This window comes from Leptodactylus fuscus, chromosome 6 (assembly GCF_031893055.1).
Source record: "Leptodactylus fuscus isolate aLepFus1 chromosome 6, aLepFus1.hap2, whole genome shotgun sequence".
NCBI classification, from domain to species: domain Eukaryota; kingdom Metazoa; phylum Chordata; class Amphibia; order Anura; family Leptodactylidae; genus Leptodactylus; species Leptodactylus fuscus.
This window is the reverse complement of record NC_134270.1, coordinates 47,682,596-47,754,684: the sequence shown is the minus strand read 5'-3', so window position 1 is coordinate 47,754,684 and position 72,089 is coordinate 47,682,596. Positions and strand designations below refer to the sequence as shown.

At 41.2% G+C, this 72,089-nt stretch overlaps 1 protein-coding gene across 1 annotated transcript; it reads left to right on the top strand.

Annotated features, from left to right (window-relative positions):
- Nucleotides 1-20,469: 20,469 nt before the first annotated feature.
- On the top strand, nt 20,470-63,240 carry WNT4 (Wnt family member 4). Its single transcript, XM_075279899.1, has 5 exons — nt 20,470-20,908; nt 46,561-46,796; nt 59,835-59,966; nt 60,969-61,111; nt 62,668-63,240. The coding sequence occupies exons 1-5, from the start codon at nt 20,832-20,834 to the stop codon at nt 63,133-63,135; spliced, it is 1,056 nt and encodes a 351-aa protein (XP_075136000.1). The 5' UTR covers nt 20,470-20,831; the 3' UTR covers nt 63,136-63,240.
- The last annotated feature ends 8,849 nt before the right edge of the window (nt 63,241-72,089 follow it).

The following is a 72,089-nucleotide window of genomic DNA, read 5'->3' as shown; positions in this document are numbered from 1 at the left end:
GTACCGGCACTGATAGTTCTTCCCCCGGGGCACAGATTCAGCGCACTGTTGGCTTTCCAGCAGTATATAGAACTACCTGTGTCCAAACCCATGAAAGGTTCTCTTTAACATTATCCTTTCACTTTCATAGACCACAAAGAGTATTTACATTCACCATTTCAGTGCCCTAGACCACAAGGTATACTGGAATTAACCCCATCACTGCTCTAGACTACTAGTTATACAGGGAACAGTGCCCAAGCCCCTTAACAAGTCCCACTCAGTATCAGTACAAAGGCTTGGAAGGAACATTGCTAGGGATGCAGCTAAAAGTTATTGGTTGGCCATGGGAGGCTTATGGGAAGAAAAATTGCACATAGGAGGGGGACAAACTGATCTCCTTTGGCGCCCATGAGTCTTTACATGATAGTGTGGATAGTGAAGGGGTAGTGAACAGGAAAATGAAGGGGTACAGCCAACTTCCCAACAATACATCTTTTGTTAGTTTATGGTTACAGTGAAATGACTACAAGGTCAAGAATGTTTTACGTTTGTGGATTCTGAGCTCCAAGCCAAGTGAAGGCACAAAGGCTTGCCCATACTAGTGGTTATGTCTGGTACTGCAGCTTATTCCCATTGGCTTAATTAGACTGTGGATTTCATATTCTGCATAACAAAGGGTAAAATGCAAACATGTCAACTCACTTGGGTTTCTGGAAATCACCATGACCTGCTCACCTGGGCATCATACACTTTCACCCAACTGTTGGCTCATTAGCAATGTGACATAACCTCAGTGCATTGAATAATAAAGGGGATTTCTGACCCCAAATCAATTTTTTTATATTAATGACCTATCCACAGGATAGGACGCCAGTATGTGATCTGTGGCGTCTGACAATCAGACCCTGCACAGATCAGCTGTTGCAACAGCCTTCAGGTGCAAGAAGTATTCAAGTAATAGGAGTTGCACTGTGCTCCCCCGGAAACTGCTGCAACAGCTGATCTGGTGGAGTTTTGGTGTTGGACCCCTACCAGATCACATACTGATGATCTCTGCTGTGGATCATATTGGGCTGAAAAACACGTTTTGTGGGTTAATCCACCATCGATATAAAGTATATATTTTATCATTACATGATGTATGCAAGGCAGTCACTCTACATCACTCTACTGGCTTCATCAATGGCTCCATTATTCAGTAGGGTTTTCTATTAGTGAACTTGGAGCCATTGGTGGTGGAGCCATTAGGTGTGATCCGGGGTTCACAACCAAGCTGACATCTAACAAAAAATAAATAGACAGAGGCTCATAATTTTTCCAAAAGTTTTAGTAATTCTAACATACATATATTAATAAAGACATTTATTCATGCTGAACTGCAATAAATGTATAACTTTATATTTATTGCAGATCCCACCATTTTTGGCACCATCCAACCCAGGATATTTGGCCCTACTGTGCTAGCTGCATAACAGTAAAGGCTGGAAATATGAGGCACTCCTATAACGTCCTACAATTCTGGGGTAAGTAGCCATAGAAAAACACAGAGAGTAAATGGACAGCTCTGGATGCACTTAGCTGCCCCGTCCCAGCAGTATAGGAGATTACTGTATCCATATATTGGCAGTTCCTCTTTAGTAGACCACAAGGGTCTAAGTAAAATGAGAGGTAATTGAGGATTGAGCAGAGGGAAAGATTATCTAAAGCTGAAAGGGATCTTCAGGGAAGATTAAAGTGAGTGCGAGATCTCAGAGGAAGCGACACTTGTGATTTAAGACAGAAAACAAGAGTTCCAGCAGTATTTCCTGGCAGCGTTCACCGGCATCCTGTTAAAACTTTCTAAGCAATGTAAAAAGTTTGTCATTTTTACTAAAGCCTCAGTGACCACTATATTAAACTGAGAAATGAAATAAACACAAAACTTGTCGCTGCCGATTCCTGTTATTCCAAAGAAGCCAGGAAGAAACTAGAAGCAAGTTTCATAGAGACAGAAGTATAGCACATTAATACGGAAATAAAAGGGCAAACACCTTTTGACTTGTGCCCTGTTTTCTGTTATCAGGGGGCATATCCTTGCATTAAAAGTATATGTGTAACAAGGCCCTCTCCCTTATGTTCAATGTGTTTTTACCTGGCTCAGGTGCATTTGGGCCTTCTGACACCAAGGCCTAGGTGTGACTGCTACCTCTGAGCTCCCTATAGCTAGGCCCCTATTGCCTCAGTATAATGCAGGTGTAACAATGCTCATACACCAACCATCATGCAACGTAAATAATGGGCCAATGGACCAGTGGACAACATGACATTAATAATGTCAGAAAAATTCCCCATGAAAAGAATGGGGGGGACAAGAGACATGTTGAACAGGTGCAAAAAGTGGTTCCCTTCAGCCTATGTTCACATTAACATCTGTCACAGATTCCATAAAATAACCAGACAAAAAAGTCCTCCATGTTGCAGCTTTTCAGGACAGAGGCTTAAGTTGAAGCTCCTGGACCCTAATGTAAAATCTGTATTGGCCCCCATACTTATCCTAATTAGAATAGAGGTATATTTTATGTGGCAGAAGGACCTTTGGCCCCTCTTAAGGTTCCAGGGACTGGTAGCAACTACACCTCCTATAACTACAGCCCTGCGGATGGGCCCCATTATAGACAACAGGGTCCATTGAGATCTGTTTGTATCTGTCATATGACATATCCATCCTCAAGGGGTCTATAAAATCTATAAAAATGCCCCCAAATATCATATGCCATTATAGTATGGTGTCTTCTTATGTGGTAATGGGATCTTTAAGCCCTGACAAGCACCAAGGCCCAGGTACAACTACTACCTCTTCACCCCTTATCCTGGCAGAAGCTCAAGGACATATTCGGGGTGGACGTCTTCTGTACCTCATCAGGTTGCAATGATATAGTTTACCTAGACTTTTCAAGGCAACATCCTGGACATTATGACAAGCTCACAGCTCTAAAAATACTTCCCAGCTGAGCCATAAACACTTTCATGACACACTTAGCCATAGTATTACACCCAAACCACATCTGAAAATCTAATGATAGTGTTGTATTTCTCCATTCTTTAATTGAACTCTGCCGAGTTTGTCATTTATTCTAGACATGTAGATTCTGCTGATCTCAGGCAAATCACACAATTTCAACCAACTGCTTGGCTGTGGAATATAAAATCTGTCCCTGCTTGTCTATGGAGCAAAATGAGTACAGGGATCTGGGGATTCAGTAATAGCTCTGGAGAACGGTAAATCCCCCAGGTCCCATTTCTGACACAGAATCCTGGAATCCGGCCATAAACTCCAGTAATATAAATACTGATCTATCAAATAAAAGGATACAGCGGACAAGGGTTATGTCGTCTAGATGTAGGAAATAAAGTCATACGGAGTAATTGTTACAAGAAATGCAGCCCTACAGTGCTATACTATGCCTGTGCTATACATGACACACAAGGAGAACAGCAATATGCATCACCGCCTGTCTGTTACACATTGATGGTCCTCAGCAGAATGAAGCACGTGTTAGACTACCAAGACTCTGGTTTACACTATTATAAGTCAATGGGATCTTCTTCAAAAGGGATTCTTCAAAGCTTTAATGGATCTAATAAAGTATTTCATGAGTATATCACTAATACTGCTAGTTTTTCCAGTACAGGTATCCTCCCTGCTTCCTAAAGGTAGTTAGGAAACCCGATGTTAAACCAACTGTACCTTTAAATAGTCTGATAGATGCAAATGCGTTTCAAATGCAATGGGGTTGTGGCAGAACCTCCATGGACTCTGTATTCAGAGGTTCTAGCGCACCCCATTGTACTGGAGCCTTGTTCGCAAATTGAGAGCTGGCGCATGCACTATTAATACACAGCGTGTATCAGTCTCTACACATCCCATGTGTGCATGCTTTACTTATACTGTAGGTACCTAGTGTCTTGCAAAATTGGTTGCTTAGTACTCTCCACGTTACTTGTGTTTGACCTCTGCTTGAGTTACCTGACTGTAATCCTGTGCTGTCTATACTGACTTCTGCATGGATCACCATTACACACGAACTCTGCCTGCCGTGACCTTGGCCTCTCCCCTGACATTTCTGCCTGTCCCTTTGCGGCTACGCATCAATGTCTATAGACCCACTCTGGTCAGTTGTCAGTGAACAGAGACTACTCCAAGAAGTAGTGAAATGATAGTTTTCATGCAGTGAAGTCCAGATCCCAGTACAATGCTTAAAAAGCGAATACCAGGGGGCCACTTAGACAACACCCTTAGGAGTGGCCCCAAGTCAAATCCGATCTTTGACACAGTGCCTCCACACCCACTGAGCTACTCTCACTAGCAACATTCAAGCAGTGATATTTATTTCATCCCATCCCTGTTGCATCTGAACCCTTTCATTATAGGCAGCTGCATAATGTGATCATCAGTCGTCTACCAGTATAGAGCTTGCTCTTCTGTACAGACAAGATTTCAATCTCTCCTGTGTATGGGACTTTCTATAAATTACAAGATATCAGCATCTAACAAATCCCTCCAGACACTTATCAGCTCCACCCATCCTCATTCAGATCCACCCTCCTTAGGGTGCCCCTCTAGTGCTGCTGCAGATGGTATATCTACTTTAAAAGACCAGAAGTGCCATTATATAGTAGGTTAATCCATACAATGAAGTTCTAGTATAAAATCTCTAGACATGAAATAACTATCTATATATAATATCTATATAGTCTTTGAGTGTTATATGTAGTGTATTTCTATAAGATGCAGCTTCACTCTGCTCTTCTTTTCCTCCTGCTTATTAGAACTGCTAGGGAGAAACCCATTACAAGCAGGAGGCAGGGGAGACAGGCTGAAGCTGCATACATCCCAGAATTTACTAAGACCCTGCAGTGCGAGTTAGAGCTGCTAATTTAATCACTTGCTATCCTTAGATAGTCCTCAGAGCTCATTGTCATAAGAGTTTCTCCCCTCTGTCTGCCAAGAAGTGGACACCATTGGAAAAGTAGGCTGCATATGTCAACCATATCATACAAGCCATAAATGGCATAGAAAAAGACATACGGTATGCAAGTATTGGTATGCGGTATTCGGCTATGGTTATGCCAGATATTCATTCTCACTTGGCGTAGAGAATCGGTATGGTAGTTCTGTAAGTGGGAGGGAATTTATATTCTTTTTTTTCACATTTACTGGCTTTGCTACACTTTTTACAGAACTTGGAAAACCCCTTTAATACATAAGATTTATACATTGAGGTAAAGAATAATACAGAATATACATAGCTCCTTAGCTCCCCTAGTGGTTGCCAAAAGCAGTTTGATTGTTATTATTTTATTTGCAGAGTAGGTAGAAGACAGACAACTGAGCTTCGATCCCAATAAAGATATATTAAGAAAAGAATAACATGACTAGTTTATGTTATGGGGGTTCAATGCCTAAAAAAGTAAAGAGGTGAAATATTATAGAAATAATTAGGAAATTGGAGGTTGTCCAAGGCGGAGGTGAGTGGAGGGGTCTATAACTAGGCTGCTACATCCTCATACAACTTACTTTGGATGTTGGAGCTGACAGTGGGAATTAATATTTAGCTACTTCTTGCCTACCAATTTGTCTGGTGAGAACCACAGGGAAAAGCTGACATCCCCCTTTGATGGGGCGGTGGGCTCACGCATTGACTATTTATTTAAATTACACTAGACCTTAAGAAAATGTTTATGGTTAGGTAGGAAGCAGGAACCACAGTTTAGACTCCCTGCCACAGCTCTTTCTCTCCACTAAATATTAGAACTTGGTTGAGAAAAGAAGCCGTTCCGAAACCCTCAATGAAAGAACACACACACGTGCTGACTCAGATATTTCTATGGGGCCAAAATAGCAATGTCAACAATGGTTTTACCACCATCTTCATATAAAAATAGGGGATAAGGTTAATCAGTCTAGCCCAAAATTAGTATTTTCCTTATGTGTTTATCTTATGTATATGTAAAATTCCAGGAAATTCCATGTTTGTAAAGGTTAAACTTCTATCACTCAAAGACAGCTTACCTAGTGAACGTGTCTGCGACCTCTGAGGTTGTACAGGGCACGTAACCTGCACTAGTAAAGGGGAGCTAAACTAGCCAAGAAGCCCAAGGCACCAATCCATTTGGTATGGAAATGCAGTTGCTTGGAATGCAGTTAGATTCCTTAGTTTATTAACTGGACAGTGTTATTTGGTCACCTTATGGTAATGTTATTTGGGCACTGTATATAATTTGGACACTATATGGTGAGGTGTTGATAAACTGCATTTCTGTATTGTCTGTGTGTGCTGTGTGCAGAATCTCCAGTGTATTTCGATAAGATGCAACTTCACATGGTGTTTTCCTGTAAATCGATGTCTCTATTGTCAGTTTTCTCAATATGCAATTTACCTTTTTGGAGCAATGAGGATGATGCCGTTATTCCAAAAAGACACTCTGTGTCTCCCTCCACTGTTCCCTCTTTCCTTTCATTGACAGGGCTAGGCAGTCCATTTTCAAAACCGTCACATTTTTGTAAATCGCAGCATGTCAATCCTATATACGGAAATGCTGGTGTCTTCCGTATAGGTATAATGGAAGCAGAAAGTCCGCAAACTGTGAAATGCACAATGCGTTTCCGCAACAGTTTTTCCCGCCGCGGTTTTTGGCTGCAACTTGCTAGATCTGCAAGTAGACTTAGCAGTGCTACATCTGTATATATATCCATAAGTCGGATCTCTGCTATTTGTATTACTCGCTGAAATGTTACTGACCACTTAAGGGAATAAAATAATATAAGCTGACCTTATAAAGAGCATTTTTCCTTTAATATGGAGGTGTCACCTCTAACCGTATAGGCAGGAGAAGTGCTGTACACACTCTGCTTCCCTGGCAAGGAATTTAATAGGATGAGTATAATTTTAATAGATTTGGCAAACTGACTATATTCCGGCATGACAAATAAACTTAATAGACTAAATTGCATACCTGGAAGTTGGACAAGTTTAGTAGAATTTAAGGACACAGAAAACACAGGAATTCATGGACATGTTATAAATGACAGAACTTAGCAACACAGAGTACATTCATATATACAAAGCATAAATACAATGGGTTCAGATTCCTGTAAAAACTGTCAAATGACAATATTACAAGTCCAAGCAGAGCTTATACTGTGTGGTTATTAGCAGCTTTTTATAGGTGTTTTTCTATATATTGGGCATCACTTTTATTGCATACTGATATAATGTGTTATGCCTAGTACAGGGCTGGGGAGAGCAGAGCATGAATAATCTCTGTGGTATTTCTTGAATCCCTATGTTATGCCCTACCCCTTAAGTTGGCCGTACACATTACACTTTGCTCTGCTGAAATATCCATTCATAATGGATATTTTGGAAATTTTCTCCTGTTGGTCAGCCAAAAACAAAAGTGTATGGTGTGATGATTTTCCATTTTGCACAGACTGGTTGGGCACTTTAGCTTTTCTATTGACTGTGCATGGGATCATTGACTGATCGTCCACATTGCGGATGGTTTGTATCTGATGTGTATGGCTGGCCTTAGGTTCTACACTTCGGATGACACAATGGGGCATATTCATCAATCCCAAAAAATTGGCATGGAGGGATAATATTGAGGTGCACATTTGGCACAAACCCCTTTCTTATGCTAAATGTACATGTCAAACTCCGATCCATGGCATGAGTTACAATGGAAATCTACTCCAGCTCCTAATTGGCATAGATTTCCATTTGGCTGTGGCCTGTTCATAAATCTCTCAGTCCCTACTCCAGTCGGGATGTTTGTTAAGGCTCACATACGATACATCACGATTGCCCCAATCAGTTTTGCATGTATTATATAGTCCTTCTGGTTTTATAGTGAGGAATCCTTGTGTATATTGGTGGTAACACCTTCTTTCCTATAGACATAATGGATATCCTTTGGTTATACTGTACAATAGGCGACTACACAAGGACAACTTTCCACTCTCCTTGATCTTCGTTAAGTTTTTTTACTTACCTCTCTCTGATCCCCCACCTCTCCAAGTCCCCATTGCTTTGCTCCTCCTGGTGTCTCTCAACACAAGAAATACCTGGATTGACAAATCAGCCAGTCGGTGGCCATAGTGGTTATCCACCTCAGCCAGTGAGTTCATAGTCAAGAATTTTTTTCATGTGTTGAAAAAACAAAAAATGGAGATCATCAGGGACCTGAGAGTTGGAGGATTGGAAAGAGGTGAGTACAAAGGTTTTATATTAGGATCTTTATGTTAAGCTGCTTTAAGTATATTTTCATTTCCTTGGAAAACTCCTTTAATACAGCCATCAGTCTTCATTAACACATTAACGTACAATGGATGTATTGAGCCATGCACATGTTTGTTAGATCTTTCCTCTGGTCATATCATTCTAACTTTATGAGACACCCTGAATTTGTGAACTTTATTGACTTATACATGGAATAAGACCTGTAAATCTTGTTGTATTGAGTATGACTCTTCATATTGTCAGGTTACTCTTCTATAATGACCGTATAGGGAGCTACAAGATATGATCTTCTGGAGGAAACCTGCGTTGTGAAGCAGTAAATCATCCATTCTAACAGAATATACCATATCATTACAAGGGAAATTTCCAATAAAATTCTGAAGATTGACTTGTAGGTAAAATAAACTGCCTAAGAACAAACCTATGGACATCCAAGCCAACCACTGGTGCTCAATGGGCCTTATTATTGTGCTCTTTGCTTTAGGTAGCAGAGGGTTACTAAAAGGAGATCATCCTATCCACCGAGATCTAGTAGGGCATATTACAGGAATATCTAACAGTGGATGCCCTTTATATTTTCACCACCTTCTTCTTTATATATTAATCAGCCACCACAAATATGTTACAGATAAAGGCCCACAGCTGTAAGTGCGCCATTGTCCTAGAGCTCTCCTATTATAATATACAGGGTGTACCACTCGGGAGTACAACTTTAAAAATGCGAATTACTCGCAAACGCGTGAACGTAAAGGCGAGCTATAAGAACTGAACATACCTGTATTTAGTGGAAAACAAGTCCACATTACAAAAGGTACTGAAAATGTCCCCCCCCCCCCCCCAACGTCCGCGCACGAGGAAATGCAATGCTCCATATTTGAGAATGTCCTCTGCAATGTCACCGATCAGAATGCTGATCAACCAGGCTTCCCATCGCCTCCTACTTTTTGGGCAATTTTGTGATGGTTTTGAAGGTAGGCGGGTTTCTCTCTGCAAATTTCTTCAAATATTCCCTCTGACACTGTTTGCAGACCCGGTGAAAAAGTAGGTCTTCACTCTTTGTGGTACGGTATACAGCATGCTTGCTTTCGCCACTGCGGGCCGCCGTAGTGGCACCAGCTATAGTGCCCGCCTCTTTATGACACAGAATCATTTCTTCATTAAATAAGGAATATTTTGAACCTTGTTGCATGATGATACATTCTCGCCTGCAGAGTAATTAGCATTTTTAAAGTTGTATTCCCGAGTGGGACACCCTGTTTAAAGGTGCTGTAGGCTTTGGACAATCCCTACTTGTTAGAAGGTTCTTTTATTGGTACACTCTCAGCAATCAGTTATTCTGTAAGGAAACCCATCAGAAAGTTTTACATTTCCCTGCAGCACCACCGCAGGACAAATTAGGCATTACACAGTTTACGTTCAAATCATTGGACTGTCTGTGTAATGCAGGATAGGACGGGTCCTCCAGAGCAAAAGACAGTCTTTGTAATCACTCTCCACTTTGGTTAAAAGATAAGGATCCTAAACAGGGAACCTCTCTATAGTAACTCAAATTCCTTAATAAGATATATATATATATATATATATTTGACCTGATCTGTAGGACAATTCTTTGGATCATCGCTAATTTATATATGTGACTGATGTGACTATGCTACTTGTATATTATTGTATATATGCATATATTTGTCTATATCCTGACGCTATATGTTTATACCTGTTGAAGAGTCTGAGGAAGGTCACTGGGTTGACCAAAATGTCACTCTATAATTACTATACATGACTACAATCACATATGATTAATAAAACACATAATTATATATCCACGAATTTGGAGTGTGAAATCCTTTATCTACTATACTGTATGGGTTGGGACCCTATTTCTACACTCAACATTACAAATGGAGTGCAGCCTACACTTCTGTATTCTCTAAAGGACTCGGCTAGGTTTGAGCGATTGGGGTCGGAAAAGATCGGATTCCGATCGGCGATCGAATAAATTTCATGACCGCGATTGGAATTCCGATCCTGATCTTTTCTGGTGGGATCGAGGTCAGAGGATATCTCAAGATCGGCTCAACTCTATTCATGTATACATCATTAATAGGGTTGGGTGATCGCGATCCGGAAAGATTGGATCCCGATCGGCAATCGAGCAAATTTCCCGATCACAATCGGCTGGAAAATGATCAAAAATTGGATTTTAAAAACAATCCTGAAATCTCAAGATCGGCTCAACCCCAGACCCGGCACTTTTATTCACAGCCCATTCATGTCAAAAGTGGGATTGAAAAATGCAAACCAAAAATAGCCACCAAGCGCTATTTTTAGGGAACATTCACACTTGCGCCATGTGTCCGTGCAAAAAAAAAAAACGGTTTCCCCGTGGAGAGGCTGCATATGGGCACTGGCGGTTTGCTTTAAAAGCCCATTCCTGGGGAATAGGACGGAGAACCTGCAGGTGAATACAGGCTGGGATGGCAAAAGCACCCTGTCGGGGGGGGGGGGCATTGGTCCTGTGAGATTCATCATTATCTATGACCAGGGGTGAGTCTGCTCCTTTCGCCGCCCGAGGCTAACTGCAGAAAGCTGCCCCCCCCCCCGCCGGGAGGAGGGGGCGGATCGGGGGCGTGGCCGGCGGATCGGGGGCGTGGTCGAGTGAAGGGGACGGGGCTTAGCCCCGTTCGCCGGCAGAGAGTAGGCCCGGAGACTGCCTGCTCTCTGCCTGAGCGTGAGGGGAGGCTGCTGGAGTAGTGCTGCTCCAGTGGCCTCCCAAACCACCGCTCGGTGATAAGCCAGTCCAGGACAGCTTGTCCTGGACTGGCTTAGGTTAGCAAAAATGCCGCCCTCCCTGAGGCCCTGGCATAGTGCCGCCTGAAGCGCTCGCTTCAGGTCGCCTCATGGGAGGTGCGGCACTGTTTATGACAGTGTTCTAGTGTAAATGATACCTAAAATTTACTCTGGCTATGAACTGATGTAGATGTTAGTTAGGCACACGGAGAATGTGTGTGATTTATGACGAAGCTCTTCTTCATAAATTAGGCTTATTCTCCAGTGGCGCAGAGATCATCAAAACTGTGATTCCCCCAATTATATAGAAATTCCTGTCTCCTAAGGCTGAGTTCACATGGGGTATTTTGGTCGGGATTTTGAAGCCGTATCCGCCTCAAAATCCCTACCAAAAAGACGGCTCCCATTGAAATTTGTTCCGGCACCTGGAAAAAAGAACGGACGTGCTCATTCTTCAGGCCGAGTCGCCTCGAGAATCCGTGTGAAGACACTCCCTCCTCCCGACTAGGCCATTCATTGATCCATACTAATCCAGAGCGGAGTGCGCGACTGGATGCCGGTGCACTGCACCAGCATCCAGTCACAGCTACCTGTATTTTGGACCGGAACCTGAGGCGACAACACACCCTGTGATGACCCCCTTTAAGCAATGACTTTCCATTTTTCTCCTATGCATGAGGCTATGTCTGCTTTACAGTGACATTCCAAATAATCCAAATTACATTCTCGTCATGCCTTGTCAGGACAAGTAACATTGTTGAGGTTACTGTCACTCTTAATTATTTTCAGGTAGAGCAATCACTACGGATAATTGCCTAATTGTGCAATATGTTTTCACTCTCGTTTCACTGCAAATGAGTTGCAGGGCATATCACGGTGCGATTTATCATCTAAATAACCAGCACTCATCACACCACAAGTGAGTTGCTTTAAATATATTGTTATCTTTGTTTTGCAAATGAGTGACGGGCTGGGCAGTGGAGTGTATATATTATGTAGTTATCACTACAAGACTGCACAATGTTTTCACAGTCAAGTCTTCGGAGTACCTAGACTTTACCTAAAGGGCAAACACGTGATAATCAGGTTGATGTTTTTATGTTTTCTTTCGCACCAACTCCTACAATAGCCCATTGAAGAGCGTAAACAAGCAGCTGATAGGGCTCCTATGACCTCCATTGTAGGACCGTGCATTCCTATTCACCAAGCACATACAAGACTATGCAAAAAGCACAAAAATGTTACGAAAAAACGCAAATGATGCAAGTCCCAACCATCGATGGTTAGAAATATTGGACTTATGATCTCTGGATAGCAAAAGGGGTGAAATAGGAGGATATGTTTTATGTTATGTAATCCCATAGATTTAGTAGCAGGAACACACATAGGACCACGCTCCGAAAGCACAAAAATGATATGGGTTACAGCGGGGTAACTGTTCCAAAGGGCAAACTGGACTTACTGTCTCTTGATCTTAGATAAACAAAGACGAGGAATTAACGTGATCCAGCACCATAATGGTAATTTTTATTTTTTTTGTATGAGGACCCTACTCCTTTAAGTATTCCTGTTCTTAGCCCAATTTTAGAAAGTGGCTACCCAGCATATTATATCAGACTCATTATATCATCATTATTCTGCCATATGCAATGCTATTGGGGTAGATTCTGTGCAGCATCTGCATTTGCCACATCGCTATTTCTGCAAGGTTGTCGCCTACCACCCAAACTTTGGCCGGGTCTGTTCAGCCAGTCAGATGCTTGAGATGCAGAGCCAATTGTGATTATACTTTAGCAATGAATCAAGGGCAGAGGCAGGGTACTTTATCCTGACACTTTCCTTTGCCTGTGATTGCACTTGTATCAGGCTCTATCTTTTCTGAACTTACTTACATATTTGTATATTCTGGCTTGTCCTCCTTGATAACCCTTCTCTGGCTGGTTTGGCTTCATTTATGACCTAATGGACTTGACTGTGGTTTTGACTATTCACATACTCTTCTGGTTTTTGACCCCAGCTTGTTTGGTTCTTACCTATAATTACACCTTGTTATGGAGTTGCAACCTGAGTCCTGAGCTGCCAAGTCCATCCAGCCTCTATGGACCACATTGGTGTTGGATTATAGGTAATTTGCTTTTTGCCCGTTCTGTTGGTAACCGCTGACTTATTAGGGAATTACTTGCTTGCAATTCCATAACAAACCGTAACTTTCCACCTATGTAGGTAGCTGTCAGACGATGGTATAAAAAAATAGTATTAAATTTTTTTTATCTTATATTTATCGTAAACTTAGGTTGTGATTTGAAGACTCTAATTCTCCCAGAATTGCTTTGGCTTTGCACCATCTCAACTTAAAGCCTAAGACTGCTTGGAGATTGCATTGGTGAGGAGAGGTTCTGAGGCACCAAGTAAAATCCATAGACCCTCCATTCACTTAACAGGCCACGTTCAGTGATTTGCGGGGAGTGCATCAGACTGCACTATTCTATACTGTGATTTCCAGTAGAATTCGGGTGGGACAGATGCCATTTAGTTCCAGTCTTCCATTATACATATACCTCAGGATGTTTCCAGAAGATATGTGTAACAAAAAGTAAAAAACTCAGCATTGGGCTATTTGGTGACTACGTGGACCTAAGGCGTTCTGTACCCCATGTATCACAATTTTATCACCAATGTTTTATTTTGCATTAAAGCATGGTCTTCATAAGGCAAAACTGGAAGACAACGCTTGTGACTTGTATTCTTTGAGGTGAGGCTTGCGCTGGCATGACCGGCAGCTGTAGAAGCTCTGTCATCCTGGAACCTGTTGTAACTATGTTAACTTCTGCAGGAAATAAACCACTTATGTCAATTAACACATGCCTGCGGTGCTGGAAACCGTTCCAAATTTTACATAGACTCTGTACTACTCTGGAAATCTAATTGTTGTGTATCTGTATAGTTATATATTATATATACACACATATAAAATACATATACAGATATGGTTAAATTTTTGTTTTCAAAAAATTTATCATTTTCAGAAAAGTTGACGTTGAATATTATATTTCTGTCCAGCAAGTTTTATTACATTTTATACATATAAAAGATATACTGATTTTGCTTTAAACTTTAACCTATAATTAGAATAAGACATGTAAAAAAAACAGATACAGGCTAAGACCCCACGTTGTGAAAACGCAGCTTCTTTTTTTGCACATTTTGCTGCAGTTTTTTGAAGCTCTCTTAATTCTACCATCTTCTCATTCCACTCCCGACATTGGCTCAAAAACCTGCAGCAAAATCTAACAAAAAAAACTGCATTTCCGCAATGTGGGGCCTGACACCCAAAGGTGACAAAAAAAAGACTGAGACAGAGAGGTTCATTACTAGTGAAGGGCACAAGTCATATGGCGGTGAGCAGTGTGGCTTCCAGCATGTAAACATTTGTGGGCGATGTGCTATCTCGGAAAAGCTGATCTGCGGGGTCCAGGGTGTTGGACCCTTGCAGATCTAATATTGATGAGCTATCCTAAGCATAGGCCATCAATATTAGGAAATGGATGACTCTTTTAAAATGCTCGTGTAAGCCCGATGGCAGAGTAAGTTGTGGATGCGTTGGATTTAGATCCCAAAGACTCCGTTGCTAGAAGAAGACATCGCAGAGGATGCGGCGGAGAGGCGTGCCAGTAGAAGATGTTGGCAGTGCTGGAGAGTTTTCAAGCAGCACAAGGGACACCTCCAGTGCTGTTTGAGGGCAGGGGAATGCCCCCAGTGCTGTCTGAAAAATCATTAGCATAACAACAAAAAACAGGATATCTACCGAATGGTGGCGCGGAGAAGAATTCTAAAGGTAGGAGAACAATAGCCTTTCTAAAAGTGGTGTTTTTGGAAAATGGGATGCCACTGATAGAAATACCTTTAAGGGTATTTGATTTTTTGGAGCTGAAAAGTTGATCCAGGGTTTTATACCGATTATTAGATTTGGAATTGGAAAGGATTTTTGTTTTGTTTTTTAATGTTTTTTTTTTTTTTTGCCTTCCACTGGATCAAGACTGTAAGTTATAGGTTGTAGTCAGAGGATCTGCATCTTCTTTCAATGTTATCTACTATGTTTTTCTCTGATTAACTCATATTTTGTTCCACAACCTTTGCAGATAATAATAGAAATCCAGTGCTACCCTTCAACATGGTGTCACCCCAGGGCCTAGTAAGAGGACTTAACGCCAAAGCCACTGTGACAGGAGAGGGAGTGAGGAATCAGTAGCCACCATCTTGGCTCCACCCTTCACGGTGCCGTATCCTTATTGCTCACCCTGGGAAATTGCAAAAGCAATGGCAGTTACAGAAATGTAAAACTCTTTGCAGGTGGAGTCAGAGTCTGCCTGTCCCACCAGACACTGAAGGAATATCTGGTGGCCGAGGCTTTTCACTTAATAATGGACTCCAAAAGTACAACAACAGACAAGCTCATGTGAAGCCATTTTGGAGCCCATCACTTGATGCTAGTGACAATTATTATGTGTATATATGTAAATAGCGTATTAATATCTGTTAATGATATAACTTTGTATCTGATGATGGTCACATGATTTGGTGGGTCTATCGATGTCCTGTATAGACTGACAGTCGGCCCTCAAGTGGCAACTCTGACACCGGTTGCAATAAAGTTTGACTTCTCCAGTTGGACTAAGAGATTGCACATGGTACAGTATTATTTTCAGAGTGATATTCTTCGTAGAGAAGACTTCGTAGGGACTTTGTAGATCTTCTGAATGAGTTTTGAAAATTACCCCAAATCTCCAAAATAAGGCTATTTTATTTTTATGCATTTTGAAGCCCCAATCCTGCAGGCATCTGAATGAACTCAGGCAGCTTTATTATATACAGATTTTTTTCAGTCAGTCGGAATGTCTTGCAGTGAAAATACTTCTATGGGGTTTTCCAGCATCAATCTGAAAGGTAAAACAAGATATAACATGATAAAAAATACCAATGAAAGTGTCTCACACACTAGACTCATGGGTTGGGATCTTCTGAGGTGCTGCATGAAAATGAACTTTATTCTAGCACAAGTTTTCTCATCACAGTGTTACAGAAGATTTCGGACTCATTGGGGACTGGAATTTTGTACACGACAGGTGCGAAGCATGTCTGATATCTATGTTACCGGCATTGTATAGAATACCTAAAACTAGCCAGCAATGTATGAAATGATTCGTCACACATTTCCTAGGCATTCTATACAATGACAAATAAGAAAGCGGCAAAGTATGAAATAATAGGTGACCTTTGTTCTCGCTTTGCTTCGGCTCGGCAAGGGTCTAGCAGCAGTATCTCCGATCGCGTGCTGCCCGTAGCTTTTAGCATGAAATAGATGACATTCTTGCTTTGCTTCTTTGGCTTGGCAAGGCACTAGCAGCAGCAGCATCTCGGACCGCGTGCTGCGCTTTGCTTCTAGCATGAAGCCACCGCGCACGTGCGATACCACGGTCTCTGCCGCTGCCTGAGGCTTACACTTAGCTCAGCATCTCCGATCGCGCACTTCACTTATAGCATGAACCCGACGGTCTCTGGCGTTGCCTCAGGCGTTTTAAATTAGACTTAGTTCATTTGGTTCGTGAATGAATGTCCATGAAAATGTGGGAAGGGGAGCAGGAGCAAGCTGGAGTGTTGAAGAAGGACATGAAACAACGATTTGACGAGGAACTGTCCAAAATTCGAGGGGACACTGCCAAAAACAGTATTTGCTTATGCCAAACTACTTACCAGAAGTTAATCAATGATGTCCAAAAAGCCAAAATGACTACTAAGAAGGAACCCAGGGACTATTGATTGCTGAATCGCTACGATGTGATGATTGTAGGAAACAAAAGTAAACTCATTTATCCTGTTAAAGAAGGCGTCAGTATTATCCGGTATTATGTCACGGAGTCCGAGATATTTCTTCACGTACTTGACAAAGCTCATTTTGGCTTTTTCATACTTTGCCTAAATAGCATTTGGTATTCTATACAATGTCTAGGCAAAGTATGTAACGATTCTCCTATTTCATCCATTGCCTAAAATCTCCAAGCATTCTATACAATGCATAGGCATTCTATAGAATACCTGATTTTCATACATTGCCTGTAACATATATAAGAGGCTCCAGCTTGTGTGCCAGAATGGAGAACTATGCCAGGCAGGACCTGGTATAGATCTCCTGTATATATCCCACCAGAAAACATGCTTAAAGGGATTCTACGATTAAAGCAACTTTTTTTCTAATTACCACATCGGAATAGCCTTAAGAGAGGCTATTCGTCTCCTACCTTTAGATGTGGTGTCCGTCACACCGTTCCTTAAAAATACTGGTACTTAACGGTATGCTAATGAGGTCTCAGCAGCAATGGGGGCGTCCCTCTTCTTCATCTGCCTCCTCCCCTTGTCTGTCGTCTTCTTTCTTCGTCATGTCTGACGCCTGCGCAGTCGGCTGCAATTGCTCGCATGCGCAGTACGCTCCTCACATCTTCGCCGAACAGAGTGTACTGCGCATGCTCAGTAAGGTCCATACAGCCCTCCGACGCGCGAGTGAACTCATCCAGGCGTCAGACGGCTGTACGGACCTTACTGAGCATGCGCAGTACACTCTGTTCAGCGAAGATGTGAGGAGCATACTGCGCATGCGAGCAATTGCAGCCGACTGCGCAGGCGTCAGACATGACGAAGAAAGAAGACGACAGACAAGGGGAGGAGGCAGATGAAGAAGAGGGACGCCCCCATTGCTGCTGAGATCTCATTAGCATACCAGTAAGTACCGGTATTTCTAAGGAATTAGAAAAAAAGTTGCTTTAATGGTAGAATCCCTTTAAGTTATAATAAATATGTTAGGTCAATGTGTCCCTGTCCAGACCCACCATATTCTTCACCCCTCTCTGCCCAAATTTGCAGTGAGTGAGGTGGAGAATAGTGGATGTGGTGCACATCTGGTGCAAGAATGTGCCACATGTGCGTCACATTACCACCCATAAACTGGCATAGATGGGATAAGACATTTCTCACATTGACTCTGTACCATATGGTGCTGTATAGTGACATTATTGGTATTGGTGGTAGTATTTTGCCATGATAATGTTCTGGGGTTTTTTTGCATTATATGGGAGAATTTGCTGAAGTCTTTTACACCCATCCGGGAAGCTGCATTGGCTACTTGTTGCCTCAGTAAAGTTACATCATTTGGTTCAACTTTCGGACCACCATCATCTGGCTCATGAGAGGACTCCTCTCCAACTGGAAGCACTCCGGGGTAAATACCACCACCATGCTTGGCGTACCTCACCTACCCTTAATAAACACAGCTACTACTTCTCCCATCCTTAGGTTCCCTTCTTGTAGTTCTATGTGGCACCTTGCATGCCAAATCCAACGCCTCCTAACAGATGGCACAGGCATATAATAAGCGAGGAAGTTCTTCACTCATTGTGTCATGTCGAAGCCACTACCTAGCATTTGAGTGGGCATGGGATGAGGTGTTGATGTCATTTCAGGTAACTGAATTATTGAGACTTGGAGCCTCTTAATATATAAGGTGCGCCTAACCCTAATCAGGAACTTTATTAAGACTGGGGTAGAAAACACCATCCCCTAATAAATTCCCCAAGGGTCTGTTACTGATCCATTGAAAACAATAGGACTTAAAGGAAGTCTATGACCTCCCGCAAGAGTATTCCACTGCTGCCACCACCTTTACAGTGACAGACAACTTACCTTTGTTATGTATGTCACTTTTGTAGATTTGTAGAAGCAGTGCTCCCAGGGCTGAGGTCCCGCCCCCAGTGCACCTACTGACTCATTTGCCTTATACTTCAAAGCTATATTTCTCCAAACCTACAAAAGTTACATACATAACAAAGGTACATAACAGGGGAGTTTTTATGTGGATTTGGTAGTTGAAAGTTTTTATGTGTTTGTGAACAAGTCCTAATAATAGGTATGGCTCCAAGAGGTAGGCCCCTCACCTATCAGTTATAATGTATCCTATAGATACATCATGAATACTCATGGTCAGAGTTGCCCTTTAACACGATCTAGGTTACTTTTAGAATGAAGCAGCAGAAAGCTACAGTCACCACTTCAGTAAAAATCATGGTAGCAGGAGGGTCCATTCACACGGCGTAAACGCGCGCTCATTTTGGCAAAATACACACATAAAAAATACAGGTGTAAAAATAAGACTCCCATTGACTTCAATGTCATTTTACACATGTATTTTGACGTGTTATTTTACACGTGTAAAAAAATGTCATTGAAGTCAATGAGAGTCATATTGTTACACGTGTATTTTTTACACGTGTATTATGCCAAAATGGGCGCGCAATTACTCCGTGTGAATGGACCCAGACTGCTATAGAAATAGTGATGGTGGCGAATATTTTCCAAAAAGAGCGCGCGTTTACTCCGTGTGAATGGACCCTCGTGCTACCATGATACACAGGGTACTGCCTAAAACTGTAAAAAAAATATTACCGGCTATAGGTCTGAAAGATTGGTAATCAGGGATAATGTTATTATCATTAATATAATATTATTTAGTATTCTAATCATATTTCCATTATGATTATATATATATATATATATATATATATATATATATATATATACACATATATATATATATATGATGTTCGATATAAGTATTTGATATTCTAATAATATTTGATATTATAAAGTATTTTTCTATCCCATATTGCTACTATGAGAGTATATAATAACCCGCAGTGACTTGTGATATAAGTACTTAGTATTCTAATAATATTTGATATTCTATATTCTATATACCATATTGTTACTATGAGAGTATATAATAACCCGCAGTGACGTGTGATATAACTACTTAGTATTCTAATAATATTTGATATTATATATTCTATATTGCTACTATGAGCGTATATAAATAACAGCAATGATGTGCGATAGAAGTATTTAATATTCTAATGATATTTGATATTATAAAGTATTTTTCTATCCCATATTGCTACTATGAGAGTATATAATAACCCACAGTGACGTGTGATATAAGTACTTAGTATTCTAATAATATTTGATATTATATATTCTATATACCATATTGGTACTATGAGAGTATATAATAAGCAGCAGTGATCTAACAGCAGCTCCTCTTGTGCGCACCAGTCTGAACAGTGTCATCCAGCAGCAGACAGCCTCATCTTCCTCATCCTCCTCCTCCTCTCCTCCAGGCTGTCAGTGCAATGAATGAATCCAGCCTGTACAACAAGCCGCACATAATATCAGCCCTGTCCCTCCCTAAGGAGGGTGTGTGAGCCCTGTAACCCCGCCTGGGTATCACATCCCCTGCCTGCCCCTTTCTCCTCCTCTCCTAGTTGCTCCATCCCGGGACTCTGCAGCTGAGCTGACATTCTGCGCCTGACCCAGGCAGGAGGCAGTGCTACAGCAGTGTGCACAGTGCTCTAACAGCCGGCTCTGTACTGATGCCACCTGCAGTGCCCTCCTAAGGAAGGATCACTCATTCTTGTCAGGACCATCATACCCAGCTGTCTGCCAGCTTCACCCCTCTGGACATTGGAGCTGGCACATAACTTTCCCCTGTCCTGATCTGCTCCTGGATACATTCATTACCCCAGAGGAGACATTAGACTGGACTTAGCTGGGTCACTCTATATCTTTTTGGATATTACTGACCTATCAGGACAGAGATTTGACCACTGAGGACCTACAACAACCTGCTCTAGATTTCTATTTCTACACATTTATTTTGGGAACCCCCAGCTCCTCAGGATGACCCCTGAATACTTCTTGAGGTCCTTGTTGATGATGATTTTAGCTGTTTTCTCTGCAAATGCTAGCAACTGGCTGTAAGTTATATATTGTATATTATTCTCTATTCCTTTAAGATATGTGTAAGAATTGTGTAGGGTGCAACAATAAGAATTGCAATGAATGCCCAGCTAGTCACCTGCTGAATGTAACCTCATAGGAGGTCGTGATAACATGTATCTGCTGAATCACTGACAATCACATATCTGTGCAGATATTGAGCTTACAATATTATAGGTATGATATTCAGAATGAGGAGACTGGAGGCTTCTGGGCAGCAGAGCTTGCAATCAGCCATGCTGTATGATCCGGTATTATTGATGCAATGGACAGGTTTCTTCCTTAAGATCTGTAGTAGCTATACAAAACTTATGTATCCTGTGTTAAAATACAGTAGGCTTTTGCTAAGCCTCAGCTATTGTAAGCTTCAGACTGGACAGCCAAGCTAGCAATCAATTCCACGTGACGAGTAATAATAAATGTAATTGGTGACTGTACTCTACCAGATCACTACAAACAGATTGTAGGCTACAGAGCTAACACTCAACTCATTCCTGCTATGGAAAGTGCTCCTCAATATCTTCCTAGGCTATAGAGCTTGCAATCTACTCTCCTATAAGTAAATACTCTCTAAGCTTCAGGCTCCTTCTGCAGAGTTGGCTGGGCAGAAGAGCTAGCAATCACTTCCAGTCACCTTTAATAAGTGTAGTTTTGGCTGTGCTGTCTGCAGCAGGTTATTGGCTACAGAGTTAGCAGTCATCTCATTCCTGCTATGAAAAGTGTTCCTAGGCTAAAGAGCTAGCAATCGCTTCCCTTTGACCAAGGAAATAGTAAGTGTAATTGGGGCAGGTCCTAGGCTACAGAGCTAACAGTCAACTCATTCTTGTTATAGAAAGTGATTCTCAAGTTCTGTCTAGACTGAAGAGCTAGCATTCACCTCTCACTCCCCTGACTGGACCTGAATACAGTTTTCAGCCAGATGCAACAGTTTAGGTTTTAGCTTATTATTTCCAATGACAGCCCTGTGTGGCCAAAAAGCTAGCAATCTAGTTAACCCCTTGTGATATAATTTAGTAGTCCCATCTCATATATACAGTGGTACTCGTATAGGTCAGTGGATTGGTCACCGCTGATGGCATGCTGCAGATTATTTTGGTAGTCCTGAAAGTGGATCCAGTGAGGACAGTGCCTGGCTCTGGTTACAATTAATCCCAATTTCCTATATATATTAGACTAATATTACAGTCAGCTTCCTTCACTCTTGTCTTTACACCCAGCACCACAACAGGTGCTTTATCACCAGAACGAAGCAAGCCCATGCTCAAACCTCATGTCATGGACCCCTGTGTCTAAAGGGACAATTTATAGCAATGGCTGTACATAGAAAAGGTTACATGTAATTGAGTCTGCCTGGTTTTGTACAATATTGCTGCACATATGTGTAAAAGAAGCAGCAAGGATTGTAAGTGATGGAGATTGGAGGGATGAGAAGGACGGGGATACAAGGCAAGGGAATGTATCTGGGAGATTGTAAGAATAAAATACAGCTAGAGATCCTAAAGAGAAAGAGACTTCTAGATATAGATAGGATAGATGGATAGAGATAGATAGATAGATAGATAGATAGATAGATAGATAGATACATAGATACATAGATAGATAGATCTATAGAGAAAGAGAGAGACACATAGATATGGATCAGATAGATAGATAGTTCTAGAGCGAGAGAGACACGTAGATATGGATAGGATAGATAGATAGATAGATAGATAGATAGATAGATAGATAGATCATAGATAGATGATGGATAGATAGACACTAAGTGACACTACTTCCGGTGATCTGTTTTTTGTTTTTTCTCGACTTCAGGTCATCCTACAATGTTTTTGGTGAAGATTCTCTATGAAAAATAACACCATGCATCATTGTCAATGTCACCCATTTTTAATGAATGGGCACATCCGCCTCTAAATTGAAATTTGCATGGTGGTGCAGATTGTGATATCTGGAGGTAGCTACTCAAGTAACAGATTTGTAGTAAAAGTTTATGTTCCATGAACCTCGTGAAGTTGTTTCGGTAGAATGCGCAGAATTTTTGCAACACATCTGCAGCATGTGAACATAGCAATAAACTTAATATACTCCCCCCAACACCCACTCACACTGACAAGGAAGTAGAGATATGTAGAGATGTTTGGCAGGGTACACATAGGGGCGAGCTGGCGGAAGCTGTAATAAACTAACAGTCTTGAGATGGATGGCAATTGATTTCTTGTACTCCAAAATTTTAAGGAGGAAATGATCTTAAAAACCAGCTTTGCAATATGAGATCCCTGACAAACAGCCCCTTGTATCTCAGCATCCAACCATGTGGATGATAGAGGAAGTTGGGTTAAATGTAGTTACACCTGAGCTTATCTAGAGTGATGGGTGACAAATTCGGCACTGCTACCTCTGTGCATTGCATAGACAGATACATATATATGGCTGTCTGGGTAGTGACATTCCTTCATAGGAGCTGATGGAGCTCCTTGGTTTACTCTTGGAGACTACATTTATAACTCCATTCAGGTCTGTTCACAAAGTAAATGCCCAGTAATGACTGAGAGACACATTATCAGGTTAATCCAGATGGGAAAAAAGTGAAATCTGTGGTTATTAAGTTGAGTATGAAGAGTGACATGGAAGTAGCTGCTGTCATCATAGTCGGAGGGAACAGTGCAGGATCATTGTGTCCATAATTCAGCACTAAATGGCTGTAGGTAGCTCAAGGTAAAGACTACTAGAGGCAAAGTAAATGACCCCTAGTGGCAACAATGGGGAGACGTCCACTATTCAGTGCCTTACAGCATTATAATCTATAGTTTGTTCTAGTAATAGATGTTGGAGTGCTTGCACAATCCGCTTTCAGGCCATGCTGGGATTTTTAGTTCCCCTCGAGGCGACTTTTAAACTATTAAAACACGATGAAGATTCCTATAGAAATGTGCGTGAAATGTCCCAATGTGCTGCATAAAATGTAACCCAATCCTGAAGATATGGGAGATATTCGGTGCTGGGCTTGTTGTATCGGTCACTTGTCTATCCTCAGGGAGCTTTGCTCAATTGCAAGTGAAGCCTGTCTGTTATGGATTGCTGATAAAGTAATCTGATCTGTAATATACATTTCATGGAGCTAAAATTGAGATTCACCCATAATACTGGGTCACTGAAAATATTCCTGCTCCCATCTACTTTTAGAATTGTTTGCTTCTCGCTTTGACCTGAGGGGGGTTAGCAATAAGTTTTTATTAAATAAAAAAAAAAAGACAAAAAATAATACATTAAATTATAAAAAAAAAATTTAGAATATAGAATTTTGTAGATATTTGCTTTATATGGTTAGATTTATTTCTTTAATGTGTTTGATGTGTAATTCTATATACCGATAAGATATACTAATTATATAATTAATATTATGTTATATATAATAATTGGTTATTGCAAAAACCCATATTCCTTTAAGAAGAAAAAAATCTATGAAATCTTTTTGTTTATTTATTTTTTTATCTTGTGTATTTTATCCCTTTTTTTGCTATTTATTATATCTTTATATTTTCTATATTTTTAGGTATTTTTATTGTGCATTTTATACCCTACCACTGAGACAGACAGCCTTTTACACTCTCAGCATTAAAAAGAAAAAAAAAAAAACACTAAAAATTATTAAGTAATTACATCCAGTTATCCTCACAGTTTGGCCTCATTACTAATCTAGCGGTGGTCTTATAAATATACACGTCGCTTGCAAATCATGTTTAATTAGTGTTTTTTGGATGAAGGTTTACACTACATTGTTCAGTTTAGCAAGAGGTTATTTTTTTATTGCAGAGGGAAAAAAACTATCTGGACTGTAAATTGTGGTGTCAGCTAAACAGATACTTATTAAATCACAGCGAAAAGGCATAAAATCTACATTATTATAAACAATGCGATTGCCGGAATATCAATGAAGCAAATCGTCTTGGATTAACCCAGTCCAAAACTGCCAGCGATTTTTATGTTAGAAGAAAGGTCAATGTTGCACTGTATATTTCCTGGATTACAATAATATATACAGCACAAAGGCATAGGATAAGATAACTGGGGCCCGAACAGTCAGACGTGGCTTATTGGATAAAAATAGTTTATATACAAGAGCATTCATTTATTTTTGGACTCATAATTATTATTTATAAGAACTAATAATTATATATATATATATATATATATATATATATATATATATATATATATACATATATATATATATATATATATATATATATATTAGTGTATTGATATAAATACAGAAATGTAATCTTAAAACATAAAACATTAGAAGCTGAATGTGAATGTACAGATTCTAGATATTAGTGAAGATGGAATTATTTTTGTAATTATTATCTTTGTAGAATATAACATTATGTAATTCATTTATATTACCAGCCTGTATGTGACATTGAATACAATATTGTGCAGTTATGTTATTTTATTATTTCTATGTTCTATATTCCATACTATGTTCTAAGTGCTATACAACGTATTATTTGGTTAAAATCTAACTTCTGTATCTATCTATCTATCTATCTATCTATCTATCTATCTATCTATCTATCTATCTATCATCTCTCTATCATCTATCTATCTCTCTATCATCTATCTATCTATCTATCTATCTATCTATCTATCTAATATCTATCTATCTATCTATCTATCTATCTATCTAATATCTATCTATCATCTCTCTATCATCTATCTATCTATCTATTTATCTATCTCTCTATCTATCATCTATCTATCTATCTATCTATCTATCTATCTATCTATCTATCTCTCTATCTATCTATATTGGAAGTGACAACCAGTAACAACCTTATATAACATATAGTTTTGAAAACTCTGCATTAGTTTGTTTCAACTTTGCCATGAATTTCCCACATTTCTATAAAATGCTTGAAATCCATGAGCATGCTGAGAATTAAAATGTCAAAAAATCTGTGAAAATGTTTGATTTCCAGTATTAAGCTCTGCCAACCAACCCTTAAAGGTTGTACATGTGACTTATTTTCACCATCTGAAAGCCACCATCTTGAATACAACCTAGAAAATACAAATAGAAGTATTTTAGGGATATTTGGGTGGTTCTGGACTCACCATGTGAACATACCCCAGCAGGGAACTAGCATCAAAGTGACCAACTGTAAGCTAACCATAAACCGTATGGGCTTTGTATTGTACGTATACCCTTGAGTATAATGTATAAGCATATACTTAGAGTCTATTGTTATCCCTAATAGTTCAATCTATGAGACGTAGTGAATTTTTCGAAAAATCGTGTGTTAAAAATTAATTTTAAAATTGGGGTTTTAGTGGTTTTTAATGTAAATTTCTCTGTTTTAGGCCTCTTTGGTTATTGGTTGGTTGCTTTGTGCACATAGGCTGTGGTTGATATGTAACATAGAGTTCGGGGTTGTGGAGTCGTCCTGTTACTGTGATATTTGTAAGGCTGATGGAGCATGACAGGCTGCTAATCTATCATATATGTCATGAAAGCCGCTGTCGTCACAATCCCAACAGGACGGAGGTGGTGACTGTCAGCTGAGTCCTGCACAATCTTTGTGGTTTTGTACACTGGGATATCTCTGGTGGTGTGTATACTGTGCTTGGCGTCCATGCCCCCTCTAGAGGTAATGTTATATAAAATGTATAATACAGAGTTTACATGGCATTATGGGTCAGTACAATGGATATTTATTATTAAGTATAAAGAGTTTATTCTGGTACATGTGGTGATGTAACATATTATTAGATGACCTAATGGTAAAATTTACAAATGGGCCCTTCAGCCTTGGGAGCACAGGATACATTACCCCTTCTGACCTATGTACACATGAGCCTGCATACATATACACAGGTACACACATCTATATGCATGTACTATGTATACTTAAATACCTTCACCTACACATATGCACACACATCCGCTTACATACAGGCCAATTTAAAAATACACAAAAAAATGAACACCCTTATATACATGCAAATGCAGACACACAATTACACCATATACATGCAGGCACATACTTACATACCCATGTAAACGTACTTACATCCATATACTTCCATAACATACCAATACATATAACTGTATATATGCATGCGCTCACTTATATACATAAACACAAATTGTTACATTGTTACATTGCTTCATTTTACATCGTGTGAACGCACCCATAAACTTATATATACTTATGTGCACATCTATATATACATACATATACATGCTTACATACATACACACTATTCATACAATGATATGACTATTCACACACACAAATACACTGTGCACACTATAAATACTCACAGTAGGGATGACATCTGGACCAACAGGCAGGCCCTACAGCTAGTGGCCCCTCTAGGACCAGCAGACACATCACCATTGCTCTTCCTATACATTCCTAGGTGCTTACAGAAAAGCTTACTGAGGTTTGTGGCCTAATAAAATAAAGAAACCCTGAATGATACTTCATTATTTGATTTACTGGACTACCAGGCCCTCTCCACTGGCATGACCCATATTCCCCCTGTACACTGTATATGAGCAGTATATAACCCATATAGTTTGCATGACATACCAGCCATGGGAACAGACAGTGCCACTCAGTGGCTGCTACGAGATATGGCATGGCAAACACCTTGAAAACCACATTAAAGAACATAGTATCAAAAAACACAAATAGCATAACCCTTACTAGATTGAGAACTACTATGGCTAAGGGTACATGCTCACTTTTAGAAAATCTGCACTGGAATCTACATGTATAGGCATGGACATCTGCGTGGAAAATCACGGGTGCAGATTTTGGTGCAGATTTTCAAAATAGAATTTCTCATTGACTTTAAAGAGGAGCTTTCACCACCTCCACCAACTCCAGTTCTTAGCATCTGTGAATAGTCACTGCTGCAATGTTTCCAACACAGTTGGAAGTTTCTCTCTAGCCCCCACCGTTCCTGAGTAACAAGTACAGTTAGTTTTGGTGCTCAATGTGCTATTTAATCTCTGTAATGTCAGGTGGGCAGTGTCAGGCAGGGGTGTGATTCAGAGCTCCAATCAGAGGCAGCCAGTGTCCGAGCTCAGAATTACACCCCCTGTCTGCTCCAGCCTGACACCGCCCTCCTGACATTACAGAGCCTAAATAGTATATCAGGCACCAAAACTAACAGCACTGATTGCTCAGGAACAGTTGGGGCTAGAAAAAAAAATCCAAATATGTCAGAATCAGGGAGCAGCAACGATTAAATGATGTAAAGGACTGGACTTGGCAGAGGTGGTGAAAGGTTCTCTTTAATACTAATGAATTATTTTGTGAATTTTCTACCCTGAAATCTGAAATTCCACATGTAACTCTGAGGTGTACATGGACTCTAATTTGCGATTTATGTCTGCAGGGTTGCTAGCCTCCAAAGTTTTACTTACCACTGTTTTACAGAACAGTACCTCACCTCTTTTTTGGTTGCGGCTTACTTCTTGTTCAGGCATTGAGCCCTAGTGCCAGTGTCATGGGCAGTCCCTAAGTCTACATAGCAAACACCTCCTTTGCAGCTTTTCTTACTTTCCATTGATGGAAGTTAAAAGAGGGTCTTGCAACTCCAAACTAGATGGAAGTCACACTAGAGACTAGTGTGGAGTTTTTAAAGGGGTAGTCTAGGACCTGAAGGTAATTGATCGGTTGGGGTGTGACACATGGACCCTGTCCTGATCTGGTGTTTTGTTCTCTGGAAGCCATATATTAGGTATATGACAGGAAGCAGCCTTGCTTCTTTTTAAAGGGGTTGTCCCTTTATGGACAGAACAGGGAATAAGTGTCCGATTGCGGGGATCCTTATCACGGGGTTCCCCAGTGATCAAGAGGTTGGTGGGCCGAAAGTCCCCTTAACGTTTCGTTGTGAATGGAGAGCCGCCGAGGCGCTTGCATAACCATTGCTCCATTCACTTCTATGGGGCTGTGGGTGCTACCAGAGATACACTTGAATAAGAACAGGGCTGTATCCAACTGGATACCTTGTATATGGCTTCTGGCACCCTAAATATCTGATCGGGATGAGATCTGGGTGTCAGAACCCGTCCGATGTGATACTGATAACCTATCCTATGGGTAGGCCATCAGTATCTATAATCTTCAGCCCTTGCAAAATCAATTTCTACTATATGTTGGGTTTTAAGAGTTGTGCTTGCTGTCAAAAAAAGGAAACATCCTCCCTCCTACCAAATTCGCTCCTGGCTGTGACTCTGAAAACCCAGAAAAATCAGCAAGAAAAGCACAGCTTTTCTGCAATGTGTGACCACAGCCATAAAGAGTAATGAGGAGACAAAGTATTAGAAAGTTGCATGACTTTGTTTTAGATAGTGAGATTGGGTCCTTGTTTATTGTTTTGATTCAGTTTAATAAAATAAAAATTGATACTCATAAGTAAGTGAACCCCAGTAGTCGCCATCTGCAGAGTACATTGCTGCTTACAGTATTTATTTAAGCAATGTCAACATAGTCCTTGTGCACATGTGTACGCTCCAGTTTCTGCTTATCTCACTAATATACTGTGTATATATAGCGCTTTCCCCTCGCCGTCCATGAGAATTTGGAGCTTTTTATAGCACATCATCCTCTGCACCGCTTCAGTCAATAACAAGGTAAGCGCTCGCCATTGTTTACATTCACCATCCCTCTTGTGCATATTTAAGGTCCCACTTCTCCTCTAGATTACCGGTTTTATTAACACCATTGCAGCGTGGGACATGATCTTTACATTACAATGTGCAGCCTGTCTGCTGCTTTATGGTACATTTGACTATAATAATCACTTAACCTTCACTCTTGTGGTTTATATGTCAGCTGCACAGCGAGCAAATAGCTGGGGGTACGGTAACATTTATATATAAACCATTGTGGTTTACAGCATCGTTGTGTTACGTTAGTGTATGAGCCTGGAGTAAATATCAGCAGCAGATGTCAGATTTATGGTCAGCTAAGTGTAATTGACTCGGTGTAATGAGAATACTACACACCAGGCCTCAGTTATGAAAACTAGTGTGGAAACATTGGCCATAGCCTCCAATCACATTCTGGCCCTTACTTCTATATCATGGTTCAGGAAGCGAAAAAAGCTTCAGGATTGGTTGGAATTAGGAACTGCCCTCATAGTAGTGATAGACATACTGCCCCTATAGTAGTGATAGACATACTGCCCCTATAGTAGTGATAGACATACTGCCCCTATAGTAGTGATAGACATACTGCCCCTATAGTAGTGTTAGGGTAAGTTCACACAGGGTTTTTTGGTCAGGATTTTGAGGCCGTATCCACCTCAAAATCCTGACCAAAAAGACGGCTCCCATTGAAACCAATGGGAGCTGGTCAGGAAGCAAGATTCTTTTCGTGATTCGGCCTAAAGACACTCCCTCCCGACTACGCCCATTCATTGGATGCCAGTGCAGTGCACCAGTATTCAGTCGCGGCTACCTGTATGAAAAATACCCTGTGTGAACTTTCCCTTAGACATACTGCCCGTATAGTAGTAATAGACATACTGCCCCTATAGTAGTGATAGATATACTGCCTCTATAGTAGTTAATGATATACTGCCCCTATAGTAGTGAATGATATACTGCCCCTATAGTAGTGATAGACATACTGCCCGTATAGTAGTAATAGACATACTGCCCCTATAGTAGTGAATGATATACTGCCCCTATAGTAGTGATAGACATACTGCCCTCATAGAAGTGATAGACATACTGCCCCTATAGTAATGATTAGAGATGAGCGAGTACTGTTCGGATCAGCCGATCCGAACAGAACACTCCATAGAAATGAATGGATGCACCTGGTACTTCCGCTTTGACGGCGGCCAGCCGCTTAACCCCCCGCGTGCCGGCTACGTCCATTCATTTCTATGCGAGCGTGCTGTTCGGATCGGCTGATCCGAACAGTACTCGCTCATCTCTAGTAATGATAGACATACTGCCTCTATAGTAGTGAATGATATACTGCCCCTATAGTAATGATAGACATACTGCCCCTATAGTAGTGATAGACATACTGCCCTCTTATTCCCCAACTGGTACGACTCAAAAGGCTCTGGCCTCTTAATAAATCCAATATACTGCATGCACCAGAATTGAAATTTACACTAGTCAGGACCTGGCCTAGATTTCTTATATAACTCCATCATTTCTGGCATGAGTTATAATATATTTGTCAGGCTGAGGCGTCCCTGACCTACTTCGCTATCTGACCCGTGAAAGTGGCAAGAGAGGCGCGGGATGAACAGTGTGAAAAATCTGTAGTGCAAGAAAGGTGAGCGCCAAAGATGTGCCAAAATAACACCCATCTACACCAGAAAACTGGATGGTTTAATAAGGGGTTACATGGTCTAACCTTAGGATAGGTCATCGATATGATATCTGCAAAGGTCCAATAGCTGAGACCCCCAGAGATCTGCTGTTTGGGGACAGTGGGGCTCCTGGTAATGTAGAGACAGCTTAATATTGTAGGTCATGCATTACTTTGTAGTTTCACACCAAGTTATTTGTTATTAGTGGTCAAGAACGCCTTTAAGTATGGTAATGTGAACACCCCCTAACAAAGGACAATTACAATAGCTCCGTATTCAGTTACATGTCCTGTGATTGTGTTATAAATGGTCATGGCTGAAAACCCCTTAATGTGAGACTCCACATTGTGGAAACACAGATTTTTTTTTTGTTGCAGATTTTGCTGTGTTTTTTTAAAAGCTGTTGTGACAGGGTCAGACGCCTATTATAACAGACATTAATGCACACTAAGGCTGGGTACATATCTGCACCATTGGAGACTCCATCGCAGAAACCTCTAAAAATCGGTTGGAAGTCCCGCACAAGGACTTTTTTCTCCGCCGCTTTCAGTGATGAAATGGTGGCCACCTGGCTGACCCCATTATAGTCAGTGGGGTCCACTGGTGTTTGTGTGTATCCGCTGTTTTAGTGGTCTGGCTCTCTTTCATTCGGGTCCCCCAACAGACCAGAAAGATGGAGACCACGGTGCTAGTGTGAAGCTAGCGTAACTGATATTAATGTATCCGATCAGTTAGTGTCCATTAATGTCCATTACGATAGACATCCTTTTTTATTTTTTTACAGACCCTATCATAACGTACTTCTAACTGTAGTGTGAACACCCCCTAAGGATGCACTCCACTATTGATATGGTGTCTATAGACTTCCTTATGCCGTGTTTGTATAGACGATCCATAGGACACATCATAGATGTCTAATAAGCCAGGACCTATTAGGAGTCAGTCCATTGGCCATCAGCAGCCAATAAAGGCTATGTGCACTGCTCACTACATTAAAGTATATTGGGAGTGCCGGCTGCAGCTTGATATATTACTAGAGTGTCAGTTCCAGCCCTCGGCGGTATAACAATAAGGATGACGTACCATTGTACAAGGACTATAAGTAGTGAGTGCCTGTCACCTGTACTCACTCTCACCTGTTCAGACTGTCTGTATGTTATGACATTAATGTCCTGGTCTCCTTTCATCTGTACAAGTGTACATTATCCAGCACTGTCCTCATACTTTCCATATGTCACTACGTGTTGTAACCTGTGCAGTAAATCACTGGGAATGGAGACTTCATAGTAATGTGTCTGCTATGGAGCGGCTCAGTACAAGGACACCAGAGCTGCAGGAATATATAAGGAAAGTGCCTAAGTAGCAACTCCATGGCCATTGCCGCTACAGTTTGCAGGGTGGCAGAACCGAGGGCAGATCACAAGACACTTCTACAACAGTCTGTAGTATAAATGGATATTTTTGGCACCTCTATTTTCAGGGTGTTCCTGTTATAAATGAGAACTCCTAAGATAACCTGTCTGGATAGTCACAATCTCTACATTTTGAGGTACAGGATGGTTAAGCTGATACTATGGGTGATTAAACTAATAGTATAGGTGATTAATCTGAAGGTATAGGTGTTCTGTGTGATTTGGACGCAACTAAAATGAGAAAAATCGAAATTAACCTATACCTCCTCTTCTACTGGATTTGCTTTGTTTGCTTAGTGATTGCCGCTCCACGATGAGGTGAAGGGGTCCCTGGCACCCAATCCATGCTGCATTGTCTAATTTCTCTGTAGCTCCAGGAGCCATGGTGTCCATGTCTTCGGACATGTAATGTGAGCAACAGTAACAGTAACATATGGCTCCCCATATACCTTACCTTAGTCTTTACTAGCCTAGGGCTTTAGAACGCAATACATGGTACCTGTGTCTTCAGACCCTATAGGCCTCATACCCTACAGAATTAAAGATTTTCCACTAAATATGATGAGTATTAAGAATCTTGTGTAGGATTCACGTAAACCTTGTCTGGAAAGCACATACATGAATAGCTATTTCTCATGGTCTTATTAATTTAAGGTTCTCTAGGACTTAAAGGGGTATTCACATCTTGGGAAGTTAGGGCATAGCACGATGGTAAACTATCACTTAAAGGGGATGTCCGAGACTGACAATTAGGCCTCACAATGACCAGTTGTTGTACCACAGTGTAAGGAACCGAACGCATATGACTCCACCTGTATGACTCCACCATTACAGTTTACCTCCCATTCATTTCAGTGGGAGTTGAATTGTATTAGTGCAGCTGGATCACTAAACAATGTCTGGAGCCGCTTCAATCTCCTGACCTCTGTGCAAGACTTGGGTGTTGGACCCCCACTGATCTCAAATTTATGACCTCTGTCATCAAGTGACAACCCCTTTAATGATAGGTTGTTGTCTGACCTCTGGGACCCCCATAGTTCTGGGAATAAAGAGGCCACAGCTCTCTTTTAGTGGTTCATCTCCTTCACTCTTTTTTCCTGTGACTTGGTCGCTGCAGCACAACCCCATGCAACTGAGTGAGGTCGGCAATGTAGTTAGTGTTGCCGCTCCTTCAGTCTCAGGATTGGTGGCAATCTTAGGGCTCCTGTGAACTAGTAAAATGCATAGTTGGCAGCTCCATCCTTGTGTGTTTATAGGTAGCTCTGCCAGTTACTGTAGCCTAAGACACTGAGGTCAACAATATGAACAAGAGACCATGCCAGTATAAAGTATCCCTCTAAGACTACATTCCCACGAACGTGAAAATTAACATGTAATAGACGTCTCCTAAACATCAGTTTTTAGAACAATGGAAGTCAGTAGAGACATGCACATGCCTGTTTTTTAAGGGACCATTTAAAAAAAAAAAAAAAAAAAAGGAAGTGTTCTGTTTTGTACGATTTCATGGATTGGTTCTACTTTTAATGGACTTGCAACCATGTCGCAGCCAATAAAAATGGATGAAAGGGATCAGTCAAAAAAATAGACCAATGACATTCATCTGTTTTTTAGAAATGGATGACAAACTGATACAAAACAGATACTAAAAATGGACAGGTGAACAAAAATAAGTGACCCACTGATTCCATCTTCCATTTTTTTCTATTTCCATGTCGTGTGCATGTAGTCTAATTGTCAGTGGTGTAACTAGGAATGGCGGGGCCCCGTGGCAAACTTTTGACATGACCTCCCCCCATCGCGACTGCCTTCCTTTTCTCCAACCGACCCCCTCCCGAACACTCCCTCTCCCCATTCCTGCATGCACTATTATGTCCCATAGTGGCCCCTGCACACAGTATTATGCCCCATTGTATCCCCTGCACATAGTATTATGCCCCATGGTGTCCCCTGTACACAGTATTATGCCCCATAGTGGCCCCTGCACACTCTGGGGTCTTTTCAGATAATAATCGGAGACTCAGGGGAGGATACAAACATAAAAAAAACCTGTTACTTACCTCTCCTGGGCTCCGACTCACTCCCCGCTCATGTCAGCCATCTTTAATGATGGAAGAGATGTCACTTGAGCCGGGGCTTGCGTCACAACCCCAAAGGACACAAGACCGGCCCATGTGATGTCTGGGACTTCACACAAGTAGGCCTGAAGCCTTCCGGAGCCAGGAGAGGTAAGTAACAGTGTTTATTATGTTAACCTCACCTCCCCTGGGCTCCGATCATTATACTCGGGGGGCCTGAAAATACGCCCCGAGTATAATGATTATGTTTGTGGGGTTTGCTGGCCTACAACCTTACTTATTGATCCCCTCTCCTGATCACTTCCGTTTCTGCAGAAGGGGAAGTGCAGGCGGCCGTGAGTAGGGGCCAGGATCAGTAAGTAAATAGGGCCTGTTACTGGCTGGAGTTACTCCAGCTGGTAACAGCCTATTAACCCCCCCCACACACACACACACACACACATAGGCAGCGGCTTCCACCAGGCCCCCTGGTGTCTCGGGCCCTGTGGCAGCCGCTACCACTGCTACCCCGGTAGTTATGCCCCTTCTAATTGTGCTGATTGGTGGAGGTCACAAAGATTGGATCCTCACCGATCCTTTATTGCCTATCTTTACGATAAGATTTCAGTGTTAATGCTGAGGAGAACCCCTTTAAGTGTCACTACTGTAGATAATCATTCAGTCCTGTATATGATCACAGAAGATCTTCCTCAGACATCTTACATTGCAGCGTATATCCGTAAATGGAGCATGACAAGGAGCCGTGCCCTGTGGACGGAGGTTTAAGTTACATTGGGAAGAAATGTGTTTGTTTTATTGCATCACTGTTAGCACACATGTCATATCCACTAATGTCAGGAGGATTGGGATCATACACAAAAGCAGCATTGTTATGTCGGCCTGATGAAAGACGCAACCTAGAAAGCTCTGTGTGCGATTTTATCATATTGTAGCACAATAAAGGAAAAAATCAAGACAACATTAGGAAAACTTAGATCTGTTCTTGACAAATAAACCAGCTGTATGCCATCACCATCTATTATTCTCCATGTTGGGCAACTAACAGGTGTTCTTTCCATAGGCTCTAAATGACAGGTAAATGGGCATTATTATGTAGTTACATTGTCCCCTGCCTCCTGCTGCTATGTGTCAGTCTTCACTGCTTATTCTGGTATTCTAATCATGAACTAGGGAGATCAGGATGTACAGATCTTTAGTTCCTGTCCACATAGACTGCATGGAATTGTGGGATGGCAATTATTTGTATATATGGTGTTTGATAGGGTTGGCATCTTAAGTCCGTGAATACGGATCATTGTCAGTGACAAATGGATTCAGTTTGGCGACTTGTCTCCGAAATCTTTTTAAAGTGATGACGAAAAACAATTTCAGTTATGGTTGGTATTGAGTAACCCATTTCTCTTGTTCCTGACAAGTATACTGACAGATTGACGTTTGCATTCTACATTTGAGACTGGAGACTTTGTATGTACGGCACCCATATCTGAAACTAGAAATGAATTGGGTGGATTTTTTTTTCTCCTTATAGTAAGTAATTAATATGGGTTTTTTGTCTGAATGTGTCAGTATCAAAATCCTTTAACCCCCACCCTACCTCTTTCCACTACATGTGGCATAAGGCTTGGCATTAAGCAACCCCTTTGTACCTCCCTGTATGGCAAGATCTCCAGCAATGGTAATTTTAGTTGAATAGTGGATAGGCATGTAAAAGTGAGGAGGGCATGTCATTTGGCTACTGTTTGGAGGCATACAGAAAGATGCAGAGACAGGAGCCCATTCTGATGTTGTTAAGGGAAGGGGTATACCTGGACTGGGGCAGGCAGGGAATATGGCACCAACAGCAAAAGGTAAGAAAATTTTAGTATGCATAAAAATGCATACTATGTTGGAAGCAGACTCAGTTTGCATGGTGTAGTAGTAGTGCCAAGCCTGGGGGGGCCTTTGGAGCTTTATAAAAAATCTTTGCAGAATCCATCTTGGTCATCTGAGACCGACTTTCAGCTCACTAGGGCATCAAATTGCTTGTGTCATTAGAAGTCTATGGAGATGAAGGGGAGAAGCTGAATGAGAAATAAATTGAGACAGAGACATAGATATGATGTTGCAGCTAATAGTAAGTTTTCTATCTCACCCAAGTGCTCATTACTTCTTTCTAATGTTAGGGAGAAGACTCTCCTGTGTTCTCTATGTGCTGTGTGTGAAAGAAATAGAGACAGAGGCATAGGCATGATGGTGCAGCTAATAGTAAGTTTTCTATGTCACCCAAGTGCTCAGTACTCAGTATAATGTTAGGGAGATGACTCTCCATGTGCTGTGTATGAAAGACACCATAGTAGCCAGGCTCTACCCACTAAGATAAGATAAGATAATCCTTTAAAAGTCCCACAGTGGGACTACCATCACCAGAAATAGTGATGGCACCCATGTACAAACACATGACATTGTATCCTGAAAAGTTATCCAAAGGTTAGGTTAGTTGCCTGGGATTATGAAGAAATAAGCCTGCTTATTTTCCAGGAACCATGCCACTCTAATCTATGGGCTATCTCTGGTATCACAGCCCCAGCTGCAATACCAGACAAGACCTATGGACAAGCATGGCGCTGTTCCTGGAAAATAAATAGCAATTTATCTAACGCAACAACGTTAGTGAAGCCAAAGTGCTCCGAGAATGAATACAGGGCATATCTGTCTGTTCAAGGGTCTATCTTTGTATCTGTGGTTGGATTTACTATCACTCAAGTTCTTAGCTTAAAAATGTTGAGCAGCTTTGCTTTAGACTAATGAAAGCCAATGTGTGATTGATAGCAGCGTGTCTATGTTTCCCCAGTGTCTCCATTTCCTTATTGCTGGAAAAGTGATCTCTCCATGTTATCATGCTAAGCATTTGTAAAATTATTTGGCACAGGTCAGGTTGCAGTGGAAAGCCAGGACATATCCAGCGTCACACTGACAGTTTTCAGCTTCACATTTCTACAGGGGAAAATCGACAAGTTCACTCCAATGGGTGTTTGTTGTTTTCTGCTGCCTGTAGTCACTACTCTGTATGCACGTGTAGTAAGTTAAAGGAATTGTCTAAATTTATGAAAACCAAAAATATGACTTGCATAATGCAAAATGAATTTATCTTTCTAAAAAACAGTACTGTGCAAAGTCGGACATGTAGGACTTTGTAGCTGGAGAGGGGAACGGGGAAGGAGATTGAACAGCCCACTTACTTGAGATTTCCACAAGGAATGTATAGTTCCACTGGGTTAAATGAAAATACTTGATACAGGAATGGATGAAGCACGCGATAACTGCCCGTCGGCCATGGGACGATTATAGGAGATACATAGAAAGGAATCCGGCTCCTACTCCAATTCCATAAAATATAACTTTTATTGCATCAACTTAAAAAATCCATGGAGGATGCAAATCACAATTCATGTCACAGTTAATCCATGGCAATAAGGAAAAGAGCTGACGCGTTTCGAGGTAGAGAAAAGGACCTCTTAGTCGTAACCTACGACTAAGAGGTCCTTTTCTCTACCTCGAAACGCGTCAGCTCTTTTCCTTATTGCCATGGATTAACTGTGACATGAATTGTGATTTGCATCCTCCATGGATTTTTTAAGTTGATGCAATAAAAGTTATATTTTATGGAATTGGAGTAGGAGCCGGATTCCTTTCTATGTATCTCATGTAGGACTTTGTGTTCGGCTAAAAAAAAACGGTTTCCCCGTGGACAGGCTGCAGACGGACAAGTGAATGGGTTTTAAAACTAACCCCGGTTTTCGTCCTTTGTCCAGTTTCGCCGGGGCTGAAGACGGAAGCCTGATGGAATGCACAAACTGGACACTGGCCGCAAGTGTGAACCGCCCCTTATGCTGCAGCGTCACTTTCTGTTAATACAAGCGCATTTGGGCTTTTGCACAAAAAATGCTCTTTTTAAAATAAAAACATTTGTTTTTGAGTCATTTGCGGGGGGTTTTAGTTAAAATGAAAGTTTTCATTGCTGTAATTTCTGGTTTCCCATGGCTTTTGTTGCTTTATAGTCATTTTTTGTATTGTGGAATGAACATGAGCATATCACTTGCATATTCAGGTCCCTAAGGACCTGGTAACACCAAATAGGTGTAATTTGTATTTTACTTTTTGAAAATTTTTAATTGCATAAAATAGTTTGTTGTTCCTTTTGTTTTATTTTTACATATTTTTTTACTTTTTTTTTATTTTTTGCTTTTTGTAAGTTTTTCTAGGTTACTTTATCACTACGGTATTTGATAGCTAGTTGTATCTGTATTGCAGTATATTATGCCTGTTGTTAAATCGTCACAGTCATTCTACAAGGACCCGCCTCTGGCAAGTCCCAATAGGATTACTGTGCTAGTTCCCTAGTTGTTACCCTACTTACCTAGTTAGTAACCCTTCAGCACCCTGTGACTGTGTTGATATTGACTGTGGCATTTAAGTGGTTAAATGTCACAGTGTCTCGGCTTTTGCAGATGGAGCCCGGCTGTTAGTTACACTTAAGCAACCAGATCGTTTGCCCTTCTGGCCTCCACCGCCATAACTCTGTTCAGAGTGGCACAGCATAGCTGGAGCTACTTAGCTGCCTTATGGTATGTTCACACAGCAGAATTTGGTACGTAATTTGACGAGGATTACAGCTAAGGTCCTATGTAGCAGGCCACAACGAAAAAGTACTGTAGGAAAAACCGCGCCGGATCGCATCACGATTTTCCTGCAATTCTGTGATTGCCGCCAGCATGTCCGTAAGTATAATTGACATGCAGTGATTTCCAAAATCGCAACTGTTTTGGAATTCGCAGCATTTCCACTGCACATATTTTTTTGCAATGTGTGGATGGGATTCGCTAGACCGCCAAACTGTTGTATTTACACCACTTAGGACCCCGGCCTAAAAATCAGCAACAAATTCCGCCTGAAACTAACTTCCAAAGGGAGACAGATGCTAATTTTCTAAGCCAGTGGAAAACATAAACGTCATATTCGATAACTCCCATTGAAGTGTATGGGAGGCGAAAAAATTTTGCCTGGCAGGTGTGGAATTTGACGCAGAATTTGGTCAACTGCACAAATTCAGCTTCAAATTCCTGAAGCTTCATTTTTCAGATAGGAACATATCCTTACCGTGAATTAGGGGATGAGCTGCAATACCTCACACAGCCTGTGCAGGGACAAGAGTGGCGCTGTTTTTGAAAGAAAGCCAAGTTTTTAAAATGAAATATGATGTATAATTGATATAATATGATGATTTTTAGAGCTGGTTTCCAGCATATGAAATTTTTAGGACGAACACCCCATCACTAACACGCAGGTCTCCTGCATTTGAGCTGCATTTAGTAACTGGTAACTTTATCAATAATCTTGTTTTAGCTGGCAGAGAATTTCCTGAGCCATCGCTGCTGGGTCTTGGAGGAGGTAACTTGATCAATAATATGAAGTGGTTGGAGTATCCTTATTAGGGTGTCTCTAGCAGATGGTAAACCCATTCCCTGGTGTCAGTGGCAGGAAACAGGTTGAGCCAAAGTGTTAGAGCAAGGGAATCTCAAAGATATATACAAGATAAATAGGATTTTTGGATCACCGCGGAAAGGAAGTTTCAAATATTTGAGGCCTTTAAATCTTTGGAGGGCAGGACCGAAATAAGGAGCTGATATGGAAAGTCTGTAATAAGTACAGTGCTGTAGGTTGTAGGCCTCCTGGAGGTTGGTCTATAAGGCAAGCGAAGGAATTTCAGCGGCTTAACACATAATTTATAGCTCAGCCTTTCCAGCAAGAAAAATGAATTATGAATCTGTATAGAATCGTACGTTGACACAGTGGGCAGGAAAGCTCCAGGCAATCCTCGTATTATAATCCTAGGGCAGAGAAATAGCAAGAATTGCAGAATTACCTGCTTATTAAACTGACACTAGGTTGTATTTCATGTTATAGAGAGGTCAGAATAGACATACATATGTAGAAATGGGGGTTCATTGTAAAATAGCAGTTCTAGTTATTGAGCACACGTGGCAGGATACTGCAGCACAGTCTGTAAACCAGGGTCAGAGATCTTGATTCTGCAGGAGCTTCTTGCAAGTCGTGCTATGCCAAGGTGACGGCATTCTACACCATTTGGTCCTCTGGTCAGATATTCTCTGTCCGTTCGCAGACCACGAGTCTCTGCTGCCTGCCCACCTTCATCTTGTACAGCTGCAAGCAGCACTTTTACTCTTCGCATGATTCGTGCGGACACCAAGCAGAAACCACATGGACCGCATTATAGTCTATGGGGTCCGTGTGCTTTCTTAGCTAACCAATTTTTAATGCGTATAGGTTTCCGTTCGGGGTCCAGCTAGAGGCCTCGTCCTGGAAGAGGAATTTTCATGATGACTTTTTATGACTAATTTTCATTGGTTACATGTCTACTACTTTGTAGTACTCTGTACTCCAAGTGCTACTTTAGGTATGTTTAGTAGTCTGGTGCTTGTGGGGTCCATTATGGATTTTATTGTAATATTCTGGTTCTCCCCTGGGTCTGTTACTTATTTGTGGGACCACGGCCCAGGCTTACTCATGCTCATGTCTTGGAACTAGCTGATATCTCTCTATACTTACATTCATTCCTGCTCATTCAAGTAGGCAAATCAGAAGGAACATCTAGAGATGATAATTGTTCCATGGACAGGATTTACAATGGAGTCGTGTTCAGGCTTTGTGGTAGGAATAATTTAGAGAGGTCTTAGTCCTCTCTGGCTGCCAACTCCAGGTACGTTCTCAGTGCTTCCATTGGTAAACTCAGGGTCCTATTGTTATTACTTCACAAAGTCGTTCAAAATCTTTCTTCAATTCAGTGACCTCGAGTAAAGGTGGCGCTCTACTCTGGTGGCCTGTACAATTCATCCTCACCATTTTGTTGCTTATAAACTCCTAAGGCCCGGTTCACTGATTTAGGCCTGGTTAACATCTGCGTTCGGTATTCAGTTCGGGGAGTCCGCTTGGGGACTCCCAAACGGAAACCTATACACATTAAAAAGCGGTTAGCTAAGACACCACACGGACCCCATAGACTATTATGGGGTCTGTGTGGTTTCCATTCGGTATCCGCATGAATCATTCAAGCAGCACTTTTCTCTCTGCATGTTTCGTGCGGAAACCGAGCGGAAACCACACGGACTCCATTATAGTCTATGGGTTCCATGTGGTTTCTTAGCTAACCACTTTTTAATGCGCATAGGTTTCCGTTCGGGGGTCCCCAAGATCCAAACGGAATACCTAACGCAGATGTGAACCGGGCCTAAGTCAGTGAACCAGGCCTTAGGAGTTTATAAGCAACAAAATGGTGAGGCTGAGTTTTACAGGTCACCTTTAGTTGAGGTCACTGAATTGAAGAGAGATTTTGAACACCACTGAAATGGGTAAAATCGATCCTCTGGGACTTTGTGAAATAATAACAATAGGACCCTGAGTTTACCAATGGAAGCACTGAGAACATACTAGGAGTTGGAAGCCAGAGAGGACTAAATCAGTAGGTAGACTGGAATTAGCCTGAACCATAGATGTTGTCCTATTCACCAGATTCTCAGGCAGTATATATAACTCCTGCTTGTGTACATACTCCAAAAAGGGCTGTAATTTTCCAAAAAATCCACAATGGCACCTGTAGAATACAAAGAAAGCTGATTCCTGCTATTATTAACCCAGAGTCCCTACTGAGGACCTCCTATAAACCTTCTTATAGGGTTTTCTATGACTGGCTGCTATTCTTCCTGACTCATATAGCTCAAAGTACACTTATGGAAGGGAAAAATTTTAAGACCCCTTACGTCTTGCGTCATTTGGACTGAAAAGTGGGGGTGACTTGGACAATGGACCAGGCTTTAACCTACTCAACCAATGGCCCTTCCCAGGAGGCCAAAATTCCCTTATTACACATATTAAGTGACTTGTTTTCCAGGGCACCAGAGTTACAGGGCTGAAATCTCAAGTCTGTAGGTTTGGTTAGAAAGTAGATGTGTGTGAGCGATTACAAAACAGCAGAAGCTGAGAGAGGACGGTATGGCAGCTGGGAGTTGGCACACACAAGTATTTTCTGCTTATTTTGGCTGACTCTGAAGACCTCTGGCTTTTCCAAGTAGTACTTGGATACAGCAGTAATCAGGATTTCTGACAAGATAGATTCACAGCAAGGAATGCACATCCCTATAGTATCAGCGAGATAGAGAGGAAAGTTGCAGACTTGTGAGAATGAGGGCCGATCACTGCCCAAACTTCCTGCAAGATATGTCAGTAAGAAGACGATTGATCACTGGGCGAGAGACAGATGGGTTGTCAGACAGCCAAGATTACATTTACAAGACAAGGAAGTTTTTTTTCCAGGCCGGCAGAACATTTGGATTGTAAGCTCTATAGGCAAAGTGCCTGCAGGTTCTCACAGCCAGTGACATGCCGTTTGCTTTTTTTCCTTTTCTCGCACATTGTCCACACTCCCTAATGAAACAAGCAAATAGATTTTTAACAGCCCGAATTTGCAGTTGTAAATAATTTACTCATCTATTGCCAAAGCATTCTGCAAATCTACTACAAGAAAGAGAACACACTGAAACAGTCTGTCAACACGGCTCCGAGCAAAATGGCTGCGAGCACACAGCACATCTTATGTCCTGAGCAGCGCTATCAGAGGATGGAAACAACTGGGGCTTAGGGGAAGCGTCTTTAGCTTCAGCGGAAACGCATCAGTAAAAAGAACCCAAAACTATGTTTTACAGTACCAGCAACGTGAATGGGATTTCCTATCTCTCATCCACACGAAAAAGAGCTGCAGAACACTTGCAGTTTTGAAAAACGCAGAATGTTAATTTTCGCTGCTGAATTGTGACCATTTTCCCTATATATTTAATAGTGGAAGAAAAAACACAGAGGAAAATGCAGCAAAAAATGAATGAAAAATGCTGCAGAAAAAACGCGTTTTTGCTGCATTTTTTTCTACACTGTTTTTTGGGTACACTTCGCTACATGGTCTTAGACTTAAAGAGGACCTTTCACCATTTTGCCCACAGGCAGTTCTATATACTGCCGGAAAGCTGACAGTGCGCTGAGTTCAGCGCACTGTCGGCTTTCCCGATCTGGGCCCAGTGTGAAGAGCTTACGGTCCGGTACCGTAGCTCTTCTATGGTCAGAAGGGCGTTTCTGACACTCAGTCAGAGACGTCCTTCTTCACAGCACAGCCAATCGCGCTGTGCTGTGAGAGCTGGGAGGAACTCCCCCCTCCCTCCCTGATAATGCTCATCTATGGACGAGTACTGTGAGCGGATGGAGGGGGCGTTCCTCCCGTCTCTCACAGCACAGCGCGATTGGCTGTGCTGTGAAGAAGGACGTCTCTGACTGAGTGTCAGAAACGCCCTTCTGACCATAGAAGAGCTACGGTACCGGGACCGTAAGCTCTTCACACTGGGCCCACATCGGGAAAGCCGACAGTGCGCTGAACTCAGCGCACTATCAGCTTTCCGGCAGTATATAGTACTGCCTGTGGGCAAAATGGTGAAAGGTCCTCTTTAAAGTGGTTTTCCAGGATAATTGCCAGTAGACTGCCTGGTTTTGCAGCTCAAGCCTAGCTGTAATAGCAGACACAGTCCAATGACAGAGTGGCAGTATTGCTACATCTGGAAAACCCCATTCATCTACATATCTGTTCAGCATATGAAGCCTTATTCACACATCTACGTTTTGCAGAAGTCTAATGTCCTTCATAATAACAGACAACACCCGACTCTGCTTATTTTCAGATTGTGTGCTGTCAATAGTTCCGTTTTTCATTCTCTATACTCTTGTATGTCTCTAGGTCCCTGAAAAAAAAAAAAAAATCAAGGACCCAAAGACTTTAAAGGAGCTCAATGAAAATTTGCATGCACCCATTAAAATCAATCAGCCCGTGATTACCATGGACATTACATGTCTGCCAAATACAAGTGTGTGAATATGTTCTCACTGTAGAGCATTAGTGATCTTCATATGAAACCTGTTACTTCAGAAGATAGACCTTCATGAGCAACTTCCATGCAAGAGTTTCCGAGTGCCCCTGTTTATTGACCCTTGCCTCAAAGTATATCACACTATAAATGGGGTGTATATATGGAAAAGGGCATTCTAGAGCAAAAATGATAATTTCTTAACCCAAAGGCAAATTTGCGAACACCCTTAAATTAGTTAAAGCAATTATGCAATATTTTCTATTTAGCTATGTATGCTGATTTTACATCTTGTTTATGCTGATACTGTTACCCATGTCCACTTTCTGCAGAGTTAATATTAATGTGAACCTTCCATCACCTTAGACCAGTGATGGCGAACTTTTTAGAGACCAAGTGCTCAAACTGTAACTCAAAGCGAATAAATTATCAAAAAGTTCCAACACAGTAATTAAACCTTAATACTGTGTGGATCCACAATTGTGGACAGTTACGGACCCACAAAATACAGTCATGTAAATGGGGCTTTACAGAGCTTTCAATGATACAAACAACTTTGTACTGAGAGAACAATTAATGTTTACTATTTAGATGCACAGGATCTGTTTTATAGTGACTGTGCAATTTTTTTTACAGCATGTATTAATATCACGTCTGCTATAAAACAGATACTGTGTGATATAAATAGGGAGGGGACCCCAGACAGTACAATTTTCCCACAGTGGCCCCAAGACAGTACAGTCTGCTCCATAGTGGCCCCCCACACAGTATTATACACTCCACAGTGTCCCCCACATAGTATTAGACGCTCCACAGTGGCCCCCACACAGAATTATATGCTGCACAGTGGGCTCCGGCACAGAATTATACGCTCCACAGTGGCCCCCACATAGTATTATATGCTTCACAGTGGTCCCCACATGGTATTATATGCTCCACAGTGGCCCTCACACAATATTAGATGCTCCACAGTGGCCCCCACACAGAATTATATGCTGCACAGTGGGCTACGGCACAGTATTATACGCTCCACAGTGGCCCCCACACAGAATTATATGCTGCACAGTGGGCTACGGCACAGTATTATACGCTCCACAGTGGCCCACACACAGTATTATATGCTCCACAGTGGCCCCCCACACAGTATTATATGCTCCACAGTGGGATCCGGCACAGTATTATACGCTCCACAGTGGCCCCCACACAGTATTATATGCTCCACAGTGGTCCTCACATAGTATTATACGCTCCACAGTGGCCCACACACAGTATTATATGCTTCACAGTGGGCTTCAGCAAAGTATTATACGCTCCACAGTGTCCCGCACATAGTATTATACACTCCACAGTGGCCCCCACATAGTATTATACACTCCACAGTGGCCCACACACAGTATTATATGCTCCACAGTGGGCTTCGTCACAGTATTATACGCTCCACAGTGGCCCCCACATCGTATTATATGCTCCATAGTGGTCCCCACATAGTATTATATGCTCCACAGTAGTCCCCACATAGTATTATACGCTCCACAGTGGCCCCCACATAGTATTATACGCTCCACAGTGGCCCCCACATAGTATTATAAATTCCACAGTGGCCCTCACACAGTATTACATGTTCCACAGTGGGAACATATAAATGTCACGTTCCATGTTCACTACTTTATTTTGCATATCTTCAGGTCTGAAAACTACCATACCAATAAACGAAGAATACTCGCAACTTTTCCACTTTTCTAAGCTTCTGACTTTAGGTTTAGTGCTCCTCTAAAGATAGCTTTCTATCTTGGTCTACAAGCAATTGAGTTGTCTTCATGTGTTTATCTTGCAGGTACCTTGCAAAACTGTCTTCAGTAGGCAGCATTTCAGAGGAGGAAACTTGTGAGAAGCTCAAGGGATTAATTCAACGCCAGGTGCAAATGTGCAAGAGGAATCTGGAAGTCATGGATTCCGTAAGGCGAGGGGCTCAGCTGGCAATTGAAGAATGCCAGTATCAGTTTAGGAATCGACGCTGGAACTGCTCAACACTCGACACATTGCCTGTTTTTGGAAAAGTGGTGACACAGGGTAAGAAATGCAGATTTTGAAGTCATAAGCCTTACGGTAGTGTTTACATTCTTACTAGAGCTCAAGTAAATCCATTCTCTGCTACTTGAAAGGGTTTGATGAATTTGGAAGAACATTACTTAATAGTAGTTACATGGCCCTAAAACTTTCCCCATGATAACATCTGAGACATCACTCAAGTTGTGGCTTACATTGCTGAGGGATACAGTCCATGAAGAGATTTACTGAAGAGGCCTGGATGGCTTGTAGTTGTGCTGAAGAATTTGCTCAAGATTCTTATTTGCTACTCTCATGGGGCATTGTTTTTCTGTCTGTGTTGGTAGTAAGTTATACTCCAAAAACTCCAGGTATGAAGCTTCTGTACTGGATGAATTTTGTATTTTATTTTCTTTAGTGGGATACATTCAATAGAAGCTACGCCTATACCAAGCAACAACTAGAAATCCTGTGTATCTGAGGAAGGAAGGCCAGGCTAGAGTGGGGAAAAAAAGTCACCCAGGGGCCTCCATCGTATTGGGAGCTTTAACCACCTTAGTTACTCTAGGCCTTCCTAGACACTCCCAGCCATAAAGGTTTTTTATTAAGATTTTTAGGATAGGCCATTAACACCAGATAGGTGGGGGTCCAACTCTTGGCACCTCCAACTGATTAGCATTCATTGTTTGCATTGTTTGTAAAATGGACCTGTTGGGACTCTATATTTCTGTACTAAGACTACTAAAGGTGTGTTTTTCTGCTATGTAATGGGATGCATTTTTGCAATAATGGGTCACAGTTTGGAAAATTAAAGGGTTTTTCCCATCTCAGGGTTTCACCTACTCTCTTGTCTCCTCTGCCCTATACCTCCTGGTTTCAGTGACAAGTTAGTGGGCAGGCTTAGCCTGTGTAACGTACAGCTCCTTGTTCTAAACTAGACAGTTATCTCAGGAGTTACGTTCAGATATAACAAGTCACTGATGAACATACTTCTAGCTCTTATCAGGGCTCAGCGGCTGAGTGTATTATCTCCTTTAGCAACCAATCATAGTGAAGAGAAGAGCATAGAAGTGGCCATCACGATGGACATCACCATCCCAGCCAGTGCTCAATATCAGGGGTGACCTGAAACCTAGAAGGTTAGCTTAAACTTCAACTTTAAATATGATCTTGAAGATGAGAATACCCCTTTAATAAAACACATTAATACTTGTAAGAAGGCATTGGAGAATACTTGGAATAGGGCTTATGTAATGCCACACTTAAATGGTAGATCGGGAGGCGTTTCATCAGCCGATGTACCCATATGGTCCATTTTATATGGCATATCATAGCTGCCATGAGTTCTAGCTGATGTTACAGAGGGCTTACAGTTTCCCACATGCTGGAGAGCTGCTATACTTTATTCTTCTGTGCAATATAGTCAGGAGACCAATAATGGTATTAAATGCTAAAGTAGAAATGAAAGGAAAAATAAACATAAGCGCCATCTCAGCACAACATGCACTTTCATATAAGTATGGTGTTGACATGTGTGTCCCTTTAAACTTGGCAATATTCCCAGCATTCCAAACATAAAAGCTACTGCAGCAGAGCTGAGGGTGAAGACAGGGAATAGGCGTAGTACAAAACACAGCTGGCTATATCATATACAGTATATATATCAATTTATTAAGAAGCTGCATTGCCACACACAGCAGGACGGGGCAGGTTGCAATGTGTTTATAGATTTCACCACTACGTTCATACAGGTGCACATTTACATAGTAGTTCTGTACCACAGGGACTTAGCATCCCCCCACATGGTATTTTGTGGTATATTGTTTTTCTCAAATGACGTCAATAGAAAAAAAAACACAACACAAGCACAAAAACCAAAAGCCTGCATGTCCATCTGTGTTCAAACCTATGTCATAAGGTCAAACAGCTTCATGAGTCAAGGCTCATTCACCCAATGCAAAATCTAAGGCGGATAATCTTGCCAAACACTCAAATTTTTGGCAGAATGTTATCCAAAAATATCCATCATGGCTGATCTGTTTTCGGCAGACTAATGTTTACCATGGACAGTCACTTGTGGCTTTTTATGGCGTATACATGTCCGATCAGCAGTCAATAACATCCAAAATGGCCAAATGATGAAAATCTAATAGGTGTGGCAACTTTAGATAAGATTTGTGACAGCAGCTCATGCTAGATAATAAATCTTGAGCCACTTGAGATTGTCAGGTCTAACTTTACACCACCTGTTGTCTTAGTTTCTGGCAAAAAAGGTACCAAAATGTTGGAAAATTTTTGATGCACAGTGGTACATCTTTTACATTATGTGGGGCGCCCGGACTACCTGTAATGTAGGTAATGCACCCATAGTATTTTTTGGCACAGAATTCTAAAAAACTGCATATAATGTCATGTTGGGCTTCCTTGAGCCCACCAGAAGACATAATTCTGAGGCTTTACTCTACAGGACTTGAGGGGCCAATTATTGTATCTTTAGGAGGATTCTCTTACGGGCCAGTCGGACCCAGCTCGTGTAACAATAGGAGCCATTATGGTGGTCCTAATCATTGTCATTGATCTTTTCCTAACATGGTAATAACTAAGCGGACTGAACTGGAATGAACTGGAGTGAACTGGAATGAGGACAAGAACTCAAGGACTTGTATTTACAGGTTGTTCTTTGATTTTGGCCGTATTAAGTAACTGGTAGTTTATAAAGTCAGTCTCTTCCAGTGAGAATATTAAAGATGAAAGTATTCTGTATATGTTATAAATGCAAAGAAATACATGAAAGAGTTGTCTATTTTTGTGAATGTGAGATTGTTCATGGCCTCCTTGAAGTAAACTTGTTTATAATACATCCCGATCTTCACATCATTATTCCGTAAATGTGTCGCGTTCCATATGTGGAAAGGCCCTGAGAACTTCCCTAGTTTTTCTATTATATCTACATATAAGCACTGCATGGTCAGATATAGGTGGAAACCTCTAGAAGTGCTCAGCCATAACAGGTATATAAAGTCTGGCACTCCGCCATGCAACCTCCATAGATGAAAAAAACGCAGCAAAATCTGCAACAAAAAAAAACTGCATTTCCCGCAACATGGGGGTTCAGCCTGATTCTCAGTGAACCTATAAGCCACATTTCAACCCACAAACGTCTTCCTGCCCTATATGTAAGCAATGGGTAGACCTTGAACTGTCTGACTTACTAAGTACATCTAACCAAATGGAAAACAAACTCTGCAGAATCTCTATTTCCATGAGAAGCGATGCTTTCTACTATGGAGATACAATTATCATCTCACTCGGATCTTAAATGCTCTCAGAGGAGCCACATATTGGTTTTAATATGTTACAGCTGAACTAGCGGAATATTCAACTCCACATAAAAACATAGGTTCGAAGGTCTGGAAATATGGTCACCACCACAGACATCCTAGGAACATTCACCTAGTAGGAACTGCTGTTAATACTGTAGAACCATTGACTGTTAATGAGTCCTAATAGGACGTAGTGTAGAAATACAAGCACCTTTACATGTACTGAACTGAACTTCAGGGGTGAATGCACATGCAAGGATTTCTTGCAGAAAATTCTGTAACTATTCAATGTATATTAACTGAGATTGCAAAAAAACGTGATCGCCTTCAGGGTAATTCATGTGTAGATCGGATTTTTAGGTGTAGAAATTTCTCCAAATCTGCCATAAATCGGTAAGCTTGGTCAGTAGAACTATTGGGGGGCCTGCTACATATAAAATACGGACAAGAAAATACAGGTACCTTACACCTTTCTGAGGCAGGGGCCCCATGTTGCAAAGATGCTGTATTTTACAGCACGTGCAAAGTGCATGGGATTCTGGCTAATCTTGTAGGTGGGTTCACATAAGGTGTTTTTACCCATGTAGCGTAAACGCCGCATCGGAATCCGCAGTAGAAATGTTCCGATTGGAAAAAAGTTTGTGTTTTTTGCAAATCGCAGTATGTCACTTATAATTATGGAAACTCCATTATTTCCCTATAGCTATAATTGAAGCATAAAGCGCTGCGGTAAAAACCGCAATGCCTTTCCGCCGCAGTTTTTCCGAAAGCTCTTATTGGCTACAGTTGCTTAACCTTTATTGGGTTTTTAGAGCTTATACGTTTGCAAAGAGCAACAACAAGCAGGACGTGAAAGGTTATAACTTCATTTGCTAGGTTTCTTAGAAGTAAAGGATAGATAGAATGGGAATGACTGTAGGATCAGACTACATAGGGTTTGTTTGTAGTCTGTAACCATGGAGATACATAGGCCTGAATATCAACTGAATACACAGAGTAGTTACAGAAGTGTCTTTAAATACGATATACTTTGTAGCTGAACAAAGGTAACCCAAAAAATGAGGTATGGTGAAAGAAAAGAGTTCCAATAGTTTTCAAAGATTCAGTTCATAGTGGTCAGTCTCTCATTTGTTGGAGCACCCCTTCATTGTTTTCCAGACACTGCGCCGCACATCTGGTTGTGGCTGTACCTGGTACTGCAGCTCTTTTATTTGCAGTACCAAGCATATCAACAACTAAATTTGCGCCCCTGTGCTTGGTAAACAATACAGACAAAGTTGCTCTCTTCTTTTTTAGGTAATTCTGGGGATTCTAAGTGTTGGTCCATTACCACTGAGATATTAATAACCTACTCTATCCAGAAGAAAACCCCTCTAACGTCAATCTTCATGTCCAAAAATGTCCCCTCCCCCCACTCCCTAACATTTGTCTCTAGTTATAGAAACATATGCGCTATTATGAATATTAGAAAATTTCCAACCGCTGTTTCTGTAACAAATGGGATTTTAAGTAAAGAATCTTTTTCCAATTTATCAAACACATCCTTAGAATTCTGAGAAAGAAAGTGGGCGCCAGACTCAATAAGAAAAGGTAAAAATGTCAGCTATTTACAAGTTATAAGTGTATTGGCCAAGGGTCAATAATGTAAATATTCAAGGTTTTTTAGTGATACGCAGACCCCAGAGGATCCAGGCAGAATACCAATAATTTTTTTTTTCTCATCCACATTGAAATGATCAAGTGTTTTATTTTCAGACACGCAAAGCTGGTTTGTGTTACACAACTGATAGTCAAAGCTTTATTTTCATCATCATTGTGGATTCAGCGTAGCGGATACAAAAAATCACCAAATGTATATTCTCGAGTCTCCCATGTTGTTAACTATTCTAGAAAGCAGTTTCTTGGATACTTCTGGATCAGGGAAAGCTGGGTGAAGCCAATATGGCGGTCATAGGTTTTCTGTATGTGCTTTCACCCAGTTTTTCCTGTCTACAGAATGGCAAATCTCCTGTTGTATTGCTCTTGTATCACTGTACAGCTAAGGCCCGGTTCACATCTGTATTTAGGCCATTCTGTTCATCTCTCTGCATAAAAAATGCGGAGAGAAAAGTCCTGCAAGCAGAACTTTTTCTCTGCACATTTTTAGAGCGAAACCACACGGACCCTATTATAGTCTATGGGGTCTGTGGGTTTCCTGAAGTAACTGTTTTTTTTATGTGGAGAAAGTTTCTGTTCGTGGAGTCCCCAAGCGGAAACCCATGCGCAGATGTGATCCGGGCCTAAGGCTTGGTGTTAGAATTTCTTTCATAAGAACACATGTGATGGATACTAATGCTGCTCTATGGATTTCAATGCCTTATATTGGGGCCCTTGGAGCACCCACTTTAGACCCTTAGGTGCTACCGGATGTCCAGTGATCATCAATCCACCAATGGGTACTAATTTTGTTTGAAACTTATAGCATGGTATAGTATTCAGTCTGAACCACCCTGTGTATGGAGACATGGCGGTTATCTCTTTTGTGGTACACTTGTGGGGCACATATGGCGCACTGTAGTTCCCACTGTTTTGGCCACACAATGTCACGAATATGGAGGCCTTGTGGCTGTCACTGTTATGAGGCCAATATGGCTGTCACTCTCATGTGTGCAGTGTGGCTGTCACTGCTGTTGGTCATTATGGCTGTCACTGTTATGTGGGGCTTGTGGTTGTCACTGTTATGTGGGCTGTGTGACTGTCACTGTTATGAGGGCATTATGGTTGTCACTGTTATGAGGGCATTATGGTTGTCACTGTTATCAGGGCATTATGGCTGTCACTATTATCAGGGCATTATGGTTATGGCTGTCACTGTTATGTGGGCAGTGTGGCTGTCACTGTTGTTGGACATTTTGTTAGTCACTATTAAGGAGCACTGTGGATATTGTTATAGGGCGCTGTAGTTTGCTCTTTTGGGGCATAGCACCTGTCACCATCACGTTGGCACTATTAGAGGCACTGTGCTTGTTACTACTATAAGGATATGGTGGTTGTCTCCGCACTGGGGTCAATGTGTCCTCATTGTTATAGGCCACTGTAGTTAGAGCATACCCAGGATTGTGACCCTTACTTTATAGAGCAATGTGACTTGGTACATAAGTTTCCAAACAGTCAGTACTGAAAAAAGGACATATGAAAAATTCTGTACATACCATTATAACATACGTATGTATTGAGTGAGGGGAGGGGGCAACTATTTTTCATTCCAGAATATCACGGAATGTGTGATGCGTGTTTGCATTAGTATTATATTCACATTTTAACCATTGGCTTTCCTTGTCGCTATCAAGGGCTGCCTTTAGACCGTGTGCTGCAGAGCGTGCGCTCAGTGCCAGCAGCAGCACACAAGCCCCAGAACAGATGTACCACTTTAACGCTGCTATTTTGCAGATGAGACTTGAAACCTCAGGCCAGCATACTTGTAGGACATTAAATATCCTCTGGTAAAAGTGTCCTGCTCTGTGTTTCCGTTAGGTTTTGCTGACTCACCGTACTCCACTGTTGACTGTTTTTTCAGTGGTTGTGTGAACTACCAGTGGGATAAAGAAGCAATTTATGGTGAAATGGCTATTTCCTCTTGGTCTCAGCACTGTACGTCATTGTTTGACACATTGCAGAGGGCAATCCATAAAATTAAAAACTCATCAAGGTCTCTGGAAGGATTAACCCACATTTCAGTGGTGCTAGCACAGAAGAGAGTCATTGACTTCCTTTACGGTACGCAGCGTTCTTCGTGCAGAGCGGATACTAATTTTAATTTGCTTGGTGTAAATAGTAAAATAGATTTTTTTCCCTTCATTTATTACTACAACTGGTAAAAATACAAGCCGAAAAAAATAATATCAAATGTCAGGATATTTTGGAGACACTAAACTACTACTACTACTACACTAGTGCCATGGTATTTCGTGTGCAGCAGCCTCATTGGCCACATATATAGTTATGCCATGTAGACATCTTTCATAAGAGCAAACGCATACTTTTGTGGTCACAAACCAATAATGCAATATAGAGACCATCATCATTTTATGGATATGCAAATTAGTCTGCTAGTGCACCAGGGGCGGGGCCTGATTTCTCTGATTTTCCTGCAGACAGTTGCATATGCGCAGACTCTTCTCTGTAGTCAGTTCCCAAAGTCTCCCCTTTAGGTTGTATCATGGTTCCCTATAGGGAAGTCTGACATATCAGGCCCTGCCTCTGGTGCACTTGCAGGCTTCTTTACATGCACATAAAAAGATGAATATCTCTGTATTGATTCATAGGTGACAATAAAGGTGTGCTTATGGTCCTAAAAGCTACTACATGGTACTGCTGAACCTGACAGACTCCTTTTAACACCATTACGGTCATAGATATATTCTTCATAAACATGACAATATAAATACATCACATTACTGATTCTAAGTCACTTCCTGTTCTGAAACAATAAGAAACAGATTTTGTCTTGAATTTGGAGTTGATTTTGAGTTGGAATCCACTTCAAAAACAGCTTCAAATTCCTTCAGGTGAACCTCGCCATATACTCCAGAGCTGCACTCACTATTTTGCTGGTGTAATCGCTGAGTACATACATTATATTACTCACCCTGTGCTTATCCTGAGTGACACACTCTATTATACTCCAGAGCTGCACTCAATATTCTGCTGGTCTGCACCAGAAACTGTTGACAAGCTTGTTGGCAGACGTACTCCGTAGAGAGAGAGAGTTAGTTTTCTTTATGCAAACATGAAGTCAGCAGGAGATTATGGAAATGTGAGCTCAACGGCATACTGAATAAGATAAGAACCAAGACAAACGTGTTTTCTAGAGATGGATGAACTGCTTCGGCATGAGCCAGGTTCTACCCAAATATCCCAAATTAACAAAACCGAACAAATTTAACAAAACTGAACAATTAGGGATTCGTCTAGGACAAACTAAAACGTCTGCTATGACATACATTTCAGTAAGGCCGGGTTCACATCTGCGTTCCGGCCTCCGTTCTGCAGGTTTCCGCATCCTTCACGAAACTGGGCAGGAGATGGAAACCTGCAGGCATTTGAATGGGTTTGAAAAGTGTCCGGCCGTGAGCGCCAGTGAGCGTTTTATGCTCTCTGCGGCGAAACTGTTTTTTTTTTTTTACCAGACACAGACTCAGACATGCAGAACTTTGTGCCTGGTTTTAAAAAAAACAGTTTCGCCGTGGAGAGCATAAAACGCTCATCAGCGCTCACGGCCTGACAGGTTTCCATCTTCTGCATACAGAAGATGGAAACCTCAGAACGGAGACCAGACGCTGGTGTGAACCCAGCGTCAGTTATTCACACCCCAGAGTATAATAGGTGGAGCCTGAGGAGGTGAAAATAATAAAGAATAGTTATACTCACCTTCCCACACCTTTTTTTGAGACTTGTCGTGGCATCTGGCACTCTCCTGGTCACGTCAAGCGCCCGGGGTCACTGCCGAGGCCTATGATTGGGTGCATGACGTCACTGAGGAGACCGAGAGAGAGAGCACAAGGAGGCCCACAAGAGGTGAAGGAAGATGAGTATAACAGTTTTTTCTGGGTTTTTTTACACTTCCCCTGGGCCTCAACCTATTATAATCTGGGGTCTGATGAGACCCCAGAGTATAATAATTTCATTTCTGTTTCTATCGGAACATGTTCAACGAGAAACGAATCAAGGACCCGAGCCACCTGAAACCCTAAATGAAACAAATCTTGGGCAGTTCGACCATCTCTAGTGTCTTCTCTAGTTGGGATTTGCCACCTATGCATATATCACAATGCAGACTAAACTTGAAGTTCCCAACAGTCATTATATTTTTGATCTGAGTACTCCCACTTACGGTGCAGACAAAAAAAGACCCCATTATGGTGCCAGGATTTTCTTTTCCTCCACACCTTTCCCTTTGGGTCCATTTATTCTCCCTATTTTGAGGGAAATCCTGAGCAGGTTCTCACCACCCAAGGTCTTCTCCATAGTTCCCCTGTGACATTAGGCTTATCTATCTGGTAACTCCCATTGACCATATGTAAAGCTACTAATCTTCTGCTGCTGGTGCATACAGGACCACAGATCTTTCCCATAGCTACAGCAGATGTGTTTGGATAAATAGAGCCTTTGAACAGTGCCCGTCATTGTGGGCCCAGTCTAGCACAGCTCTGCTTTCTAAGCTGGCATCACGCTCAAGTCAATTTGCGGTAAGAAACACCGGTCAGATATAAAACTCCAGTCTATAAGTCTTTGCCTCATTGTTCGACACTGGCTGTTTTTTTGGGGTTGTGTGAAAAAAAGGGGGAAAGACTTGTGGTGTGTGAGATTCCAGACTGGAAATGCCAGCGATACTGGAATATAAGTCTTCCCTTCTTAGGCAACCACAGTGCAAAACGACCCACACGAGCCTGCTGTTAACCTCAACTGACTTGGAAGGGAGTCAGTCCCCACAATAGCTCAGTCTGGGGCTTGTCTTTGGCAGGCTCTTTCTACTATGGCAGATTATTTGCAGTGTGGACCAGCTACCAGTCAGCTACGACCACCAAAGTAGTCCCACTTATGTTGACAGGATGTATCCACAGGAGAGACATAGAGGTGAGAGACGGGTCTAAATTCAGAGTTACCATAAAGTTGATAAAACATTCCATCTTCCCAAGCGAGAAATATTTGCTAAGGTGGTTATTTAATGCATGGGCCCTGGATATGAGTGAGTATATTGTATTAAGAGCTGTCAGACATGGTCACTGCTCATATTGCAGATTACACAGTATTTCTCCTTAAGTTAAAAAATATACGTAAAAGATCTATTTGGCGAATTCTGTGCGAAAGCTGAAAGACGACCTAAAGAAGGTTATCACAGCTTTACTAACAGTTATACTAATACACAGGAGCTATATAAAAATTGGTAATTTGCCATTCATGAGGCCAGGAAAGCCGGAAAGCCGGAAAGTGACCCCCTCCCCCTCACACAGAATCTGTAATGGTGGTTGTCGCAAGAAAGAGTTGTCAGAAGGGGGAAACACATGGTTTATATTTATGGGTGATTTTATAGGGGGTGAAGCATACCAACTAAATGATTTTCAGGTGATCGTCCTATAATACAGACCTCAACAAAGAGGGTGGCGCCAATACAAAAAGTGAATATTTCTAGGAGGTTTAAAGGGTGTTTCACCATAGATCAGGGAAACATTGTCTTGTGAATAAGGATTCAGATATTAGGAAGTATAGAAATGGACTATGATGATTATACAATGGTTCTTCATATGGTCAGAAACAGAGTCGGGGCAACACAGTGGCTCAGTGGTTAGCACTACAGCCTTGCAGCGCTGGAGTCCTGGGTTCAAATCCTGCCAGGAACATCTGCAAGCAGTTTGTATGTTCTCCCTGTGCTTGCGTGGATTTCCTCCCATACTCCGAAGACATACTGATAGAGAAAAAATGTACATTGTGAGCCCTATAGGGGGGGTTAAAATGAAAAAAAAAAAAGATATCAGAGTCGTGACTGTGCACCCAAGATCTTAAAAGCATTGACTTCTGAAAAAAACACCTTCTGATACCAGAGCCAGCCCAATGATCAGCTCACAGATTTGGGTCTGGCTTTTGGCCACTGCTGGAGAAATGTAGCCTTACACACCAGCCACTCAGATATGGCGTTTTCAGTCCGAGTCTTCTGTAGCGGTGGAGGATACACCACATTTATGGCAAGTTATTATTATACTTATACTTATAAATCAGGTGCAGCCTTTACCTGGTTGGACTGAAACTACACCAACTCATTGTGCAGATTTCTGACATCACGTTTGCTAGTAAACTGGTATAAATCATCATAAACGTGGCATGGCAACCACCACACACCTTGTCAAACACCTTTTCAGGAAAGTGGACTGCGTCAAAATGACAATTGTGAAAAAGTCACAAAATTTATGAGTAGAGTCGTCAGCCCCTTTATGGCATGCATGTCTGACTAAAGTATATGCCCTTTAGGTGAATTTAAAATGTACTATATTTTGGCAGTACAGATTTATTTCGGCATAGGGGGCTTTATGTATGAAGACTGGCATAGAAGAAGATGCCTTCTTTCCTATAATGACCTTCTTTCCTGTAGTGATCAAAGTTCAGCTTTCATCCTCTAAATACTAGTGGAAAAGTGAGACATGAATAGGTTTTGGTAGCTGAAAGTAATAGAGGAAATTTTTTAAATGGATGCATGAGGAAAGTGGAGGAATTGCCCCTCGTAACAAAGGGCAACTGCATCTCTTGTCCTTTGCATCATGTTCTCCCCTTGACTCCTCTGATAGTCACGCAGGTAGCCACTACACAGTCTGGAAATGCTCTGGAAATCTGCAGGACGGGAGGCTGGGAGTTTTGGTTGGTATCTGGAGGACACAGTGATAAATGAAACTGCAAACATCCAAATTTACAGCGAAAACTTTTCGATGAACTAGACATAATAAATATTTGGAAAAGGTTGCTGCAAGCGTAAACTTGGACAGCTGCTAAGATGTTTGTGGAGAAGGAAGCAATGCTATGATTATTACATGTCTCAGCTCTGAACGCTCCATTTACAACTTTTTTACGGTATTTTATATAATGCAAATATAATCATGAAAAAATATTCAATGTGAACCCGGCAAGAAGAAGGCAGGTCTCCCGGATCCTCGCTAAAACCGCAGATTTCTTATAAAAAAAAAAAATGTACAATTTAAAATATATATATATATATATATATATATATATATATATATATATTAACCATAGGAATTGAAGATCCTTCATCTCCTGCTTCACACAGTCAGGGTGGTGTATATTAAGATGAGTGCTATATATTATTATAGAAGTTAATAGTGACAACTGCAGTGAAGTGACAACCAATATGGCTTCCATATTCCCAAATTTCTTTATCATGTTGAGTGAAGTAGAGCATACATGGCCCAGGGCCATATGAGAAAGGGGTGACCAGCTCTTCCATTATCCATGGCCATTGTAGCTCTTGTCTTCCACAGATTCCACTACGGGTGTCGCTATAGGGAATGGCCCATAGATCACATAATATTAAAGCATTATATACATAGTAGGTAGGGGCCTGTTCCAATATTTATTTGGTTTCCAGGAGCTTTAACTTATACTTTTGGGTTTCAAAATGGTAGCAAAAACGGAAAGGAAGAACAGACCCAAGTTGCGTCATCCCCATTCATTTTAGTACAGATGGCTCCCCTGGCACCAGCTCTGAATGACATGGTCAGCTCGTGTCCCATTCAGTAATGTTTTGTGGTAGGAAATCTGTATTTTTCATCCTGTATTTTTTATTGACCCTGCTCTGTAGGGTAAAGGAAATGACTACCACAGATATGTGGTTGTGAACTCATGGCTCTGAGAGTACAGCGAGAAATGTGATTATGGTCGGAATAGCGAGTTAGTTCATGTATGGGTAGATACTGAAGCCAGTAAACCTCCTGTCTGGGTACTCGAGTATAGGAGGTGCAGAAATGCTATAGAAGACACGCCAGGGTGGCTAAGAGGGCTTGTAGGCATTTTGGTTTTTTTACCCATTCTGAGTCTTTGGTGAATGTTATACCTATAGAATTCCTTCAAGATGCATTTACAGTTTCCAACTGTGAATCCGTGATGTGCTGTAGTGTCAGCCAAGGCTGTACACATCATGGTGACTATAAATTATATACAGTTTCTATCATATAATGTCACTGTTTTTCTATTGCAGGCACCAGGGAAGCAGCTTTCGTCTATGCAATATCTTCGGCAGGAGTCGCCTTTGCAGTTACCCGGGCATGTAGTAGTGGCGACCTAGAAAAATGTGGCTGTGATAGGACTGTTCATGGGGTCAGCCCTCAAGGTAAATGCAAATATAGGGTGTTGTTCTGTATGTTTGACCTTGAGGCTGAAACCCCACATTGTGAAAAAGGAGCATTTTTGCACATCAGGAAAAACAGCGGAAACACATTGCAGTTTTTTCTGCAGCACTTTTCACAGAATTTCCACCAAGTCGCCTGCAGAGATTCTGCTTCCATTATACCTAATGGCAAAATCCCAGCATTTCCGTAGGTATAATTGACATGCTGCGATTCACAAAAGCCCAACGTTTTTTTAAATCACAGCATGTCCACTGTGGATATTTTTATGCAATGTGTGGATGGGATTAGCCAGAATCCCATCCACTTTGCAGGTACTGTAAAACGCTGCAGTTTTTGCCGCGGCCCTTACGCGATGTGGGGCCCCAGCCTAAAACTGGATGCTGCGATCATTTCTGACTAATATAATGAGGTCCGTCCCCCGACCTCCGCCCATCGCAGTGTTTTCAAATGTCATACTTAAAAATTTAACCTACTGGTTTTTGGGATTCCGAATTTAAGAGTCTCATGCCCTTTTCTGGATACGGTGCTTGTTTCTTTAATTTCACACCTTGCTGCTCCTGTGAATGTTATTATACAGCTTCCTGACCAAAGGGTCACTTAGTTAATAAATTATAGAAAAATAAATGAGCCAGGTAATTATCATATTAACTGATGTGGTCTTTGCCAAACTAGAGCAATAGTTGTATCTGCAAGGACAATTTTTTTTATACAAACTTGTAAGAGGGGGGTTAGCGCTACCGGGAGGCTGCAGTGTCTAACATGTAAAAAAGTTTTTTCTTAGGTGGCAGAATGACCTTTGGGCCTCCTCAGACATCACATATGTAATCATACATATATACCTAATATATACCTGAGAACTTCAATTTTCTAAATTTTTAACATAAACGCTGCCAACCTGTTCTTCTCAATTAAATGCTGGCAAAATGTACTTGAGACAAAAAAAACTTCTAATCTTGAAATGTTTTTTCTATATCAAAATACAGGGTTCCAGTGGTCTGGCTGCTCGGATAATATTGCTTATGGAGTGGTCTTTTCACAGTCCTTTGTAGATGTAAGGGAAAGAAGTAAAGGAGCATCAACCAGTAGAGCGCTAATGAATCTCCACAATAATGATGCGGGTCGGAAGGTAACTGTTTGCTATCATTGAAGTCATTTACATGGTTGGGTTGGGTTTTTTGTCGTACTTTGGATTTGTCACTGGCATAACAATGGGAGACTCTACGAATGGTTAACCTATTAGTCATCGCAAAAAAATAAAAACAGACAACCACTGTTATCCTCTGACATGTTACATAGATTATCTACCTTTAGTGGTGGTCTGCAAACTTGGAACCCTACCACAATCCTAAAAATCAAAGCTTCAAAACATCTAAAATGCCACTTAACCACTTAAGGCTGGAGCCCCACGTGGCCTAAATGCAACTGTTTGGACGCAATGTTTCTGCAGCAGAAATAACCACAGAGTTTTACAATCCCTGCAAAGTGGATGGGATTCTGGCAAAACCCGTCCACACACTGCAGAAAAATATGTGAAGCAGAAATACTGCGATTTCCAAAACTGTGGCATTTTTTGGAAATCGCAGTAAGTCAATTATACCTACGGAAACACCAATGTTTTCCCTATAGGTATGGTCCACAGAAGAAAACTCTGCAGACTTTCTGTGAAAAGCGCTAGAGGAAAAAAAAAAAAATCAATGCGTTTCCTCTGTGGTTTTTCCTGCAGCACTTTTTGGGGGAGTTCACACGGAGTAATGTGCCACGTGACCTGGCACGTATACGCCATGTGAGATTTTGAGCACCGTATATGCTCCCATTGATTTCAATGGGAGCCTGGATCGTATACGCCGCGTTATTTTGCGGCCGTGATTTTGCGACCGCAAAATCACGCCCGCAAAATAACACTACGTATACGAGACTAACTCCCATTGAAATCAATGGGTGCATATACGGCGGTCAAAGTCTCACACGCCGTATATGTGCCACATCACACGGCACGTTACTCCGTGTGAATGCACCCTTAAAGGGCTTTATTCCCTATCCACTGAGGTATGATTGCTGGGCACCCAATCCATGGGACAATCATCTCAAAGTAATTCACAGCATCACAGATTTTGATTAGAGCTACTGCATGTGTGCTTGACTGCCCCTACATTGAAAGGGAATGTGTCCTCAGAAAATAACCTAATTTTTAAACTATATTTTTAAAGAAGTTTTGATTATTTTAATTTTCCATTTCACTAAAATAAATACTAAATTCTGCAACTGTCACCTTAGCCACTAAGCCTAAAAATAGACTTATATTTGCCAGTTCTGTATGGGTTTAAGCAGTCACCTTATTAACATCACAGGCAGGATTACAATAGAAGATTACACCTCTATACAGTAGATGATAACACTGAACCATTATTGCATCCACTACTGACAATAGACAATTTTACAGCTCATTTAATCCCCCCCTCCAGTCTATAACTGCTTATTGCCATGAGAGTGCTGTAAAGCATATCACTAAATGCTGTTAAAGAGATTGTCCAGGATAGGTTATCATGTGGATAGGTCATCAGAATTCAACTCAGTCTTGGACAACCCCTTAACAAAGCAGCATTTTTACATCCATTTTTATATTATATGTTCTCATATTTGCCTTTTGATGGTCAGTTGAAATTTTCCCATTTTTTCTTGTAGGCCATCCTCAATAACATGCGAGTAGAATGCAAGTGTCATGGTGTCTCTGGATCATGTGAAGTGAAGACTTGTTGGAAAGCCATGCCTCCATTTCGCAAAGTTGGGAATGTTTTGAAGGAAAAATTTGATGGAGCTACCGAAGTGGAGCAGAAAAAAATTGGAACACACAAAGTTTTGGTCCCCAAAAATTCTCAGTTTAAACCACATACAGACGAGGATCTGGTATATTTAGATTCCAGTCCTGATTTCTGTGACCACGACTTAAAGAATGGAGTTTTGGGAACTACTGGTCGGCAATGTAACAAAACTTCCAAGGCTATCGATGGTTGTGAGCTTATGTGCTGTGGTCGAGGGTTTCACACGGAAGAAGTAGAAATTACGGAGAGGTGCAGTTGTAAATTCCATTGGTGCTGCTTTGTCAAATGTAAACAGTGCCATAAAGTTGTAGAGATGCACACGTGTCGGTGATCAGACTAAATCCAATAGCCTATTTTACCACAATGGACATTTCTTATCTCTACACACCACCAATGTCATTCCTTCCACCATGACAGGTGAAGCTCCAAAAACTGCAAAAAAAAAAAAATGATAAGAAGGGACAATGGATTTTTTTTAAAGAATATTTAATGTCCCCAAATATCATTGATGTATATTTGTATCCTTGTTCTTATTTATTGCCGACAAACATTGAGGTTCTACGTCAGTGCTTCACATCTACATGTGGTGAAAATGACTTTGCGTTGCTGCTTCTAGAGGGATGGAGACCGAGACGTCGCTTACGAAAAAATCTGCTGAAGGAACGGAACTCCGATGAAATTTATTAAAAAAATTTTTAAAAAAATTTGAAAGATTGAGAGAAACTTATATAGGATGACCACTATCCACCTTGTTATTCCAGTGACATTGAACTAACTTCCACCAAATGACCAAAATAACAAATGAAAAACTTTCATTATATTTTTGAAATGGAAACAAAAATGTTAGCATAGGTATTTTATATCTATATCAATGTATATAAATATATATTCATGTTTTGTATTACAAATATTTCTGTAAAAGAAAGAATATTAAGCCCAGTATGAGGTCATTACACAGGTTTTTCACATATTTTCTCATTCCTTGAGGACAGACGATAGATTTTTACATAGAATTTTTATTTCCCCCGTTTCTCTGATTTTCCTGCTGAACTTTGCTGCAAGAAACATGGTGGCAAAGCTGCTACCTTGGAACTAACTTAAAGAACAACCCTAGTCATAAGTGACCTAGCTGTTCACACCCCAAGTATTGTCCATAGGGGGCATTATTCTAGTCCTTAGTGCCGATGTAGATAAGGTATTTAACTCAAATGGACTTGAAAAGTAGCAACCACTTTTTGAACCAGAAATTTGCTTCGAGCACTTGTCACTTCAATTACCTTCACTCATCTTGGCAGCTCATGCAAGTATATTACTCATCAGGGGGCGCCAGTGAACACAGAAGAGATTTATGGGCCATCGAAAAGAGGTGAAAGTTTGAATTTTAAAAATATGTTTAGCAAAATCTGTTAAATGACTTTACAATTTCATGTAGAATTTTACTGCACTATTTATATGAATATCAATTATGACTGGAGTTGCTCTTTAAAATTCTGGAACAAAATAGAAAATGTTTTAGAAATTATTTCAGGTTTTTATTTTTAAATTTTTCCAATTTTTTTATATTTAATTTTTATATAGCAACTCCCCAGGGTCCAAAAAAATAATGAAAAATAGTGACATAATTCAATGTTGGTTGGGTAGTATTGGTATGTTACCAGATAGAACGCAGATTAATGCACATACTTCACATCAACTGAATACCAATTTTTAGGCCAATTTCAATCACCATGTGCCATCCGAACAGAAAAATCTAGCAGGAGAACATGGGTCCCAAGAACCCCCCTTTATGAATAAAGTAGTAGTCGCGCATGCGCATTGCTGCTCCTCCATTCATTTCTGCGTGAGTCAGGAAGAGAGGCCGCATATAGTGCTTGTATATTTCCAGACGTGAATGGAGAGGCATGTATTTTATAGATTTGACGGACTATATCACCATGGCCTGGTTGGAAAGATGTCTAAAAATGACACATACCCATATACATATTCTTCAAAACCAATCACTTTATTCCTTATTCTTCTTGACTTGTTTAGAAGCCACAGATCCCCAACTATAAAACATAGCTTATAATGCAGAGCACTTAAAGGCACGTACAATAACATCTCTGGTAGACATTTTAGTCACACACTCATATAGACACATGCAGAACTTCTGAGCCCCAATGTGTTATTTCTAATACTGGTGTCACTATGTAGAGAGAAGTCCTCGGCCCACCTCATGGTCACTGTTACTGCTGCACTACCTATAGCTAAGTCCCTGATGACAACTCACCACCATACATCCATGCTTTGCATTTTGTGATGTCACCAATACTATGGATCCTTTCATTGCAGGAAGGAAGAAAAAAATGATATCTTCTTGCAGTTGCCCCCAAATTTCTTGTAGTTTTGTAACCAATATGGTTGTCTGATTCAGAAAAATAATTTCCATTTCTGTCACTTTCTTCTTCCATTGGGTAGAATATTTAGGTGTCAGGGTTGAGCAATTGGGATCAGGAAAGATCAGCGATCGAGCAAATTTCACGATTGAGATTGGCTGGAAAATGATCGAAAATCAGATTTTAAAAACGATCCTGAAATCTCAAGATCAGCTCAACCCTATTCATTTACACATCATTAATAGGGTTGAGGGATCGGGAAAGATCAGATCCCAATCAGCGATCGAGCAAATTTCATGATCGGGATCGGCTGGAAAATGACCGAAAATTGGATTTTAAAAACGATCCTGAAATCTCAAGATTGGCTCAACCCTAGTGACATATCTATTTTCATAGGGTTTTGCATTTGGGATATTCATCTATTAGTCGGAGAAGAGACTGACTACACAGAATCTTCCCTTCTCTGGAGGACTCGGCAGGAGGATGTCCATGAAAAACAAAACAATTGTAAGGATAGGAAATGCTCTAAAACAAAAAAAAAAAGGAGTGTTTAAATCTCTTCTGATCCTTACCATTCCAGTGCCAGTGCTTTGGTCCTCTATGCCATTTTCTGTTTACATTGCATAGCATTGATGACTATTCACATGGTTGCTGTAGAAAGTCTCTAGGCTCAGTATTAGTCGCTGACATCATCGCTGCAAAGAGAGCGAGACTGGCTACAGCAGCAACATGGATGTCATTGATGTCATTGCTTGAGCACTGGAAACAGCTACTGGCAGAGAGGACCGGATCTCCGCCACTGGAATGGCAGACGGAAGGAAATCTGGTAACACTCTTGTGTATGTTATTTTTATGCATAGAGGACTTTTTCTTCCATTTGAAAAGTAAACAAAGATGATGGAATAAAGCGTCCGTCATGTTTCTTATATTGGAGTGAATGCAAATGGCGGGAGCTCCATCTGCATCAGTCATTCCAGCGCCACTTTAGTCCTATGGTGGATGAGTGCAGTGGACTGTAATGGATATGTGCACTAAGCCATAGCCAGGGACCACATGGTGCAAGATCAAATTGCAAATGACGGTAGCTGTGTAGTGGATGGGATTTAAGCAAACCCCATCTAAACACTGCAGATAAAAGCTGCGGTGCTGTGTTTTGCTCTGTGAGTTTATAACCCGCAGCCTGTTATTTATCGTTGCGGATTCCATGACTGTTTTCAGTCTCTGCAATGCGAAGGTTAAAGGTCTACCTGAAGGGGCTAAATCTGCGGTGAAAACCAGCCATCTTAAGCTGTAGGCGTATACACTGTGGGATATCCCATTGCAGATATCCCATAGTGGACCGCCCTGAACCTAAAACAAAACCAGACTTCGCTGAACATAGCAACCAATCGCAGTGCAACTTTTTGTGAAATATTTTCTATTAGACAGTTTTTGAAAAATATAAGCCATTATAATTCTGAATTTAGCTTTAAATACATAGAGGTAAATTTACTATTCTATCTATGTCATTTTGGCGTCAATGTGCGTAAATGTGATGCATCTTCAGACCATGGCCCTTATGTGCACCAAAGATGTACCATTTTTTACTTTCTGTACCCACTTTTGGCTGGGAACAGACCCCTTGGCCCATTAAATTTACAATATTTATGCCAGAAAAGTGCACGAGTTATAAGTGAAACCTTCACCAGTTCCTGACTCCTAACTTCTGCCATATGGGACCTTTTGTGGTGCACCAGAATTATTAAGAGGCTGAAGCTTGTTAATAAATCTGGTACATCTTGCGCCAATGGATTAAAACTGGCATAGGAAATTATATTTGACACATGGCATGTATTCCACCATTTTTTCATAATTTCTATGTCCATTGTTTTCACTGTCATGTCTCTGCAGGTGAAATTAAGCAGTACAAAGTGAAATACATGGACACACCGGGTCCTCCAGAGAAAGATATGGTCTTTGTAGCCACTCTGTACTCCAGCTCATATACAATGGTCTTGAACAGGGCATCCCCCTTTAAAAAAATTCTGAATTTCCAAATAGATTATTGCAAAGGAACTTCTCTAAACCAGACAACCCATCCAATATAGAACAATATCAATGAAGTCAAAAGTAGCAGATTCCCAGTAGAGATATTTCAGACATATCTCAAATAACCAGACAAAATGACTTCAAATGGAGATAGAACAAGCTGCAGAAAAAAATGGTTAAAAATACAATTGTGGAATGTAAAGATGATTCTATTAATCTTGTGATTGCATCGGTAACCTGAGATAACTGGAATTCTAGTAAAGCTGACTATGTATGGGTTGATGTCTCATGGTTGTTGGTCCTCACATCCACCGCTGGTGGATCTTTTCCTGTCCAAGTACTTAGTGGTCACATATCAAATATGTACTTGTATGAAATCACGTGATCAGATGGTTTTTATGTCATCCTCATAGCTAAATATCACCCTCTTGTCTGTGTAGATTGGTTCCAAACCTGGTTCGAACGCCAACAGATGTGGCATCTGTCATCCAACTTGGATTAAATGACTGTTGCCCCATGTCACAACCACCAGTGTGGATGAGATTATTACATGTATCTTGTTGGAAGGGCTTTATTGTACTGTTACTGTAATAATGTACAACCCCTCCAGTATATATTTCTGATTTATGGTATTTTTTTTTACATCCGGAATAACACAGCCAGAAATGATGGACCTTGGACTATTTACTGACATACACCACTATCCAATATGAGGATTAAGTAAGCTTTGCTTCTGGAGTACAAGTAACCTGATACACGAGTATCTCCGACATGTTTAGGAATCACTGGGTTACATTTGATTTATGCTTCACAATTTGTTCTGCTTTTATTCTCTCTGCATAAAACTTACAACATTTATACAGTCGTCTTATTAGAAAAAAAAAAGCCCAATTTTTCATTAACAGAAAATGGTTTATTTTTATACTATGTATTCTTGGATTTTAGTGCAGGTTTATTTGACTACAGAGATTAAAAATTCTGTTGAATGTTCAAATACATAAATTGTAAGTCTCTAAGTGATTCGAGGGATGAGCTCCATGTGCATTATAGTTTGGTGTATATGTTTTATGGGGGAGGGGAGGGGCTGGAAATAAAGACGGGACAATTATCGGTGTTTCGGGATGTCGGCATGAATGATTTGTTGAGTTAGAATTATGTCAGTAAATGTAACTACAGTCAGTAATAATTACTTTTTGAGCCTGTGGTTTAGGAGGGGGCAATTCCTCTTATGTAGGTCCACCAATGTTTGTGGTAGTGATAGAATGGAGTGGGTAAAATCAGGTGCTGCCTGGTATGCCGTGGATCCAGTAGGTGGCGCTGTTTCGAATGACTGTTAGCATGCGGCACCACCAGTGGTATACACGTCAAAACAAGGATTGCATACACAGAGATTCAGAACACCAAAGAAAGAATCCTGTGTTAGGCACTGCCCCTGCAGAGCCTGCACCATCTGTATTACATGCGGCACCACCAGTGGTATACACGTAAAATAAGGGTTGCATACGCAGAGATTCAGAACACCAAAGAAAGAATCCTTGTGTTAGGCACTGCCCCTGCAGAACCTGCACCATCTGTATTACATGCGGCACCACCAGTGGTATACACATAAAACAAGGGTTGCATACACAGAGATTCAGAACACTAAAGAAAGAACCCTTATGTTAGGTGCTGCCCCCCGCAGAACCTGCACCATCTGTATTACATGCCCACTAGATTTTTTTCAAATAGTTTTTAGTTGGAACTGTAGTAAAGGGTGGACAACCCAGATTGCAAAATTGGACATTGACTTTTGCGGCCAAGGTCACTGAAATTATCTATGGTCACAACCAAGGTAACAATTTGTATATATTTTTCCAGCAGAAGATACTTACAGTTGGAAATTTTTGGTAGGGGAGCAATATATAGGCCCCTATGTCACTGGCCAACACATAAGGCTAGGTTCACATCAGCGCTCCTTGCCTGTTCAGGCATTCCATCTCCCATTCTGTTTTGGGTGGGGCGGAAACGTGGCAAACTCCATTATAGTCTATAATAAGTTTCCGTGGGTAACCACTTTTTAAGCAGATTGGGTTTCCGTTTTCAGGGTCCCCAAGTGGGACCTGGATATCTCACCTGATTATACATGCACACCCCGAACCTCCTGACAGACAGCTCTGGCAGCAGTGTACCTCCTCAAGAACAAATGACTTGGGGTTGTCTCCCCCGATATCTGCCGTAAGGGAAGAGTCAGCAAAGCACCATTTAGTTCCTCTGAAATCGATGCTTTTGGCCAATAATCATCTAATTTGTATGGCGAGCTAAAGATGGACGAAAGATCTTTCATCCGTAAACAATCTTTCATTGACTTCCAGATCCATTCATTTCCTAAAACACAGAGTAGACTAGGACCTGTTCTATAATCCTCCATGTTATCGGAACAGAATGGATCCAGAAAAACTTGGCCCCCATCTTAGGGAAACGGTCATGGGCATGGACCATAAAGCATGAAATGTATTACCGGAGCTGCGTACATGAAATTTTCAGCTGATCCCTGCATTTTTAGAGAAGCACCCCACCAATTTTCTGGTTTTAAATATGTCTTTGAATTATGCAATGCATTTCTAAAAAGCACCAAGCTGTTTATTCTGTGAAGATTTGCACATTGTGGGGATTCATTAAATTCAATATGCTACTTACATGGTGTAATATAGTTGCTAGTCTGTGATTAGCAGATGTATAATGCCACTTGTAACGAAAATTGGCACCTGACACATTTTTGTGCTGGCCTCACCACTTTTCCAAAAGTGGGTGGGAATGGGGAATAGGCTGGGGGTACAACCAACAACATATTCATCAACATTTACACCACAATAGTGGTGTAAATGTTGGCAAAATCAATGCTATGCCCTAGGTGCAGCAGCAATGGAAGACAGACTACTTCAACTTGAGACAAAGTCTATGTTGGCACAGGACACATTAAAATGTGCCAGTTCTAATGAATCCCCAAAGCGTCTTTCGATGACTTTCAATATGGTCTTATGGGAGTCGGACTGAGGCAACTGACATGAGAGAGAGGAGGTCAGGAACGGCACTTTGGAGGGGAACCCGTATCAAGAGAATAAAGCTCTTTGCATGTTTTTGCTCTTCAAGCACACATTTAGAGATAGGGGTTGAGTACTAAAGAAATTTGGGACAGTGCTTTTTCAATTCTGCAGTAAGCTCCATTACCTACTGGGCTTCTGTATCTCCACGGGTTGTATATATAGTATGACCACCCCATGTCATTACATTTCCAACTCTCTATGATAAAGTAACTAGTAGAGATGGGCGGACGTTTCAGGATTAGTTTCTTTACGGTTCGGGTGGCTTGGGTCCAATATCTGTTTTGGGGCAAACTACTTAAAAGGGGTTAAAACATAATGTAGAACACTCTTATAAACCTATCTATCCAAATTTCTAGTTCTCTAATGCAAATAAAGCTAAACTGATGTCAAATTAAGAAGTGACATTATTATACTCTGGGGGTTCTACAGGCCTCAGAGTATAATAGGTGATGTGTGAAAAAAAAATTTAAAAAATTGTACAGTGTCCATATTAGGACATCCTCAGATATCAGAGTCAAACATCAGATTAATGCTAGTTTACAGCTCTGATACCTGACTTCTGACATCTGATTTGTCTGACACCTGACTCTGATACCTGACTCTGACACCTGACTCTGATACCTGACTCTGATACCTGACTCTGATACCTGACTCTGACACCTGACTCTGACACCTGACTCTGATACCTGACCCTGACACCTGACCCTGACACCTGACTCTGACACCTGACTCTGACACCTGACTCTGATACCTGACACCTGACCCCTGACACCTGACTCTGATACCTGACTCTGACACCTGACTCTGACACCTGACACCTGACTCTGACACCTGACTCTGACACCTGACTCTGACAACTGACACCTGACTCTGATACCTGACTCTGACACCTGACTCTGACAACTGACACCTGACTCTGATACCTGACTCTGACACCTGACTCTGATAACTGACATCTGACTTTGATACCTGACTCTGACACCTGACTCTGATACCTGACTCTGACACCTGACAACTGACTCTGATACCTGACTCTGACACCTGACTTCTGACTCCGTCAGAGATCAGACTCAGACATCACATACAAGCCAGCACATACACTATGCCTCCCAATGATTGGCCAGGATTACAGAGCCCCCTGCTGACACTCAGGAGTAGAAGATACAGTGTATATAGGAGCTGCAGGCTGAGAATCTCAGATGAGACCTGATACCTGACTTGTGACTCCTTCATATATCAGACTCAGACATCACATACAAGCCAGCACATACACTATACCTGCTAATGATTGGCCAGGATTACAGAGCCCCTGCAGGAGTAGAAGATACAGTGTATATAGCAGCTGCAGGCTGAGAAACTCAGATGAGACCTGATACCTGACTACTGACTCCATCAAAGATCAGAATCAGACATCACATACAAGCCAGCACATACAATGGTGGAAACTTATCAAGTGAAATGCTCCAGAATTCTAGTATCATTTTCACCAAATACACCCTGTAACATGTTGGGCACCACATTTATCAAGTGTTTTAAATACTTTTAAAACTTGTGAAAAAATGGGCGTAGACTCACAGTAAAGGGGCGGGACCTACAACATTGTGCTACAAAAATTCACCAATAAGCTCCAAAGAACCTCAACTAATCTTCCATAGGAAACCCTGCTGCAAAAAATCATCAGAGAGAAAAGTCCTGCACAAAGTAGAGGAGGAGTAGAGCTGATTGGATGAGACTCTTGCAGTAATTGTCATTGACAGCATCTCCACCAATCAGAGCTTCTGAGGGAGGAACGTTCCAGA

Coding starts and splice junctions, on each gene's coding strand:
- WNT4 (XM_075279899.1), top strand. CDS start 20,832: ATGACCCCTGAATACTTCTTGAGGTCCTTGTTGATGATGATTTTAGCT. Junction 59,967..60,968: donor TCATGGGGTCAGCCCTCAAG/GTAAATGCAAAT, acceptor ATCAAAATACAG/GGTTCCAGTGGTCTGGCTGC. Junction 61,112..62,667: donor ATAATGATGCGGGTCGGAAG/GTAACTGTTTGC, acceptor TTTTTCTTGTAG/GCCATCCTCAATAACATGCG.